This window comes from Buteo buteo, chromosome 2 (assembly GCF_964188355.1).
Source record: "Buteo buteo chromosome 2, bButBut1.hap1.1, whole genome shotgun sequence".
NCBI lineage: Eukaryota > Metazoa > Chordata > Aves > Accipitriformes > Accipitridae > Buteo > Buteo buteo.
In genome coordinates this window covers 69,260,616-69,330,376 of record NC_134172.1, presented here as the reverse complement: position 1 = coordinate 69,330,376, position 69,761 = coordinate 69,260,616, and the positions used below count along the sequence as shown (strand labels likewise).

General features: G+C 48.5%; 3 protein-coding genes across 3 annotated transcripts; 2 read left to right on the top strand and 1 right to left on the bottom strand.

Annotated features, from left to right (window-relative positions):
• Window positions 1-15,722: 15,722 nt before the first annotated feature.
• On the bottom strand, window positions 15,723-22,347 carry SLC2A10 (solute carrier family 2 member 10). Its single transcript, XM_075022568.1, has 5 exons — window positions 22,284-22,347; window positions 18,661-20,037; window positions 17,504-17,626; window positions 16,772-16,907; window positions 15,723-16,109 (listed from the first exon to the last, which is right to left on the bottom strand). Exons 1-5 carry the CDS (start codon window positions 22,285-22,287, stop codon window positions 16,013-16,015), a joined length of 1,737 nt encoding a protein of 578 aa, XP_074878669.1. The 5' UTR covers window positions 22,288-22,347; the 3' UTR covers window positions 15,723-16,012.
• A 5,814-nt stretch (window positions 22,348-28,161) lies between these two features.
• On the top strand, window positions 28,162-29,711 carry TP53RK (TP53 regulating kinase). Its single transcript, XM_075022567.1, has 2 exons — window positions 28,162-28,574; window positions 29,098-29,711. Exons 1-2 carry the CDS (start codon window positions 28,193-28,195, stop codon window positions 29,574-29,576), a joined length of 861 nt encoding a protein of 286 aa, XP_074878668.1. The 5' UTR covers window positions 28,162-28,192; the 3' UTR covers window positions 29,577-29,711.
• A 7,186-nt stretch (window positions 29,712-36,897) lies between these two features.
• SLC13A3 (solute carrier family 13 member 3) lies at window positions 36,898-65,195 on the top strand. Its single transcript, XM_075022566.1, has 13 exons — window positions 36,898-37,011; window positions 47,452-47,717; window positions 48,081-48,244; window positions 53,204-53,270; window positions 53,993-54,178; window positions 55,081-55,206; window positions 57,577-57,672; window positions 59,464-59,568; window positions 60,553-60,650; window positions 61,920-62,032; window positions 62,377-62,538; window positions 62,892-63,029; window positions 63,634-65,195. The coding sequence occupies exons 1-13, from the start codon at window positions 36,901-36,903 to the stop codon at window positions 63,817-63,819; spliced, it is 1,818 nt and encodes a 605-aa protein (XP_074878667.1). The 5' UTR covers window positions 36,898-36,900; the 3' UTR covers window positions 63,820-65,195.
• The last annotated feature ends 4,566 nt before the right edge of the window (window positions 65,196-69,761 follow it).

The following is a 69,761-nucleotide window of genomic DNA, read 5'->3' as shown; positions in this document are numbered from 1 at the left end:
CTGCAGGACCTCAAGGCACATTTACCAAATACAATTGTGTTGCTATGTCTGAAAATAATTACATTTGCTTGAGTTTGGGCCAGGCTGCCTAAAGATTCTCCACACTGTAATGAGCTGTTGGTGACTTGGCCTATGGTTTAGGTGTAACTATGAGGGGGGTTTAATTCTGATGGTATTTTTTTGTAGTGGTCATGTAGTGCAGGAAAACAGAACAAAGCAAAAAAATAGGGCAGCTGAAGTGGATGAGCAGTGATAAAAGCGAAGAAAAACCTGGTACTTACCAACTGCTTAGCTGATTTATCACCGATTTTTCTGCAGTAGCCCAAATACCAGGCTGTATTTGTTTGCCGCTGCCTGCTGAAGCCTTCAACCTCAGCCTGCCCTTCTCTCCCTCAGTGCTGACAGTAAGTGAAGAAATGCTAAATTCATTCATCTGCCTGAGACCCCTTTGAAGTCCACCACTAAAAGCTCTATTGTTTTATTAGCTGTTAATGCGGCACAGGGGAATTCGGCTGTGCACAGCAGAGCTGGGGTGCGGGGGGAGCCCTTCCTGGTAATTTGTCACTCTTTAGAAGTATGACACGTTCTGCTCTGCAAACACGCTGGCAAGTTGGAGTGCTCAGGGCTGAGGCTGGAGCTGCTCGGTGCAGGGAGCTCCCACTGCCGTCAGCAGGAATCCTGGGGCTGGGGTGGCTGAGGGATTAGGACAGGCTGAGGTCACACACCTTGATACTCTCTGCTGGACGTTATGCAGACCAAGGTCAATGCTAAATTAAAGATCGTGGGCTTCTGCAAAGAGCCACCCGTGCTGGCTACAGGCTGGATACTGACTGTAGAGAGCCCACTTGTCAAGAGAGGGCAAACTGGGGGCAGGTTCTCAGGGCAGAAGTGATTACAGATGCTGGGAACAGAGGTACGTTGCCTTTTCTTTCCCTAGATTAAGATGGTTTGGTAACGAATGCTTGAACGCAGCTAATCTAAATCCTTTTCCTGCCCTTTTCCTGATACACGGCTTGTGGACCTGCAAAGCGCATGGAGCTGTGAGGTGGTGCCTGCCTCCTGGAGACTCTTCCAGCACCAGTGGTGCTCAGTGCTGGCATCGCAGGCCAGGGAGACTGGCTGGTGGCTTTTAGAGGTGACCCAATGCCTGAACATCAATGTGGCTTCCTAACTAAATGCACACATGTGCTGGGAATGCAGCTAAGCTGCAAGATGAAGCTTGCCTTTTTCTACATGCACCCTGCACAGGCAAACGGTCAGCAATCCACAGGTAATCGATAAAGCACCTATTGCCTTCTCCTTTTGGCTTTCAGCTCTTTGTATCTCACCTCTCTCCCAAGATGGAGGGAGCTGCAGGAACTTGCTGGGGTGTAATTGTCCGGACACACGTACGCTTTGCAACTGCAAGCTGGCTCCTGCGTATGATCTGAAAGCTGGGCACAGCACACTTACGTGTTAAGGAAACGAAGTGGATGCTGCCTCAGGCTGTTTATTGCTCAGTCCTGTTGGCAGGTACGAAAGATCTCCGCAGAAGCCATCCATCACTGGAGCTGCTGCTCCCTGCGAGCACAATGCAGTTAATGGCAGGAGCTCTGTCCTGGTAAACACAAACAGGAAGGCAAGCGCAGCCTCCTGGCCACAGCTGCCTGCAGGCAGCCTTCTTATTTGCTTTGCTTTGGTCTGATTGCTTCTCACTAACCCAGCTTGATCAGTCTATCACCAGAGCCTTTCTTTCCATCCGTTCTTCCCAGCGCCTTCTGTGGCACTAAAACTAAGTCAACAGAAATGTAAAACTTCTGTCTTATTTCCTCAGTCTGATGAATCTTGAGAACTTTGCCGGGGTACCTTGGTGGTTTGCATAACTGCTTAACTGCACTGCAAAGAGTAGCTTATGTGACAAAACATACTTGTTAATATAATTTTCCTGTGATGTAAACCTGCCGCTGTTTGTTCCTGCAAACGGGGGAAATGAGTATCCCAACATTTTCCCATGGCAGAAAGGTGAGGGGTCACGAGGAGCTTGTTCGCTAACATCCATAGCACGGGAGTGTGCAATCAATTTGATCTGCTGTGCCCTAACCTCTGGGCTCGGACACAGGCGGGCAGGGCAGCACGGGAGCAGAGGGGACAAGAGCACGTCAGTGGTGAGATCAGCATTCATTTTCAGTCAGGTCATTTAAAATTCAATGCCTTACAGAACCACTATGCAGTGGTAGAAAATAGCTCCCACTGTAAGGTCCTGATTCAGCAAATCACCTGCGAGACTTCTGCGTGTGTTCTGCATAAAACACATCCCTCCCTGCACTGGAGCTATCGGGTTTGAAATGTATATCTATGCTGAAGCCTTTTTAAGGTTTATTGTTACTGATAGCAGTTTTGCCGAGAAGTAACCTTGCAGGCAGTTATTCCGGAACTAAACTCAATGCACAGCACACATTAAGCTGCTCTTAAGTAGTTTAAAAACCAGTGGCCTTTACAGACTTTCTCCTAACATTGCTAGTGGGTTTGACATTCTTATCAAAATCTTTGCAACCACTTTGGTCCAGTGTAAGTACTTGTAAACAGCAAAAAACCCCAATAATAACTAAACAGTGATTATTCAACTCTTTATGATGCTAAGGAGTTTTTCTTTTTTCTTTTGTAAAAAATGGTGGTACTGGTTAATTAACAAGGTACATGTGTAATTGCATTACCAACTTTTGCATGTGGTCACAGCTACTGCATATGCAGTCTGGGTAGATGGTGCAGTACTGAAATATGTGGCACAGTGCTGGAAAGCACCCAATGCGCCCCTGCAACTGCTGTGACCCCCTAGGGAAATCCCAGCCCCCTTTGGACCAGGTAACTACACGCTGGTGGTGAGGGAGACTCATTGCTGTCACTCATTTAGTAATCAATCAATGGCTTCTGAGCTGCTGTGGGGCACCACGCGCTGCTCCAGTGCACTTCTGGGTTTGTGAAGCAAGCCTGGGATACGCTGTTTTACACCAGGACCAAACTGTACCACCTCTACTGATCAAATTCAATTAGGGGTGCAGCGTGCTCCCACGCTCCCCAACTGCTTACTTAGGGAAGCCTTAGGCTGACAGCTTTCCCCTCTGAGGCAGAAAGTGTCAGTCAGCTTTGGAAAGACCTTATTCTGGGACAAATCCCTGCAGGCAGTGCGCATATGCCTTTTGGGTGGCCGCACTGGGGTTTAGGGCTTTTATCAAAGCAAAAGTGGGTGCTCTGTTTCTCCATTAGTGGGTGGTTTGTTCATGTGGGTGCTGGCTCCTGCAGTCCCAGCTCAGCCACTGCAAGAGCCCTCAAGCCCCGAGCTGCAGCATCTCTGCAGCAGTGCAATAGATTGCTTCCTCACCACTTGCTTTCCAGAAGTTTGAGAGGGATTTGAACTCTATCCCAAATTTCTCTGCTATAATGCTTGGAAAATGCATTTAAAGGAGGTATATACTCAAAATGCTGCTCTACAGAAATGGTTCTTTCATCACATTCCCATTAACCTTAGAATGCTTTTAAGCACTTTCTCTTCCGTGGGAATGAAACTGGGGAATATTTCCAGCTACTCAGAATTTTTTATTTCAGCTCATGGGAATTGGTCAAACCCAAGATATCAAACAGAGCCCAAACCTGACTGGCCTTTCGTCTTCCAAAAACACCCTCCGCCTCATTGTTATGTCTCTGCTTTTGGAGTCCTATTTCTGAATATAAAGTAGGCATTTTGTGAAGCTCACCAGCACTTCTAGTGCCAGCGTGGTGCATAGTGTCTCACTGCTGCATTAGAAAGGTAGGTTTGTGCTTACCGTGTAACTTCAAAATAGGGTAAGACAGACATTTTTAGAAAGCAGTTTGGTACTTTGTGCATCTGGCTTCCAGTGGAAAAATGGTGTCATGTCCCGGGTGACTTGTGCCTCCAGAGCCAGGCAAACACCACTGCAGGGTCCTGGCTTTCTCTTAGCACACAACCAATTTGTGTGCTGGGTTTTTCTCTCTCTTTTTTTTCTCTGTCTTTAATGTTACAGCTACTGTTTAGGGGTTGTGAAGTAAATTGAAGGTGAGGCCAAGGGGAGGGTTGGGTATTTCCTGCATGTAGCTCAAGGTGTAATTGCACCAGAATGGTCCCTGTACGGTTTCTCTGCAGACGTTGGCGTTGCAGACCTTGGCCGAAAGCAGAAGGTGAAGACTGGAACAGATTCCAGATTCCCTGATTTCTTTAAAAGAATTTGCAGCAAATTGAAGCATAATGTTAAAAGTGGCCTGTGGTTGTAGGGGATGCAAAGAGGCCGATTTTAGAGGGGTGGTAAAAGCATGATGCCCAAGGCCAGTATTTAAACATGCTTCTCCTGAGTTAATTTTAGACTGTAGAAATGGCGGTAAGGAGAGAGGGAGTTCCCGTTATCTAACTGTTGGCATCCAGCTAGGCTGCCTGACACAGGGTCCATGCTCCCTCTGTTGTCACACAGGAGAGAGCAGCTCTTTCCACGGGTGCTTTGCAGCACTGCCGAGAGCCAGCTCGCTCCGTAGGGGACTGACAGCCAGGACCTGTGAGCAGCCCATCACTGACAAATCCCAGAGGGTTGCCGGGGGTTTATACCCACAAAATTCTTCTCCGTTTCAGCAGGAGGTTTGACAAATTCGAGCCAAGCAGAGACTTTTCCATCCTTAAGCCATGAAGCTGTTGCAGATGCAGCCAGCCATGTTTCCAGATGGGTTAAATTCCAGAGAAACGGTGATGGATTTGACGCATCTCAGATGATGACAGCGGAGGTGCTGACTCCCCCTTTAATTCCTTCCCTTAACAGACAAGGTCCTTGAACCTGGCCCACTTCACTGACATGTGCAGTGCTTGTTTCTCTCTTGCTGCATGTCTGGTTGGCTTTGCCTTCCTCCCCCGACTCGTAACTCCCAGCTCCTTTCCTGCGGGAAAGATTAGGAAGGATAGGAAGTCGTCTGTGCAAAAAGCATCCCCAGCCAAAGTAAATACAGGTCACAAGATTAGGCTTCATCAGAACTTTAAGCCTGGCCCAAGCTAAACAAATGAGCTGTCATGCTTTGGTAAAAGCTCCAGTATGAGTGAACTGGCATGACTGCAAAAACGGTAAAGCAGCTAATAGATTTTGCAATATGGAAGCTTTAAGTTTTGTTCTTAATGCCGCATTCCTGACAGTCAAGACTCGCACTGAACTTCAAATGCCGTTGATTTTGCGTGTTGGCCTCACTTGCTGCTATGCAAACACACTTCCCAAAGCACAGTGATAGCAGCGAAACAGCACCATGAGGCTGGTCTGCCCCAGAGAGCCCTTACAGCACAGAGGAACAGGCAGGATGGTAAGAAACACCCTGTTGCAGATCGAACCCTGTGTTTCTTTGCTGTTGACACTCTGAGACTGAATCTTTCAATGAATTACAGATCTGCTTTGGAAAAACCTCTAGCTGTTCAAATATCTAACTTTTTGATGTCCAAATATCTACCTAAAAAATACCAATAAAGCCATGGTGGTGGACACCATAGTCCAGGCGGAGTCCATAGCCATTAGGTAGTTGTTCACAAAAAAGCTTAATTGAACCAGTAAATGGGTGCAATCTCTCAAGTTTCCCTGTAAAGAGTAAGAGGGTAATTTGCACGAAGAGAAGACTGGGAATATTTTCTCTTGCAGTGAGCGGCATCCATGAACACAGGACTCGGGCATTGTCCTTTGGGTTTGGCACTGCCCTGTTATGCATCTCTGGAGACATGACTTCCCCCGAGTGCTTTGGTTCCCACACCTGCACAGTTGGGATGGCAGTGATGGGACAGCTGCTGTGCTGGGAGAAGTATTGATGCTGTAAACCACGCAGAGCTGCAGATATCTGCAGCACTCTGATATGTTCAATAATTACTGGTCATAACCATTACAAGAAAAAAACCCCCAACCAACAAGCATTAAAAGTCTTTATGGAACAAAAGCCAGGCTTTTAATATTGTTTTAATGTACTTGACAAAGCTTTAGTTTAGAGCTAAGGCCAGCCTCTTGTAAGTGTGCAAGGGTTGAGACAATTTAAAAACCAAAATATTTCTCCCAGTAGAGACCTTGCAGCTTATCAGGTAACTGCAGGCTGTATTTTGGCCATTTTTAACTGGGCATTAAAAGTCTTTTTGACACTCGCTTTATTCCCCTACAATAGACCCTAACAGCCCCTCCGAGGCCTTCTACAACCTGATGTGTAAAATGTAATGGGGATTGGTTTAAAGAGTGGAATTTGACCTGAGAGAGATGTGAGTATTCGGGGACTACTTAGTCCTCAGTAGCACTTGGGGGCTCTTTAGTTTCTGGGGCACTTTATTACTCATTAGTGCCCGGGGATGCTGTGCTGTACTCATTAGCATGCTGTCTGGTGGCTTTCTCTGTTTAAGCATTGCTGTGTTGTGGCAGAGCATGTAGACCCTTCCTCCTTCTCTTCTTCCTCCTGCTCATGGAAGGAGCAGCCAGGCCTAGGGCTGCTCGGGGAGATCAGGGTATCCCTGAGGGTGTTTCTCAGCAGAAAAGGACTGGGGAGTCCCGTTGCCACAGCCATGACACCCATGGGTGCGGGGGAGCCTCTGGTGTTCACACAACTGTAAATATATGGACAAGAGACCAAAGCATGCCTACAGGGAAACTCTTGCATAATTCCAGTTCAAAGCTACTTATCAATGCAGGCAAGAGAGGTCCTCGTTTCAGCCTTTTCCTTCTGCTTCTCCTCATCCTTGCAGGAAAATCAGGAGCAAAGAGCAAGTTGGCCGCCCAAGCCAAGCCTCTCCACTCCCTGAGACAGCCCAGCCCTACAGCAGCCACTGTTGAAAGCAGAGGGGGATGCCAGGTTGCTGGTCGACTCCCCATTATTTTCTGTTTCTGTGAAACGAGCCTGGGTGAAACTGCCAAATGTCTTGCCCTGCCCTGTGCTGCTGCTTTCTTGTTTACAGTATTGGCCAGTTGTGGAGATGTGGTTGTTCATCTTGTATGACCATGGATGTCCTCCCAGGCAGGGCTGTGTGGTGAAGGGAATGAGATGGGCTCAGGGATGGTGGTAGCCTTTCTCACTTTTACTTTTTGCCTTAGCTTAAATTATTCCCAGACGTGTGAACTCAGCAAACAAGGATCAAGTTTTCTCCACAAGGCAAGGTTTACTCCAGGCCTGGAATAGTGCCTGAGCTTCCCAGCGGTCAGGAAAAAGCTTGCAGGGAGCAGATGAGCGATTCCTTTTGTATTTTCCATCCATCAGGAAAAGCTGCATCTGAAAAAATAATAGCTGAACTGGAAAATAAAATTAGACAAGTCTGAACAAATATGGAAACCATCCCTGACCTGGTATTGGAAAAGAGTCTCAAATGCTAGAAAGGAGAGAAGCAGAGAGAGGGAATGGATAAGTTTTAGCCTCTGTCAGGAATATGGAAGGAATTATTTCATTCTTTTTCCCTGTCTATTTGTTCTCTATATGGCACTCTGTGTGGTTAACCCTCTGTCTTTGTCATAAATATATGTGGCAGAGACACAGTTTTTTCAGAGGTCCCAACCAAACCATCTGTTTTGCATCTGTGGTTTTGCATATGTAAATATTATTATTAATAGTAGCAAAAGCCATCATAATGGCAGCAGGAATAGAAACACTATTAATAGTCATAGTACTGACATTTTTATTTGTATTGCTGTAGGAGGTCACATCATGCACCAGGACTCAGCTGTGAGTTTGAGTGAGAACAAAAGGATGGTTGTTACCCCCAAGAGCTGTCAGTGAGCACAGATACAGCCATGGATGTGGTGCCAGGACTGTCACGGTGGGACCATGGCACCCTAGCATGATGATTTCCCCCAGACTCTTGCAGAGGACCTTTCCAACGGGAAACGGCTCTTGACAACTGCCAGCTCCCTGCAGCTCCTGCCATCGTGGCAAGGAGAAAATGATCCCCAGTAGGGAGAGTTCAGCTCAGCAGCTCAAAAGTACCTGGAAACAACTGGAAAAACTCCCCAGTAGAGGTAATTATGTGATTCCTGCTTATCCAGAGACTGAATTTATCCCAGTAGGTCCAGGGGCAGAGTGGTGGTTTCTGCACTGCCCAGTACGGCACCTGAGGTCTGACTCCCAAGCCCGGCCCAAGGTATCTTGTCTCCATACAGACGAGAGGCTTTTCTGGGTGGGTGATCTGTCAGAGCAACTCATTCTGCAAACCATCAGCATCCTAGTGATTGGGGGAGACCTTACCTTTCTGTCTCTGCTTTAGTCCTATGATTAAAAGTGGCAGCAACTCTCCTACTAATTCAATAAGCAGAAGAAAGAACTCAGGGCTGGGGGACCTGAGGGCAGAGGCAGAAGCAGTAGCAGTAGCAAGAAGGCCACGTAGAGCAGGAAGGACAAGGACACAGGCCATAGATACCAAGCATGGGGAGCGTGGAGGTGCTCGTGCTGGAAGGAGCACTTCAGAGAGGGCAGGAGAGATGCCGCGAAAGGAGGAAGCTGCCACCACATTCTAGGCTTGGGTCTGATCCGTGCAGTGCCTGGAGACACACAAGCTATCAAAACACATCTCAACACGCCCTTGTCCTTCAAGGTTCTCCCCGGGTTGAGCTGGTATCTTTGTTCCTATACAAGGAATGTTTTTTGTTCGGCTCTGGTTATTTTGCTGGATCTGTAGTGCATTAAACAGCCCATCTTCTGGTTTGTATTTTTTCCAGTTATCGTATTTCATGTATCCTGGCTCCTTTCATCCAGCCCTGTATCCCCCTGAGCAGAGACTAAGCTGGATCCGGTCCTTGAGCTTGTTGCCTTCACGTGCACAAGAGGGACATGGACCCTCATCCCACATTTCTCTGCTGACTTGTGGGAGTATTCGCAGCAGGGACTGACACCTTCCTGTGTTTTCAGTCTGTCACCTAGATCACGTTACCATGGTTGGAGCTTGAGGACTTGGCGATAGTATGTGCTGCCCCTCAAACTTCACATTACCTGTATACCAGCTAGTTTCTGAAGTCAGTCTGGACCAGCAATAACAAGCCAAGGTTTGTACTTATTTCTTACATCATTCAGATTTTGACTATGGCACGATACAGGGGCACGTGTAAGTGGTGGGGGAGGACTTATCAGTGCTTTTTAAAAGTCCATTCTGACGGTGCACCATAACTTCACTTAAAACCTCCTGCAATTCAGTGCTGAGCGCCCCTGACCCTGCCACCTCCCAGCTCCTCCCTGTGCAGGTCTGCAGACCCTGGGACAGATAAAATGCTTCTCTATCTGTCTTGGAAATCTTTGCAGACAGGCATTTAAAACACAAGGAAAAAAAATCTAATCAGATAAAAAAGGGATAAACATCTAGTTCCCTTCCCCCTCTGGCTCTGGCATAGTATTGACCCCATAGTACAAACCCCAGGGCAGTGGCTTTTGCAGCTATTTCCTTTGCAGCGGGGAGGAGATGGGGACCCGGGGAAGCACCAGGAGGGGTGCAGGGCTGCCAGGACAGGCACCCTGTGGGGAAGGGGCAGCAAAGGTCCCCAAATTGGGCACCCAGCCCCCTCTGAGGAGCTCTCTGTGAGCTGGCCGATAATCAGGGTTAGCCCCTCCCTGTCCTCCCTATCTGACCCAAAGAAAAGCTGGAAAAGAGAGATAACAGGACAAGGATCATCTATGAACTCAAGATGTGCATTGCCCCACCTGCTATACCCCAGTCTTCCTGCCAACAACAAAGCCTTCCCACCAACAACAAAGCCTTCCCTGGGCACAAACACAACTTTGAGGAAATTTGGGCTTCTCCAGGATTAGCTTCTGGTTGTGTCCCAGCTGCCTTCAGATCTGATAGCTGCTCAAAAGTGTTATTCTCCCTTTGTTGATGAGGCCTGAGAGCAGGTTTCCATTTGAGCAGGTTGATCTACATGGTCTCCAGGGCCAAGCTCTGTTTCACAATTTCATGCAAGTCATCGAAAGCACTGATCTTCACACCCACCGTATGACTGTTGCTGTGTATGCCCAAGGAAGGGGGCACAGCCCAGAACCGCTCTGTTCGACCCCGTGCAATCCCCCCTGTGCTGGTTGGGCTCCTTTTACCCACAGCCACCTCCCCTGGGACACCAGGCTTTGCAGTGTCCTTGTTCCCAGCTCAAATCCTCCTGAAGACTCTCCCCTTCCATTTTTCCGAGAGATGCTCAGCTAATCTTTTCCTGCCCACTTAGAGGAGCAAGTGGTGTCTGTGGGTGGGCTGGGGCTGGCGGGGCTCTCCCGACCGGCAGCGATTATCCAGCAGCTCCTCAGAGGGGGGGCAGGGAAGTCACTGCCTAATCCGTCCCTGAGCTGGATGGGTGCCTGGATCATTTCAGCACGGCTCGACGCGTTCAGACGATGCGCACGCTCTGCAGAGCAACCCGCCTCCTCGGAAAGCTCATGGCACAGGCATCTGTCACCGAAACCTGTCTGCATGAAAGGCTGTCTGCACAACCAGGGGAAAAAAGAAAGGCATGACAGCACAATTAGTGAGAGCAAATGAAAGACTGTTTGAAGAGGAGGAGGGAGGAAAGGGGAGAGCTGCATAAATCCCTGGTGGGGTTTTGGGCTTGACATCAAAACCCCTTAACAGTGTATTACTTCAGCCCCCAATGTGGACAGATGTTGAGCTGTGGCTCAAAGGAAGTCAGAAATCTTTCCTTAGAAAAAATTTGGCTAGGAAACTAAAGAAAATATTGTGAAAGAAAAGGAAATAAAAGCCCACTAAAGAAGATTTATCACTGCCTCAAGCATTTCTGTATCCTCTAGTCTTATGAGGTCTCAGCCTCAGGGGAGAGAAAAAGAGAAACAGCCTGTTGCTACTCTAATGGGTCACAAATCTAGAGCAGGGACACGTTCGTCCAGTTAGATGATGATGGAGGGAGCTAGCTTACCCAACTGAAGACTCCTCCAATCCGCACTAACCCCAGATGGTTTCCAGTGGCCCCTGGCACCAACCTGCAGCTTTCCCTGGCACATCCATCCCAGCTGCCCTTTTTGCCTGCCCACTCACTTTTGCAAGGTTCTTCTGGAGCCCTTTGTCATTGGCAAACCATTTTATTTCCCAAAAGAGCTTAGCATCATCCACAAACCTGGAGATTTTGCTGTCCATTCCCTTCCCAATGCCACAAATGAAGGTGCTGAATAAAACCAGACCCAGCAGGCATTCTTGGGCAACCCCATTGCTGAATCTCATTTGTCCTCAGACACTCTCTGTTAAAACCTGCTCTTTGCTACCTACGAGACAGGAATATCTTTTAACTAGGTTTCAATCCATAAAAGGACCTTTGTTTCAACCCCATGGCAATGTACATCTTAAAAAATAATTTTCCCAATATCTTTTTGAAAACATCCATCTGTTCTGTCTGTTGGGTTCTCGCTATCCATGTGCATACCGATATTTTCCAAGAGTCCCGGCATGCTGGTGAGGCAGGCTTTGCCTCTTTGGCAGCTGTGTCTGCTGCCTCTTTCCCACCTGCCCGTGTGCCCGTGCGCTCACTGCTGGTGCAGACCCGAGCACCCCAGCAGGGTGGAGGTGACACTCGCCTCTAGCTCCCAGGGTCCCCTTCCAGAGCTTGGTTTGTAGGTGGGAGCTACTTTAGCAACCTGCCGGTCCTTTGATAGAGCAGCCATTTGTAAAGTCACATCGATCTAATTCCTCTAACTTACGAGCTACAAAGAATGAACTGGTTTTGAGAGTGTCCCAAATACCTGCAGCAGTGAAGACAACACAGTTGTGCCTGAGCTGCCTTGTCATGCCTTATCCTCCCTGGCACCCTATTGCACGTTTGGATTGAACCGTGGGTCCCTAGCCAGCTTCTTACTTCTGATATATTTAAAGAAACTTTCAAAAAAGACCTTTGCAAGGAAATCTTCATGCTCTTTTTTAGCTCTTTTAATTTTCTGTCTACGCTTTACTCGCTGTGTTTTATGGTTTTTCCTTTTCTCCTCATGTGGGAAACCTTTCCCCTTTTAAAATGCTGACCTTCTCCCTGTGATACCTCCTTAACCTTAGCAGTGAGTCAGGCAGGGTGTTTTTTAGGACCTCTTAGGTTTTTTTGAGTTGTGGCACATGTTTTACTTGGGCTTTAATAGAGCATTTTTTAATCGCCTCCAGACTGCTTGCAGGCTCCTTGCTTTCTGTCTGTTCCTTTTTGTTTTGTTGTTATTGACTAATCACTATTTTTTTCATAGCTCCCTTTCTTGAAATTGCAGAGCCACACGCTGGATTTATTTGGTGTGCTCTCTCCCACTACAGCATTAAATTGGTTGTTTTGTGGTCACTAGCAGAGAGCAGCTCTCCCACAAACACCTTGTGAAGCAGGTCCTGTGTACCACTCCCCACCAAACCCAGAGCAGCAGCCCTCCCCTCTGCTTCCAGCATTCCTTGTTCCAGGAGACTCATTATTGTAGCCAATTATTTTTTTTTTCTCCCTGACGGATCACTGAGCTGACTAGTTTCTCTAATCTCATTTTATACTTGCTGATCATTGCCTTTATCCTGTTTGGGGTCAATAACACAGACGTGGCTCTACATTTTTCTTGTTGGAATCTGGGATTTCCCATCTTGAAAAATCCGCAGTGATACTGGGGTTGTCATTCGGGGAATGGGAAAGCTTGGCATTATCTTTTTTTTTTTTTTTAAGCTTCTAGTATGGGGACAGTTTTAGCCTTGCTTTGTTGCTTAATAATAATCCTGTGGGTCTGCCAGCACTATGCACGGTCAAACTCACCTTATTTATTGCAGCTGCACCATTTATTTCCCCGCTGCTCTTTCCCTGGGTACTGGCCACATCCTCCTCACATGGGGTGCAAGTCTACATGTCTACACCGGCTGACTTTCCCTCAGCTCCTCATTTACACAATTGTCTATGGCCTTTCCATTTTTCAGTGCCACCAGCCCAGCTCTGCTGTGATGGAGATGCAGGACCCCAAGATGCCAGCCGACGGGTTCAGAGCTGTCTCCCTATAGCAGGATGCCCTTCCCGGGTGCGTAGACCCCCTCACCACAGGGGCTACAAGAGCGGAGGTGGGACTCTGCCCTGCTGCACCCCCCAGGCTCTCCTCGCACCTCCTCTCCCCTTGCCTTGCGCTCTGTACAAGCACAGACCCCCAAACACGGTGTGCTCTGCGTGATGAGCTGGGCGGCCCCTTGCAGATTCCTCCTGCCTTATGGGCTGAGGCGGTCGGGTTGGGAAAGTTGCCTCGTGTTTTCCTGAAGAAAGCGGGAAAGACGCCCCTCTTACCCTGGGCTTGTTAAGCCCCCTTACCGCAGGCTAACTTAACAGCTCTCTCTACCACCACCCACGGAGCCTGGCAATGTCAGTGGCCTTGCTTGCTGCCCCCCGAGCTAACTTGCCCCCCTCAACCCAACCAGCCCTGCTCGCTGCCCCAGCAGCCCCCCCGACCTGGGCCCACTCCACCCTCTCAGGAGTCCCAAGGCTCCCCATCCCCTTCCCCTCGCCCCCCCAGCTCCAGCTGCCCACCCCCCCCCCATGCCGGGGTGCCCCTAAATTCCCCTTCCCACCTCCCTTCTTTGCGGGGGGCTCCATCAAGCCCGGCGGCCGCGGCACCCCCTGCCCTGTGGGGCAGGGGGGATCCCTCCGGCTCAGGTGCTGTGCCCGTGGGCTGGGCTGACATGTCCCCCCCTCCGTGTGTCCGTCCATCCGCCCGCAGGGTGACACGCCGGGGCCGGGCCGGGGAAGGGACGGTGCCGGGGTGTCCCCTGGCGGCAGACCGGCCGCGCTGCACCCTCCGCCCGCTGCCGGCCGGCAGAGGGGTCCCGGGCCGCTGCCGGGGGCTGCCCGGGAGGGGCAGGGGGCTGGGTGCCCCCCCGGCGAGGCGAATGGGCACAGCTTGTAAAGAAAAACCGCTCGGGAGCTCTGCTGTGTCTCCGCTGTACCCTCGCTCCACGTCAATATAGATAGGGGTGCATGCAAGCATCCCCCCCGCTGCCCCCCTCCCCACCTCTCTGGGCCAGGGATCCCCTGGTGAATATACGACCCTGTCACAAACGGCCGCGGTCTGGAGGCTGACTTTAACTCCTAGGATGGCACTGATGCTTTTTTCCCCAGTAGATCGGAGTCACTCCTGACATAGCTCAGTATTCACAGGCTTTTTTTGCAGGAAGAGAGCATCCGTTTTCTCTTTTACAGGTGTCCTTGTGTGCCTTGAAGTGACAGCACCTGCAGCACATGAGGGATTTCAGAAACACCGAGTTCCAGCTGCAGCAGAGGTGCGGCGGGGAGGCAGATGCAGAGGTGGGTGAGGAAGGTTGTGGGTGACCCCCATTGCTCAGTGGGAAGAGAAAAGCACATCCCGAAAAGTGATTCAGGCAGATACCCGACAGCCTCGGACTGAATTACAGCCAGGGACAGGTCATTTTCCCGTGTTTTTGCAGTGTCTTTTTGAGACGGGGGTTTGAGTGACGTGGCCACATCCTGGGTGTTTGTCCCTGTGCCCTGGTTTCAGCTGGGATAGAGTTAACTGTCTTCCTAGTAGCTGGTACGGTGCTATGGTTTGAGTTCAGTATGAGAAGAATGTTGATAACACACTGATTTTTTCAGTTGTTGCTAAGTAGTTTTTAGTCTAAAGTCAAGGATTTTTCAGCGTCTCATGCCCAGCCAGCGAGAAAGCTGGAGGGGCACAAGAAGTTGGCACAGGACACAGCCAGGGCAGCTGACCCAAACTGGCCAACGGGGTATTCCATACCATGGGATGCCACATCTAGTATAGGAACTGGGGGGAGTGGGGGCGGGGGGATCGCTGCTTGGGGACTAACTGGGTGTCGATCAGTGGGTGGTGAGCAATTGCACTGCACATCATTTGTACGTTCCAGTCCTTTCATTATTACTGTTGTCATTTTATTAGTCTTACCATTATCATTATTAGTTTCTTCTTCTCTGTTCTATTAAACCGTTCTTATCTCAACCCACAAGTTTTACTTTTCCCTATTTTCTCCCCCATCCCGCTGGGTGGGGGGGGATTGAGTGAGTAGCTGCGTGGTGCTTAGTTGCTGGCTGGGGTTAAACCATGACACCCTGTAGTGCCAACCCAGTGGCCCAGTGTAGCGGTCACTGGTCCCCAAGGAGCTGCATTTTCAGCAGAAAATCCTAAGCTTTGGGACTTGGTTCCTTCGGGGGCTCAAAAAAGGCAAGGCTGGATGTTCAGCAGGATACCAGCTCCTCTTTCACAAGGTTTTGGGAGTGAGTGTGGTATTAGTAGGGTGGGTTTTTTTAACATATATATGTCAGGAGGAGTGATGAATTAAAGGACGTACAATTGTAAGAGGTGGAAAACTAGTCAAAGGTTCCAGAATATCGCATGCATTTTTGTACATGCAAACCCTGGTCGTGAATGCAAACCAGGCTCTACGTACAAAAGAAAGCAGCCAAACATGCACATGAGATGTACTTCTACACTTGAGTAGGCATGGACCTTGGGCATTCAGGTGGATGACCTGCTGGACCTTGACCCTTTGGGAAACAGTGGGTGAGCCAGCACTCACTCACTTTCTGCCTCCACTAAAACAGTGTTTATCTGCATTAGCTCCCATCTCAGACTCCCACAGGCTCCCACATAGACATTATAAAGGGTAACAATATTCATGTATGCTGCTGAGTGTTTGACACATTCCTCCTGCAGTACTGTGCCCTCTGTAAAGCATCAAGTATTTTGAAGAACTGGAAAATAATACACCTTGCTCACAAATGAACTGCACGGATGGAAAGCATTGTCAGCAAAAGTTGTGCTTTAATTCCTGTGTACAAAACCATTAATCTCTTAAATGACAGGAGATACAAACCATGAAAAAAGAAAAAGATATCAAAGGAATGTCATGTTCCCTGCCTGGGACCTACGATCCTCCAAGGACCCAAAGGACAGCTATCGGCATGTCCCAAGATCTAAGGCACTGCAGGGAGAACTGTCTCGGAGAAGAGGTCACCAGTTAAAGGCCACGGAAAAAAACTGTCAGGATAGGACAGCCTGCTCCTCTCTTCAGGGCGATGCTGAGGGCACGTCATTGGTTTCATGTGCTGCTGGCGTGCTCCACTCTGCGATACTGCGCGTGTGTGCAGCTCACTCCTCTTCCACGTCTCTGCTTAAACACGTTTCCTTCCCATACCCTGCGGGGCAATGGTGAAGGTCAGCTGCGGCAGCTGCTGCTCGCAGGGAGCCAGGAGCCAGGCAGGGGTTTACAGCAGTTACCCCTCCTGGTCATCCCCCCATGGAGTGTATGCTCCCTCCTCTGGACATCGTGGATGTGTGGCTTGCACAGCCTCCCCCTGCTCCAGCAATGCTTGCCCTGCCACTTCCTTCACAACCAGAACTGCACAAACACCTCTTGATCTTCCCTAGCCCATTACAGACTTTGCATGGAAACTACCAGGTGAGATGGCATGTGTTACACCAGGAGATGTCCCTGCCCCAGAGGAGAAGGATCAGTCCAGGATTACTCTAAGGACCTCACTGTCCTGGCCTGCCTGTGCCATGCTCTAGTCCTGCTCTCCTCCCCTCACCCACAAGCTCTGATTTTTAGCCCTTTTCCTCCCTAGTGTCGCTAGTGCCCTCCAGCAGCACAGCCGCAAGGCTCAGGGCGGTGACCTGCTGATGAACCCCACTGCAGCTCTCACACCCCGTCCCACAGGCCTGCACAAATCTCAGATATTCTCAGCAGCGCTGACCAGATTTTGCAACAGCCCTGAGCTTCCCAGTGCCACAGACCCCAGAGCCTGCTGGTGGGAAGCATCCAAAGCCAGCACTCACACTGGTACAACAGCACACATACCGTTTCCTGGAGAACTGCTGGTCTATCTCCTCTAAGGACTGTCCTTTTGTTTCCGGAACAAAAAGGTAAATGAATATAACAGCCATCACTCCCATCAGTCCATAGAGGAGGAACATCCAAGAGAAACCAATGGCATCTGCAGAGAGATCCAAGTGCATGAAGGGTCCATTGGAGGGAGGTCACATCATGGGATACAAAGGAAGCTGGTTGCTTACTGCGAGGTGGTCAGTGGTGCCTGACAGGGGCTTCTTATTTTAAGAAGCCCTCAAAAGGGCAGGGAAGCTCCTTATCTGCAAGGTCTGGACTGGGAATCAGCAAGGCAGAAGGATGGTTCATGCCAGGCTTTGCCAGCAGCACCACAGAGGAAAGGCGGCAGCCGAGCTCCAGGGCCCAGCAGTGCCCGCTGAGTGCCTCAGTCGAGAGCTCTGCTAGAAAGAAATGTCATAAAGCTACCAGCAGGGAACCTGCAAACTCCATGGTTTCCTGATACTGCAGTACTGGAGTACAGCTCAGCGGGCGATGGGATGATTTTTATGAAATGGGTGGTGGAGAGGCTGAGACCAGTGTTGCTGGTGCCTGGTTTTTCTGCTCTCAGAGGCATCAGGGTCACACCTACTCCCGCGTCAAGCCCCCAGGGTGCAAAATGCCACTTAATCTCCAAATGGCTTGTGGCAGCCACCTTCCCTAACCAGCTGTGGGAGATGGAGGGATGGATGGGGGATGGCCACTTACCAATCAGGTCCAGAAAAGAGAGGCTGATTAGTAAGTTGGCAGCCCAGTTAAAGCTGTTACAGAAGGCAAAGGCTCTTCCTCTTATCCCAGCGGGGTAGATCTCACTGAGGACCAGCCAGGTCACTGCACGGATTAGAGAGAACAGAAAGACAGTGCAGGGGTTAAGCAATTTATTTTGGAAATTGGCAAGGGAGATTTCAGCAGGGGTTTTAAACTCTGGCTTCACCCAGCACCCACTGCTGGTGGTGTCAAGCATTCATTGATCTCAGACTCAGGTCACAGCAGAACACTTCAAAACTCCCACGTTCAGCACTCCACAGAGGAATGAAATACCAATGAACAGGTCCAGGGAGCAAAGAAGAAAGCTGGGGAGTCAGTCATTCCATTCAGGGGGGACAGAAAAGATCTGCCATACCTACTGTCAGGACATGCTCTTTGTAAAGAAATGAGAAAGGGGTAGGATTAGGGAGGCAATGTTGCATTTGGGCTAAAAGGAGAGCTAAACCAATATATATCTTAAAGTAGTTTTTCCTATCCCAGGGTTATTTTGCTTGAAATAACTTACAAGGTCACTGTCAAACCCATGAGACTTGCTGTGCACTTCTGTTTTTCCTTGAGTTAGGCGCTGTTTTCGCCCATCATAGCATTCAAAGCAATAAATGCCAGAAAACACTAGAGCTCATATGGAAGCATGAACTAATGTCTATAAATGATGATTTTAGAAAAAGACCAACTGATATTGAGAAACTTCTAAGGAGGTTCCACTTCCAGTTCTGCCACTGACTTTATCACACAGCAGAAACCCCTGACTCCCTTTGTGCTTAGCCCTCTATTTTCCTTCTCCTCAGGGTGCTAGGAAGATTAGGTAGTGCTTGTGGGATGCTCTGATTTTGCAGTGAGCTTGACAGAAAAAAAACATTACAAGGGTAGCGATAGCATAGAAGGGAAAGTTATTCTAGTGCTGTACCAGCCCTACAGCTGACAGACCTGCAATGCTAGAAAATTATTCAGTGGGCTGAAGGGGATAAATTTCCAGTTCCCAGACACTGAGCTGCTTGGTAAAGCAGATACGTAATGAATGTTTCAAGCAGACCATAAAGATCAGCCCAAGTTTTATTCTCTGGGTTAGTGCAAGGATATATAAACACCATACTTACTTGGTCCAAATCCAACTGAGAAGGCGCTCACGAAAGCCATCATGCTCAACAGCGTAATCCAATTTAAAACCATATGTTCTGCCCAGGGAGCACCACTGAAAGGAGGGCCAGCGCTTCTCACTGTCTCTTCTTTGGCCTGACCTACCAAGCCCCTTTTCTGAGCGAGGGAAGAATCGGGAACAACCTCTCTGCTTTGAGTACTGGCAAAAGCTTTGGTAAGGCTCCTCGTGGCAGCAAACCCAGGGCCTGCCTGACTTTTGCCAGCACCTAATGCCGGCAGGATGGGTGACACAGTAGGCTGGGAGGATAGGGGCGTCAGGGGGTGCTGGGTGAGGCTGTGGGATGCATTGGGGTCTGTGGCTGCTTTGCAGTCCCTCGCCATGGCCAGCGGAGCAATGCGGCTGGTGAGGCCAATGGTGGTGACAGAGATGGCCATCATCACGCAGCCAGCCATGAGTAGCACCCTCCTGCCAGCCTTGTCTGCAAAGGCCATCGCAACGAGCGTGGCCACCACCTTTATCGCCCCCAGCCCGACAGAGGCCAGGATCGCTGAGGAGTTGCTCTGGAACCCCACCGAGTGGAAGATTTTGGAGGCATAGCCCAGCACATTGGGCTGCCCAGTGAACTGCTGGAAGAGCACCAGTCCTAGGCCCACCAGAGTCCGCCTTCTCATGTTGTCTCTGGTCCTGAAAAGGTCAAGAAATGAGTAATGCTTCTCCTTATAGGGCTCCCGCTTTGCTGCTGCTCTGTCCTCAGTGTCCTGTAATTGAATAAGACCCTTCTGGCAGTCTGAGTCCCATGAGCTTAATTTAACTGGGTTCACTGGGAGAAAGAGGATGCTGAGGAACTGCATGGCCGTCGGGGCAATGGCCAGTCCAAACATGTACCTCCACCCCTCATCCATGTCTGCAAAGATGTAATTCAGCGCATAGGACAGTAGGATGCCGATGGTGATGCCTACTTCGTAGAGAGACACCAGCAGCCCTCGCTGATGAGCAGCCACCATTTCTGAGACGTAGATGCAGCAGGCCATGGATGAGACAGAGATGGCAAAGCCCACGGTCATGCGCCCAATCACCAGCCCAATAAATGACCTCGCCAGTGTGAGAATAAGGCTGCCAACCAACAGGACCAAGTTGCTGACAAGGATTGCTCTCCTCCGTCCATGGCGGTCAATGAGGATCCCTCCAACCAGAGAGGCGAGGAGAGCTCCGATAAGGAGGGCACTCACAAGAACTTCTTGCTTGAAGCAGCTGAGGTGAAAGTCTACCTGCAACTGCAGCAGCGCGCCAGAGATAATCCCCAGCTCGTATCCAAATATCAGCCCACCCAGGAGAGAGACCGTTGCAGATAAGAGGAGGACTAGCAGTGCACGACCTGGAAAACAAGCAAGCAATGCTAGGTTCAGTTTTCTGGCGCAAGTAAGCAAGCTATCAGCATACACAAGATGGAAAAAGCTCTCCCAGGACACCCAACGTTTTCCATCTACAAAACCAAAGCATCTACAATGCTGAATTTCCCCATAGGTCACTAGGTCACATGTAGAGAGGCACTTGCAGATAGTCACACAACCTATCAGGCTTGCACACCCTTCCACTAACTGCAGGGACACTCATTTGGGGTGCAGAACTATGAAAACAGGACTTTGTTAACAAAGTTAAGACTTGTATTTGAGTGGAGGACAGTGATTTGTAGTGCCTGGAGTTGCATGGGGGGATCCTCTGTGGTCTCCCTTGATTCTAATTACAAAACGTGTTCTGGGCAGGAAACGCAGCTTCTGCTTTCTGCTTATGAATTGTTCTGCATTATCATTTTCATGTTTCAGTGCATAGGGCATCATCAGCTCTCACTGCAGGCTCTGTGTTCTCACTCCCTACCTTGTCGTTAAAAACACTGCTCGCAAAAGTTTATTTCTCCTAGTTAATCTTGCACTCTCAGCATGACTTTGTGGGGGTGGTCCTAATTTCTTCATCTCTCCTTCTATACCACCCAGCGCCAGGATCCTCAAGCCAGGCATGACCTTCTCAGGCTGGTCCAGGACTATAGGACAAACTTCATCACGAGTGGAAAAGCTTACTGCTGCTTGCCCCAAATACAAGAAGCAATTCTTTGACCTTGTCCTTCCCATACAGCTGAGCATGCAAGTTTAGTAAGTATGTAAGTTTAGCTAAAATAAGAAAAAAAAAAAGCAAAAGCAACCCAAACCCAAACAAACCCACCCCGAACAATCCTACAAAACCAAGGTGCTTGCTGAAGATGCTTTTCGCTCTGGGGAGAGGATGAAAGGGTGACCATGTGTGAACCATTAGTCATGTTGCGGCAGGGGGGATTGCACATGGTACAGGAGCCAGCACTGATGTAGGGACCTCTGGGAACAGCAGTGACAGTGGCCCCTCCACTCATTACAATTTTGAAGGCACAGGTAAAGTGCATTAGCTTAGAGGTTTATGCTGGTTTCCAGCATATAATATTATCTGTATTCTCACACAGGCTTTGTTTAATTAGAAATACTCACAGTTTTGGTAGATTGTATGTGGAAAAAATGTGGACACAACCACCAGACCATGGAAAACTTTCCTCACCCTGCCTAAGGGCTTTTTTCCCCTCACAAGCTGTGTTTAATAGGAAGTGTCTCTATTCAGCCTTTAATTACAGCTAGCAATAAAGGTTATTTCTCAGTGATGGCTATTATTTGTATTTGTACTTATTCTGTAACTCTCAGTGTTTCATTTCTGTTACTTATGCTACAGGCCAGTCCCTCCCACCATGCTCTGTATGATTACCTGCACTGCCTTTATCACTCCTTTTACACATGTTATGCAAATAATTAGAAAAAATATTTGCTCACTGAGAACAAAGGGCTTTGCATAAAGTGGGCATGCCGTTAGTTTCAAGCCACAAACTCAATTAGATACAGGCAGCCCCGCTGTAAATGCCAAGGCTGATTCCATCAGATTTTGCTGTATTTCTTGTTAACTTAATGAGCAGTAACAGTTTATGAACTTTGATTGAAATCAAATTCTGATGTAGCTGGGGAACTCGAGGACCCTTCCGATCTTCACACAAGGACAGAAAGTCTGGGGGGTCTCCCCAGGAGCTGTGCCGGGCGATTCCCTGCCTAGGGCAAACTCTGGTCGGAGGGCCGTGCTCCAGGACTGGGCAGTAACCAGTGCTGCTGACCCGGCTGAGACCGGCCTGGCTTCCGAATGCCGCGGTCCCTCTGCACACACCAGTGCCACTCCAGCGAGCCCGCGGTGCTCCCCGCACACTCCGCGCCTCTGCCCCCGCACGCAGCCCCCTCTTCCCCGGGTCCGCTCCCGGGCTGGGACGGCCCCAGGGGCTGGGTCACGGGAAAATACTTGTCTCTTTACGTCTGCTGGAAGTGCGGAAAAAAAAAAAAAAAAAAAAATCGAACGAAAGGGGGCTGGGGGCGGGGGGAGATGCAGTCTCAGCCTTTAGAAAAAGTTGGAAACTTTTTTTTTTTTTCTTTTAGGAAACTTTTTCCCGGGGCCAGGACGCGCCCGTTCCCAGCCCGGCTGCCCCGTCCCTTCCGCCGGGACGTGGGGGCGGCCGCCGCCCCCCCCCCTCCCCTCCGCGGACCCCCCGGCCGTGCCGGCACTCACCCATGGCGCGGCGGGGCAGAGCCCCCGGCGCTCCGCGGCGGCGGGCGCGGATCGGGGCGGAGCGGACGGGGGGTCCGGCGGCCGGAGCGGGGCCGCGCAGCGCCACGTCGCTCCCGCCCTGCCTCCCGGCCGGGCAGCCTGGGGCTTGTAGTCGCCCTGCCCGCCCCTCGGGGAGCCGGGGAAGGACGGGACGGGGAGGGGGGGGCGTCCCCCGGGCCGGCCGGCTGCGGGAGGGCACCGACCCCCCCGGGGAGCCGGTGCAAAGGGCCGGGGAGAAGGAGCCTCGCCCCGGGGTGATGAATGAGTCGCTCCCGCCCGCCGCACCGTAACCCGGGGCCGGGCTCCGTGCAGCCCGCGTTTGCCGGCGCAGGGTGGCCGGGGACGTGTTCCCGGGGGTGTATTGCTAATTGGTCTGGAAAGGAGGATGTGGCAGGGTCTGGCTTTGGTCGCTGGAATGACAGGTCTGTCCCCAGTCTGTCTCACTTGAGCAGGAATAGGAATCTCCTCTCCTCACTGACCGCATACCCTCCCGAATGCAGAGCTTCGCTCTTACAGACTAGAAAGCCTCTACAAAGCCCACAAGAGATTGACTGTTTATTATAGTTTTTAGGTAGCTCGGCTGGAAAGCCAAAGAAAGCCTGCTAGGAATGGAGTGACCATTTCAAAGCTAAAAAGAAAAAAAAAGAGCAGCATGACTGAGTTTGCACTCTTACCTTTCTCTGCTGTGGGAAAGAAAGGATCAGTCTCTGGAGCTTATCTCCTTCCCCCCTGCACAGTGCTTCATTAGGCAAAGCATTTCAGTATTCAACTTCCCTTGCAATTAACATTCTTTTTCTGCTGAGTGAAACAGAAACCTTCCTGCTAGCTACTGCATAATGGACACTGGGACTTGCACTTGGGTGCAAGATTTTTTTTCTGGCTTTGAGGCTAAATTCATGCATCCCAAAGTCCAATTTGTAAAACAAGGATTTTACAAAACTTGATATGCCTAGAAGTGCTTTCAAAACTCTTTAGCACAATGTAAGCATTCTCCCTCGGTGCTGTTCATGCAAACTGCAGTTGCTGGGCGTGTTGCGCTGTGGTGAAGTACATGCGACGTTCAGAAGTTTGCAATAACCCAGCTGGTGTGGGGACCAGCGCGGGGAAGATGTGCTGTCACAAGCTCGGGGTTGCGCTTGCACAGCCTTCCCAGAGCCGTGCCACAGGGACTGCCGCTGAAGGGCAAATGACCATAAACCCTGCATTGTGAGCTGGTATGTGACTGCAGGTAATATTTCATTTAATCACACAGTTATAACAACACAAGCTCCAGTCCAGCGCTCTGTGGAGCCTGTGCTGGTAAAGCTCTTTGCTATGGTACAGGGTCAGGTTGGGGAAGGTCTGCAGCAGTGCCCATGGTGCCTGTGGTGCAGGCACACCCGTCTGACACAGGTAAAAGTAAACAGGTTGGGTGAAGACTGAGGAACACGTGATATTTTTTTGAAAGAGCTTTTTCAGTCATTCCACATGTTAACTTAATGGACTATTCAAGAGAAATACTTAAAGAATCATTATTCTTCTAAGTAGGGGGATACATGTCATGTCTCTGCTCTGCAGACCAGTGGTGCCAACTGTTGTTTTGCTCCAACTCATAGTTTTGAATGCTTGAGATGGGCAAGACCGGATCATGCATATTCTTTCAGCCTTAGCCTGTTGGGTATCTGTCTGGCCTGCAATATGGGCAGCAGTTGATCAAAGGTTTTGGTTTTCTTTCTTCTCAGAGTCATAGTGAATATTAAAAGTGTTTCAAATCATCTACCTGGTTTATAGATTAAATAAATGCTTCCCATTCATAAGCTCTAATTTCAATGGAAATACAGTATGTAAAAATGCCTCTTCTAAAACCTTGCATCTGATACAAACTGACAGCTGCACAGGGATCACACACGCAGTGAAGAATGGCTTCAAACACTGACACCAGCCAACAGAAACCAACGGTGCTCACGGAAGGAGCTTTTCAATAGGATTTGCAATTCATATTAAAGTAGTTGAAATAGCTCTGAAATCACAACCAGCTCTCAGGACACTCAGAGGGAGAAATGACTGCAATTTTCTCTCTTCCCCAAGACCTTGCATATGAGGCCAGTTCACGGTGGGCAGCGGGCACTACAGCTCTGTGTCTGGGCTCATAATCCAAGTCTTGGGAATACAGGGGTATGCTGAGGGTACAGTGTGATCTTGCCTGCGATCTTTGGCCCCTGCAGCTTCTCCCCACAGCTCAAGCCTATACATTTTGGATGCGTTGTGTTATGAACTGGGGGAGATGTCACCCACGCAAGATTCCCCACCATGGCAGGCAGAGAAGCGGAGGCGAGCTACAGTCCTCAGCAGCCGCTGGGCAAACCCACTCTTGGCTACATGATCTGCAATTCACCTCAACAATTCCTTCCTTCTCAAATGATTTCAGTGTGAGAAAGAAGAAATGATATTTTTCTCCATGGTCACTCAGCATTCGTTTATCTGCCACCCTGCCATTTTCTGGAGGCTTCCTGTTCCCTGGCAGGGCAATAAACATTATTAGCACAGACAGCAAGGAGGCGAGGTCCTGGGGTGTATAAGCAGAGCTTTATGGTATGTTTACAAAAGGCAGCCAAAAAGATGACATCAGTATGTACAGAAATGCAGCCCCCGCGCCGGCGCTGTGCGTGACTGGGGGTTACGGTCCTCTGAAAAAAATGTGAAAACCTGCTGTGATGTACAGCAGGGATAATTCTTCCTTTGCGGTTTTCTTTTTTTTTTTCTTTTTCCTTTGCAGTTTTAAAAGTGCATCTTTCTTAACATGCCATTTGTAGTTAATGAGTATTCTGGGCCTGTTGAAGTCAGGAGCTTTGTCCCTAAGCTCCACATGAGAAAATCTGGAGGGGTTGGATCCATCGGGACTGGCTCATGCTTCATCTCTGCTGGCATGTTTCTAGCCTTGCTCCCTTCTGCAATGCTTTTTTCCTCCTCTCGAGACCGTGTGTCTTGGCAGTGCCATTTCCCCATCTGATCCTTATCCTGCTCTTGGCTGCTGAACTTGTGGGGTGCGAGGGTGCGTTCCTGCTTCGCAGCCGAACAACACATCTCCAGGGCTGAGCCGCAGGAATGTGCTTCCTGACGAGCTCAGCGTTTGAAACGGCAGCCTGTGTTTGGTAACACAACGCGGCTGTGATTACTGAAAATGTTCCTCTCTACCTCTGGGCTGGAGCAGCTAAAAGAGGCTTTAAAATCACAAATTAAAAATATAAATACAAGAGGAGAAAGAAGTTCATTCTGGAAAAAGGAAGACACGGTGTTCCGCAATGCTCATCATACACTCGAGCACATTTTCTCTAATGACGATTGACCCTTAGGAAGAGATTCAGGGGACCAAACTGGCCAAGCTCAATTCAGTTATTGGTGAAAATTATAATCCATGAGCAGACGCCAGTGTTACAGCTGGCTGGGATGGAGCCAGCTCGCCAGGCACCTGCATTTATTGCCTGCTCGTTTACAGCCCACAGAACTTTCTCCTTATGACGCCAGGCTGCATGCATTTTCTTTTATGTTATCCTAACCCCGGGGAGGTTCACTGGCAATGCCAGTCAGTACTGGTGGTCGCCCCATGGGTCCTGTTTCCTGCACATTTTAGGGGTGCCTCCAGCATAGCAGCCTGCGGCAACCCAGGGCGCTCCCCTGCGCCCCTGCGCCCCTCTGATGGGTGGCCGGGCCCTACAGCTTGCCCTGCCCGTAGCATCCTCTTGCTGGGGGAACTGGCCAAGATCCATAATTCTGAGCTGTAATGGGAGTCAGAGCTGTGAATTCGCACACGGGACGGTTTATCCCTGTGCCCACCCTTTGCAGGTTGAGGACGCAACCTTAGAGCCTGCAAGTGTCTTAGCTGGGTGCGAGGAGTCACCTGAGCCCTGATGTAGCCCAAATTCAGCTCTTTTCCAGTCTGTCCACCTCTGAGGATGGCAGTCTCCATCCTTAAATAAGCTGGGGGGAGTGGGTGAGGGGAGAGCTGCCCGCAGCGCTGCAGCCTGCCTGATGCCAAGGGATCGGCAGCACAGTGGGGAGCAGCCCATGGGATCTGCCTTGGTTTCCATTAGCTTGGTTTGCTGTGCTGCAATTTTTAACTCTATTACATTGTTTGTAAAAGGAGAGTTTATACATGCTTGTCACCAGGAGAACAAAGTTACATAATTAAACAATTTACCAGAGAGTCTGTGGCTTTAGTGCAGTTCTCTGGGGTGATTCAATATTCCAATAAAAATACTGGGTGATACCATAAATATTGTAAAAGGCTCCAGATGGTTTCCAAGGGCTATGTCAACTGTTTATTGCATTCAAAGAGAAAAGAATAAGTGAAATCACAGGAAAGATAAAATTTAAATAAATAAAATAATGGGAAAAATAAAGCAAAAATATTTTCTTTCGTATTTTGAAAGCTCTGGAGGATGTTTTTGGCCAGCATGAGAGAAGACCATCATATTTACGAGAATAATGAACCGAGGGCCTCTGTGTGCACTTGCTTATAGGTCATATATGTATATCTGCGGAGGCTGTGCACAGATGCTTGGATAAAATCTGTCCACAACACGGGGTAAACCTCTTCATTTATTTGATTGTTTGTGGCATTTGCAAATTCCAGCAACAGAGCCCAGGAATGCATCTCTTTCCCTGGCCAAGCTGTCAGGCTCCTGCAGCCCTGCCACGGTGAGGGCAGCTGAAGGAGGATGCCACAAGTGGGCAGAATTGTGGGATGGATTACCCGTATCATTGCAAACTTGGGAAGGTTGTTTAAAAGTTGTTACTGAAGCAAGATAAATATTTGCCAGGCATGATCCCACCGTGTAATGACAAGTAAGCTGTATGGAATGTGTTAATAAAATATAAATGTTCTGAAAAGGAAACAAATGTTGCGGATGAGAAAACAAGGACAAAACGGACTTGTGGCACCTCCAAAGGCAACAATTGAAAACATATTTACACCGACTGGGCTGAAGTGTCTTGTATCTATCTTCTGAGGAACATAAATTGTAGTGTGTGCAGATGACCCAGTAGAGTAGTAGGTTTTCAGTCTGCCATAAAACCCCAAATACTGCTTGCAACATAATGAGGTTTATCCATCTTTTACTAACACGGAGATGTGGGGCTCGGCTGCTGGAGAAATGGGGTGGCCGCATAAGTGGCCTGTGCCAGCACCTGGGGCAGAAGCTTTGGGGACCTGAGGTCACGCCATGCCCCGTTGCAGGCTGGCGATCACCCGTAGCCTACGGGGAAAACTCCTTCTCCTCCCCAGCCACAAACTGGGCAGCTGCAGCGGATCTGCATGGGCTCCAGCGAAGGCTTTTGGCACACGGAGTGCCAAGAGCCGGTGGTGCTGCCCTGGGGGTGCTGGGGCATCCTGGTGGTGATGCTCCAGGGGTGCTGTCCCAGGGGCAGTGCCCTGCCAGGCAGCTCTGAGATGGTGCTGGCAGCACCTTGGGGGGACCAGAAGACCCCACTTGCGGTCTTGGGAAGATGCACATCCGGCAGCTTGCTTGCAGGCCCTGGGACAGCTGCGGGTCTCACTCTTGCACTGGTAGAAACACAGGAAAATGCCCCGGCCGGGGAAGGCTCTGGCACGAGTCCTACCATCCTGCAGCTACTTGGTATCCCACAGCAGAGGTAGGCAGAGGGCAGCAGGACTTATGGGGGAAGCACAAATAAGGGGTTTGGAAGGGGCAGCACCGGGAACAACAAGAACGAAGAGGTGGGGGAACCGGGCGCGCTATAGCGAGGGGGCCAGGGAGCGGTACAAGCGGGGGGTGGAGCTCGGGCAGTTCGTAGGTTTCCGTCAGGGGCTACCGAAGATTGCCGAAGCGGAGGGGCGACGCGCATGCGCTCTGTGGCGGCGCCTCCTTGTGATGGCGGCGGCAGAAACGGAGGCGGGCGGTCTGCGCTCTGGCATGGCCGGGGCCGCGGGGCCTGCGGTGGACGAGGCCGGGGCCGGGGCCGGGGCCGGGGCCGGGGCCGGGGCCCGGGCCCAGGCCCAGGCCCAGGCCCAGGCGGTGGACGAGGCGGGGGCCGCGGAGGAGGCCGAGGCGCCGCCGCCGCCGCCGCTGCCGGGGCTGCAGCTGGTGCAGCAGGGCGCCGAGGCGCGCGTTTACCGGGGGCTCTTCCTCGGGCGGGCGGCGGTGGCCAAGCTCCGCATCCCGAAGCGGTACCGCCACCCGGCGCTGGAGGAGCGGCTGAGCCGGCGGCGCACGGCGCAGGAGGCGCGGTCGCTGCTGCGGTGCCGGCGGGCAGGTGGGCCCGGGGGGCGTGAGGCGAGGCAGCGCCGGTAGGACAGACAGACACCCCTGGGCCCCGGGTGCCTCCGCGCTCACCGGCAGCCCTCCCGGCTCTGCGCGTCGCTCGGAGCAAGGAACAGACACTTGACGGCCTTCCTGCTTTGTCCTGAGGGATGCAGGTGGTTTCTTCTCATCCCGGGGAGACCCGCTGTGCTTTTTCAGAGTGCCCCCCCTAAAACGCAGCGTGTCCTCGGTCAGAAGGCCCCTCTGAGTGTTTTGCCGGGGAGTCTCGGCCCAGAAGGGGCTGATCCTCTTAGTGAGCTCGAGCTGCCAACTAGTTTTAAGGCTGGAGGCTAGTGCAGCATGGGTTGGAAACCAGGGGCCGGCAGGGGCCATCCCTAGGTATGGGTTATCAGTGGCTGGGGGTGATCTCAACTGGCATTTCTGCTTAAGGCTTGTATCGGTTGTGTTTTGTTGTTAAAAGTTGGAAACCCCTGTAAATTAACTGCTAGCGTTTCATTTGCTCTTCTTTTAAATAGGGATTTCAGCTCCAGTGGTCTACTTCGTGGATTATGTCACCAACTCCATATATCTTGAAGATATTGTAGGCGCAATTACTGTTCAAGATCATATTAATTCTGTACAACAGAGTGGAAATGATACCAGTAGTCTCCTTACCTTAGCGGAGAAGATGGGAGAGCTGTTAGCAAGAATGCACGATGAAGATCTTATACATGGGGATCTTACAACTTCCAATATACTTCTGCGGCCACCCACAGAGAAGCTGGACTTGGTGCTGATAGACTTTGGACTGAGTTTTATTTCAGGTCTTCCGGAGGATAAAGGAGTTGATTTGTATGTTCTGGAAAAAGCCTTCCTTAGCACTCATCCAGATACTGAAACTATGTTTAAAGCTTTGCTAAAGACCTATGCAGCTACATCTAAGAAATCTGGTCCTGTGATCAAAAGGCTAGATGAAGTACGACTAAGGGGAAGGAAGAGATCCATGATTGGGTAGAAGAGGGTGGGCTTAGGGATGGAGGAATATTACTGCTTAGGTTCTGCAAATATGGTTATTTATATTTCTAGTTGGTTTTATTTCAGAGATCACTATTTTGATAACTGTGTCCTCAAATAAATAAATTTGAATGAGTTTAAGTGTCATAAAGTAACCAAAGTAATTGTGAGATGGGAGCACAGACAAGAGAGAAACAACTAAAGGTCACTTCTTTCCTAAATGTTAAATGTTTCTTCTAAAAAGTAGTTTACAGTGTCATTCCACTCACCCTCTTTCTTTGTGTGGTTAGAATCATACAGAGTAATCTTTCTCAGCCTGTGGACCATGGATTTATGGGAGGTAAGCGGGACCTGGAGATACCAGAGCATCTGCAAAAGGTAATTAAGAGAAACGAATGTGTTATTTTTCTCAGAAGACTTTACAACAAAGCGTTTAAGTCCATTATAAATGTCTCTACACATCCTGAAAATCTTTAGGAGGACTGAATTCCAGGACACAGGTGATGCTGAAATACAGCACTAAACATAAGATAGATTCATTTTCTTCCAATAGTGATTTTGGCTTTTTTCAGTAAATAGTATTTCCTTAAGCAAATATAAAAATTGTTAATCAAGAACAGTTTTCTGCTGAGAAAATTTAAGCAAGAAATCTGCTGTAAATTTCCATTTTTGGAGCTTTATAAGAGGGACTGCTTGTGTTGTGATTGCCTGCCTAGGTGGGCAATTGGCAGGGGTAGGCAGTAGTAATACTGGGGTTTTTGGTAACTTTTTCTCTATATTATTTGATTTTCTGGATTACTATATCTAATGGTGTGAACGTAAGATGGCCCAGAGGAAAAACTTGAAAACCCCACAGCAGATGGGTTAGACGATAAATCAGTCCTCTGCGTTACAGGCAGACTGGGGTGTGACTTGTGTGCTGGCTGAGAGCACGAGCTTATCATTTACTTCAGATAATGATGTAAAAGAAACGGTGAGCTTCTCGCGGAGCGATTTGCTGTGTTGGGCAGGCTCGTGGTCCATTGGGGAAGATCCTGTTCCCTTATGCTGTCACTGGTGCTCTGTCTGAAAATGCTTGTGCAAAAGAGGGAGCAAACCCGGCAGAAACCCCCTTTCCGCACGGCAGCGTTCCTCACCTCTTTACAGCCACGGACGTGTCCCTTCCCAACGGCTCCTTCCATCCGGAGGGGACAAAGCAGCAGTGAAAAGCAGCGCGGGCGTTGTGGCGGGCACGACTCTGCCTGGGGGGAGATGGGGATGGAGGGCTGCTTCCTCCCCGCTTAAAGCAAAGAAACCTGAGCAAACCCCTGCCTGGGGACACGCTAGGAGGGGACGGGGCCAGCGGGACCCCTCTCGCTGGGCACCGCGGCCCCAGCCCGCAGGGTGCTGGGAGCTCCGGGTAGGGAGAGGAGCGAGGCACCAGCCCTGGGGCTGCGTTTTGGGAGCGGAGGGGCTGCGGGGGTCGGACAGCCGGCGCCGACAACCACAAGGCGCTACGGCGGCAGGGCTCTAGCTCCGTGCGGTGGCGCCGCCGCAGCGCCGCCGCTGGAGAAGTAGAAGGTCGGCGGTTCGCGGCCGCGCAAGTGTCCTAGCGCTGCGGGCTGCCCGTGCCCGGCGCGCATTCACCTCTTGCCAGAGGAGCCGCCTGGGCGAGTGCCCGGCCCCGGCGTGGGGCCCCGGGTTCCACCGCCCAGCCACAGCTTTGGCTCTAGCGGGGCCCCGGGACCCCCTGCTCTCTGCCGAAGCAGCACCCCGTGCCCCCGGTGTGTGTTTTGTTTTTATTGCTTGGGTGCCCCAGCCGTTCTCGTCCCGCATGGAGCGTGGCACAGCGCGGGCTGGGGGCAAAAGAAGGAGCCATGTTGTCATGCAGGGAGCGGTGGGGCTTTAGGAGCTGCTGCTGCTGCTGACCGTTCTCCTACCTGCTTGGAGAGCAAATGCAACAGCCCAAGCAGCACACGGTCGCTTAAAACACAGTGCCCCCCAGGTGGCCTGGGATGGCCTGTGGGCTGCTGGAGCGGGGCCTCGTGGCGTGGTGGGAGCAGGTGGATGTGAGCTAACGAGTCCCCTAATGAGGCCCGATCTGAGCCCCGAATCAGAGACCCACTGAGGAGAGGCAGCACGCCTAACCTCCCTGCCTGCCATCCCCCATCTGTACAAACACCGCTGTTACTGTCTCCTGGTGATGCCAGGATTGAGTTATGTTTGTGAAGCCCTTTGAGGAAGTCTGTTTCTAACTATCATTATGTTTATTAAAATGCAGCTCTCCCTGCGGGACAGCGGAGTAGAAACAAAGCTGATCGACTGCAAGTTTTTATGGCCGGCACGGTGCTCTGAGATGAAGTCCCGCAGCGGAGCTGGGGTCAGCAGCCTGCGGCGAGGCCAGCCCTCTCGGGGTGCTGGTGCGTGGGACTGGCCTTCGAGCAGGGACTTCTGAATTGGCCTCTGCTGAAATCTGCTCTGTGATGGAGCTTCAAAACAAAGCAGAACGTTACTGGTAATGAAAAGCAAAATGTTTTGCTTTTTCACTGCATGACAAAACCCCTCTTCATTATGTAAGCGTTACTTTTTGCACATCTGCGCTACAGCTTGTTGATATTTTCTCTAGGTCAGCCTGATGTGTCTGTATGGATTGCTGTGGTGAATGCTGAGCTATTGCTGTTCGAGGGTGGAAAAATCACAGCAGGTGCATGTCCAGCAAAGAGGACACTCTGGACCTGCAAAGTGTCCACCTCACAGCTGCATCGCTGGTTGTGCCTGTGGGAGCAGCTCCTGGGATGAAAACCACGGATTCCCTGGCCGGTTCGCAAGGCAGGTGGAGTTTCTAGTCTTGGTTTGACTGAGGATAGCTTGGCTTGCTGCTGTGTCAGCTTTCAGTGCATGGTCATGAGCAACACCAAAATTATTATTATTATTATTGATATAATTTGCCATTGCATTATTAATACTCTGGCTTTATCTGTCTCCTTAGTGTTGGGTGATGCTCCAGCACATGTGCATTCTCATTAGGAAAATAAGACTCCTGAGTTTTTGGGGGTTTTTTACATGAATAATTTATCCACTGCAAATACAGTTTCAAGCCACCATAATTTTACAAAGTCCTAAAAATATTTTGCAACCAAGTTTAGCTCAATTGAGTTTAAAAGGAAAACCAATAAAATAAAAAATATGTTCTTAGGTGAAATTGAAACATTTGTGTTTGGAAAGAGATAAACAATCTTTGGGGCTAGAAACCCAAACTTCTTTTTAACTCAGAGCAACTGTCTGTCTCATTTTGTATTTCCACCATTGGCCAAAACAGCCCAACAAGCAGTCCCACCCTCTTCAGAGTACGGGTCCAGATGCCGAGGACGGTCACAGCTCTGTGTGACACCAGGAGAGGCAGTGATGTCCTGCCCCAGCTTACCTAGCAGGGCTGTTCTCGCTGGCCCCAAAGGCTGTGCTGGCCTTCATCGCCCCCAAACCCTCCTGCCTGCTTCCCCGGGGGACACCGAGAGGCGGTGGGGATGTGAACCGGTGGGGATGGCTTACATTGCACCCAGCCACTGGAGGTCTCTCTGCCACCATCGCTAGCACCGGAAAAATCTTTATATTTGGGAAAAATGTTCTTTCAACAGAAAATATTTATAACAGCGTGCTGGATGGACAGTTGATCACTCTGAGTCTTTCTACTGCTTGAATCTTCCTGCTGTTAAGAATGAATTGTTGTCTCAGGGGACCAACTCCAGGCCTGCCAGGAACAGCTTCATTTCCAGGGGCTTCCGGGCACCTGCCCTTCTTGCTCCACACCTGGGTATTGCCCAAATTGTCACGAACACAAGGAGCATGCAAACAAGCTGTGGAAAGAGGAATAAAAGGAAAGAGGAAAAGAAAAATGAAATGGAAATGGAGGTGTTTCATCAGCAGAATGTGCAATGTTAGGATTTCCGAGGGAATCGCTGGTTATTGATGGGGTTGCCTTTTTTGTTTATTTTGGCGTCTGACCATCGTCAGTGATTTCTCTCATGGGAGTGGGGAGCCAGCTTGTGAGCTCGGGGTTACCAGCTTGACTTTGGTTTGCAGTAATAATGACAAATTCTGGTTTGCCCACTGATGCCATAAGTGCAGAACTGAAATAAGGGGATTTTTGGAGACAGATGTGAGTTGTAGACCTATAGGAGCACTAAGAGGAAAAACAGACATGAAAGAAAACACATACGAGTATGGCAAGAAACAGGAATGAAAATATGGTTGCATAATCTGGGTATGCTGTTACCACGACTTTTGGACAGGGGCTGCTCTGTGCCAGCAGTTATTGTGTGTATATGTAAAAACTGTGCATACAAGCTATATGATGTAGGTCTTTTGAGTGAACTTTTTTTAGTCTAGGCCTTGATGTTTGCAGGAAATTGATATTTTCCAGTTTTGCAAGATGCAAAACACTGATAACCTTTTGCAACCCTCCTCTCCCATCAGTGCTGATAGGAAACCAAGTTAGTGCAATAAAAGCATAAAAGCTCATTTGTAACCCAGAGTTCACTATGTGAGGGTCACTACAGATAAATAAAGCCTCTCCCTGGCCCAAGCACAAGCTGTGTCCCACATCGGTCCCTTTGGGCACTACGTGGCACCTCTTTCTTTTGCAGTAAGCTAAACTTACTCTGTAAGTAATAGAGAGTAATGGCCAAGGAACGGAGTGACTTCTGATCCCAGTGATGGTCATGGAGCACAGCGAGGGCAGCTGCGGCTGCTGCTGGCACTGGAAATGGGGCTGGTAGAGACAGAATTTACAAGGAAACAAGTTAATTAAATGTTAACTCCAAGCTGAAGTCCTGGGAGGCCGAGTGAATCAGCTTGCAGCCTCCACAGAATGTGCTTGGCTGGGAAGCGCTGAAGGCTGAGCCCAGCATCTGCCCAGCTGAGCTGAGAGGGGCCGGGTGGGATCGGAGGATGGGATCAGAGAAGGGGCTATCTGGGCAGGGACGTGACTCGCGTCTCAGAGGGGGAATGTGCTCCCGTTCCCCTGGTCCTCCGCACTGGCAGAAGCCTGTATCTTTGTAAGAGAAAGAACAGACTGTGGCATTGACGGCTTATTATTCTTTTGAAGCTTTTTTTAACTTACAAGGTTGATTTTGAGAGAAAAAGCTTTGTAGAGCTCCTTTGGTCCAGCATGTGGCACACGCTCATAGATGTGCTCCCAGTCTGTGGCTGATGGGTATATTGGGTAAGCTGAACCTGGTTTAAGCAGTTGCGTTGTTTCGATGGCCTGAATTTTGCTTTCAGGTCTTCAATCATCCACCTGCCCATCCTCTCCATCATGCACCACTACCGGAGTGATAAAGCATCTTAAGCTACCATAGCCCAACCATGGTGGCAATAGGGTGACACAGGAATCTCCCACTCGTGTTTTTTTGTCTTGATAACTTTTTATTCATGTTGTTGAACAGTTAAAGAAAAGCAAGATAAAAATCCCTGTAGGTTTCTCTTAGCGAGCTCTGTGCTTTCTTTTGGGCCCCAAGAGAAGGTGCATTTGCCAGTGAGGCTGGGCAGCCGCGGGGCCGGGCGCCAGGCGGATGCCGGATCCTCGCTTTGCCAGCGGCCCCCGGCAGTGCCCGGCAAAAGCTTTTGTGTCTGTTCTGCTATTTGAAAAGAGCCGCAGTGGTGATGCCATCACCCTTTAGCCCCTGCCTGGGATGGGTGTGGGGATTAACTGATTTGTTACTATTTGTGTGAAATTAGGTATATGCCGTTAAGGGGGGGGGGGAACAGAGGAGGTGGATCCAGACCCAGAGGAGAGTCTGTTCAAATGGGAGTACAGTCCTGTCTCTCATGCTGATTGTATCACCACACGCTTCCTCTCTGATTTCTTCTTCCCTCTTGCCAGTGATGTATCATTTTTATAAGCTGGAGAGGGCTTTCCTCAGTGGGGTCTGCTTTTTTATCCAATGCATTTGACTCCAACTTCTTTGATGCTCTAAGAGTGACCTGCCTGGAGGTAGTAACTCTCCAGAGAGCTGATTAGTTGTGAAAAGGGAAAGGTTTTTCCATGGAACATGATTTTTATACATCTTTCATATATATGGGGCCAGCTCACCCAGCTTTTGAATATGTTTTAAAGCACTCAAAGGATGCTGGTGAAGTACTAAGTCAGGGTGTTATTTTGCTTTCCCTTTTTTCTCCTCGCTATTCAGCTGCATTTAGCCTCCAGTTGCGAGAATCCAGGCAATGCAAAGAGCGGAGAGAAAATCCAGCTCCCTTGACTTTGATCTCTTGCTCATCTTGATAGCGCGTGGGCTCGGTCTCCTGTGATGTGTGCCTCTCGCTTGGGCTCCCTGCAGTGAGACAGAGACTGGCAACCTCTGCAGCGCTCGCTGAGATTTACCTTGGTCCAGGGGAGGGGATCCTGTCCTGCCTGCCCTCCCATTTTCTTTCTGATGACCCTGACGCAGGGCAGAGCTGGCAGGAAAATCCACCCTTAGAGTTAGAACTGGGCAGCTTTTGTATTTTCTTTTTCACTCACGATTGAAGCATCCCTAACTGTGTGGATCTGGCCTGATTATGTTAACGGCAGCCAGGATATAGTCATATGCTACTCACTTGCTTGCTGGGGCTCACACTTGTGTGAGCCAAGACTTTGCCTCCTGCTTTTCTGGTATTTCCCATGGCTCTATCCCGCTCCGCACCACTGGCCTTTTGTTTGGTTGTGTTCACTTATTTTTAACAACAAAAAAAAAAGTGTTTCACATGTCATTGCAAACAACTTGTCAAACCTTTGAGTCACTGTTAAATTGAATTGTCAAAAGCGATCGCAGCTCCCTGTTTTTCTCATGCTTTTGAGTTTTTAATGATGTGCATTTGTGTCCATGGAGGGGAAATGTTTGAGAACTAAACCAGGTATTTAAACTGCGGGATTTCAGTGGTTTTTTTTTTTTTCTCTAGCAATCGCTTGTACTCACCATTTCTTTATATTTCGATGTATTGAGCCTGAACGATGAGCACGACCAGATGCCCTTTGATGGCCCGCAATACACAGATGGTCAAACTGAACGAGCTCTTGTGCTGCCAGAGTTTTTGAACCAGTTTCGAAACGTCTCCGGCTGCGCGGCCGAAGCTCTGCCTCGCCTGGGAAAAATGCTGAGATGGGGGGGGCCGGCATAGCAGGTATAGGGGGTGGGTATAGGGGTGCGGGGGGCCGGTAGAGCAGGTTGGCCGGGCGGTATAGGGGGGCGAAGTGCGGTATGGCGGGGCGGGGCGGTATAGCGGGGCTCCTCCCGGCGGGCGGGGCGGCCGCGCTCCGCTCCCGCGGGATAAAGCCGGGGAACGGCGGCGGCGGCGGCGGCGGGGGCGGGATGGCGGCGCTGGGGGCGCTGGTGAAGAAGGTGTGGAGCGTCCGGCGGTTCGTGGTGCTGCTCTGCGCCCCGCTGGCGCTGGTGCCCGTGCTGCTCAGCCTGCCCCCCAAGGTACCGGGGCCGGGGGGGGGGGGTGTGTGTGTGACACGGGTGGGGGGCACGGAGCCGAGGCGTGGATGGAGACCACCGGCCGCGGAGCGTGGACGGCGGGCACGCCGGCTGGGGTTGCGGATTGGGGGCGCTCGGGGGGGGAGCGGGGCAGGGGTGCGGATGGCGGGGCACCAGCTAGGGTACGGGGTACGCCAACTGGGGGGCAGCACCTCGGGTGGACCGACTGGGGGGCACCAGCCGGGGCCACGGCCCAGGGGCGCAAAGCGGGGACGCTGAGGCAGGGCATGGACCAAGGGTCTGGATCAGCGTTGCAGGCTGGGGGGGCACAGCCCTGGGGACGTGGACCGGGGTCATAGTCTTGGTGTTCTGTCCCACCTTGCTGCTCACCTCTTGCCACAGCCCCGGCAGGATTTGGCCCTCACGAGGGTCACCCTGCTGCCTGCCAGGGATTCACCCCGGACGGAGGGGACCACCAAAGCCTGCCATCTGCCTCAGCTCCTCGCCCTTCTCCAGCCACCTTAGAGTGCGAATGGAGGGGGCATCCTGGGGTTATTTTAACTTCTTAGGGGGAAGAGCGTGAACTGTATTTATGTTGCTTATATAGACATTGGGAGGCGTAAGGAACCTACGGTTCAGAATCAGCTTGAACTAAATGGCACTTAACTAATACTTCTTGCTGATACCTAGCTGCCTTATGGTAGTTGTCATCAGTAGCGCTCAAAGGGGAGCTGGGGAAACTGAGGCAAAGCAGGTCCACAGCCAGCATCACCCAGCAAGGTGTTTGTAGAGCTGGGGTGAAGAGCAAGTGCTCGGATCTCTGAGGCTGCCTGGTGTTGCTGTCCCATCCCCTTTGCTATGGGAATCGCACGGGGTAGCGGTGAGGGCAGGGAGAGAGGAACACTGCAGGGCTGGAGGTGGCCGTGCCGCGGAGTTTGTGCTGCAGGGCTGGGGAATGCAGGGGAGCCGCGAGTGCTGCCTGCACCGCTGTGGGCAGTTCTCGGGGTGGGGGGGAGACTTTTGGTGCTGTGTCCAAAAAGGCTTTCTGAGTAAGATGTTTGTGGTGTTCTGTAGACGTGGAAAAGCTGGTTTCCTGGTAAGGTTTGGGCTTTGGCATGTGTGCTAGGCTGCACATTAAGCAATTTGTGGCAAAATTTTGGAGACTGGAGGATTTTTGCAGCTGTCCCATGTACGCAGCTCTTGCGCGCCAGGAGGTCTGACCCTTGGGGTGGAAACCTATGAGGCGGTGAAGTCCCTGGGAAATTTTGTGCCATTGACTTCAGTATGGGCAGGATTTCACTCTTACATTCTGACTCAGGTCCATTTGAGAATGACTTTGTTTACATCAGAAGATAAGTGATGTTCGTACTTAGTGATTATAGAATGATTCAGGTGCTGTACACGAAGGACATGAAGGTGGCATTTACTTCTGCCTGTATAGTGCTTGTCAGATGAAACCTTTATGTTCAAGATAGCAAATAAATCTCCCAAATTAAAAAAACAAACAAAACAAAACACAGAATGACCATTGCTTTATTTAATGACACAGCATGTTAAAACAGAAAACTCTTTGGATTTAATCTCCCTTTCTTCTATTTTGCATTATTGGGTGAGTTCTTAATAGGAATATACTAAATGTCAGCCTCAAAGAGCAGAAAGCACATTGCACAACAGGCACTTAATTCCTATGCAGATTCATAAGTAGATAATTATATTTGTACATTCATTTACAGTAGCTGAACAAATTACTTCAATTATATTTAATAGTATCTTCTTTGACTTTGGCACTGGTAAAATCATGAGATATGGTTAAGAATGTGAGGAGACGCACTGTACACTCAGTGCAAGCTTGTGCCTGAACCGCACAGTGGTTAATGGTGAGAATAAATCACAGATGAACCTGGTGCTGCACTGCGGGAAGGCCCTCGATCTAGATGCTCTGTGTACTGGTAGAAGTGTATAGTGTTACACACGCTGTGTAAAGATTTGGGTGTTCAGGAAAGGTATTTTTCCACATGTACAGAAGAAAAAAAAGTCTCTGCTGGTGTGATGGTGTTGTTCACACCCATTCCACTCTTGCAGCATGCTGGTAGCCTGCTCCTGAGTGCGACCCACAGAGGACCTCATGCACAGTCCAGTCTGATCAATGCTGTTTTATTAAAGAAAAACTGGTGACGGATGGGAAAGTGGAAGTGTTTGCAGCTGAGAAGGTGAAGAAGCAGTGGGGCAGCTGCGGGTGGGGAAGGAGAGGCCCTGGCAGAGCTGACTAGTCTGCCCGATTGCGTTGGTGATCTCTTCTTCATTTTCCATGGGCGCGAAATGCATTACAGTTGGTAGCAGTGAGACTGGCTGGTACATGCGCTTGTTGCTGTCAAAACTCTGATGCTCGCACAGCTGTTAACCAGTGCAACATTTCAAGCAAGTCCGACTGCAGCTTCACCAAGTTCTCCCCCAGTTTGGCATAGGCGTGAACCTGTAGCTGTGAGCTACCATAGAAAATTCTATCTGTTCATGTTCAGGGGTCAGTGATTCATCTAGTTTCAACATAAAATTCACTCACTTGTTCAGCAAGAAAGGAAGTTTGGTGTTGCATCAACAGGGGATTAAGTTCTGACGGCTGGAGCTTGCTTGAACCGCCCTCCGTAGCCTGAGCCACAGGGGGATGCTGGAGAGGAAGGGAGCAGGTTACGCTTTTAACCACAGTGTAAAAACACCAAGCGGGGGGGAACAGGCAAGCGCTCAGCAGGCAGGGGATCTGAGGTGGTAGTGTTTGGAAGTTATCCTGGCGCGTGATGGAAAATGTGTGCCCCCAGGTGCGCTGCTCGGGTCGGATGGTTTATCCTAACACGGGACTCGAGTCCAACCTCGCACTCTCCTGGGCAGCCAGGTCGCGAGAGCTGCTGCAGGCGTTCAGAAGCTCTACCTCCGAAGGAATTCAGTTGACTGGGCTGCTGCTGGTGTTACTGGGAGGTTGTCCTAGGCAGGGCACCCAGGGAGAGCAGGCTGGGGCAGGAGGAGCTCCTAGGCGTGGTACAGTCATTGTAGCAACCTTGGTGCTACCAAGTACTTGCACATTGGGAGCATGGGAGAGTTGGATGGGCTGGAGAACCCCATGTTCCTGCTGGGATGGTCCGTGTGCTGCCTCGCAGGGTGCTGTGGAAACTGGTAGGAGATGAGAAGCAATGAGGCTCAGCCCTTGCTAGCCTCAGGATGAGGCTTCCCTCGTAAGAAGGTGTCTTACAGGCACCTCTGCAGTACTTTCCTCCTCTGGGGATGCTAAAATCTGTTCCCACATCATGTCACCATTTACCTTCTTCCCACTGGGATGCTCAGCAATTTTAATCTCCTAAGGGACTGGAGCCATAAAAAGCCACCTGAGCTCTGGCTTCAAGGGCAGCATTTCACTTGGATCTGGCGACCAAGAAATCATGAGCTAAAGTTGATGTAAAAGAGAACCACAAATAGGATGTGGCTTCTTGGATTAGTATGTACTTCTGAGTGATACTTCTGCATGCAATGGGTTTTCCAGTGAAACCTGCACCTAGGTGTCATCTCCCTGGAGGCAAAATCCTTTGAAGAAAATCATCTATCAAGTCTGGCCTTGCTTATTGCTGATGAACTCCAGCATCCATATCTGCAAGCGGCTATTAAAGCTCTCTTCAGCTATCACCCTGCAGTGGTTGTTCTCTGTATTTCTGTGTGAGTTCCTTCACAGAGGGACAACTTCAGGGCTGGCACTGGTGATGACATGACATTGATAGCCCCTGTTTTTATTTGATGCCCTTTGTGGTTGCAGTAGTGGAGAGCGAGACTTGCGTAAATGCTTTTGTCTGCAATATCCTTTCCCTATTTAAGAGAAATGAAATTTCTCCTTTGTGGATGGGTTTGCTGAGACTTCACGGTGTGCTCCCTGAGCTTGTGCTCATCACATAAAACAGCAACAGGAGAAGCTCTGTGTGGAGCCACTTCTGGGAACCAGTCCTTTGCGCAAGGATCTGTGTGTTACCTCCCACTCTAGTTGCTGCTGAAATGGCTGAATATTTGTCCCGTGAGTGGAAGTGCCCACAACCCCCCTGCTCAGAGAGCTGTGAATGATTGCAAAGAGCTCGGGCAGGGCAGGAGGGGCTGGAGGAACTGTTCTGCTGGAAGGGGCATGGGGGGCACTTTTAATGAGCTGTGCAAAGAGCTTGTTCCAACAGCTTCTAATGAACTCAATGTCTACAGCCTCTTGGCTTGGTAACAGCTGAGGCAGCCAAATCTGCTAAAAGGAACTCCAAGCAGGCAAATAGGGCCCAATGCCTTCAGAAAACAGACTTGACTTCCTCGGTGGCCATAGAGCAATTTAAAATTAACTTGGACGTAATGAGTCCTCCTGATTAGAACAAGGAGACTTTAAGAACTTCCAGAAGAAAAATGACATTGCTTGCACTCGAAAGCAAAGAGCATGAACGAAGGCATTGTGGGGAAAGGGGGTGATGCCAGTGTGGGTGAGTGGAGTGGTGGGCTGGGAGTGGGGTGTCCTGGGAAGCGGAGGGGAGCTGGATCCTGGGCTGGAGACCGCAGCAGGAGCATGGGCAGGCAAAGAAGTAGCAGTCAGGAGAGCAGCCTGGCAGGTGAAATAAATGATTGTAGCCTGATTATACATTTCATGCACAAAGTCCATCTCTGCTATGTACGTGCTTGGTGATTTAGAAAGGCCAATTTCACAAAACTGGAAGCAATGGTTATTTAAAAGAGATGAGAGGAAGAACTTCAGTGAGAAAAGAGGGGTGATACTTTGAAGTGGGGTGACGATATTTTACCATGGGCACTGTGAACTTCAGTCTGGAGAGAGGGTAAGCCTGGTGAAGAGCAAGCTGGCACAGAGGGGAAGTGAAAGCAGCAATACTTGTGCAAAAAGGGAAGTTGAGAAGGGTCAGTATTGAATGGAAGCTACGAACCATAGAAAACATGACAAGAGATGTGAAAGAATTGAGGAAGACATCCCTGGGCAGGGTCTTGACGGTGATGAGCGGTGTTTCAAGTGTGTGGCACAAAAGGAATCTGACCCGTGGTAGTCTGTTGCCGGATGGACAATGCAGAAAAGCCATATTCAGTGAAGCGTTTTTGTTCTGTACTCAGGAAAGTGCTCATAGTACAGTCCAATATCATAAGAAGTTGTCTGATAATGAAATATTTTTATAATGACAGTACCTAAAGGGAAATTAAAATACTTGCATCCAACCCTGGCTATTTGAAAATTTACAGGTTTAGCGAACTTCCATACAAAAATTTTATAAGAGCTACCAGAGGAGTTTTGTGAACCAATCAACCGAGTGCATTTCTATAAGCCCCAGGGTAGATGGAGATCACCGGGAATGCTGACCGCAGGTTAGGCTGATCTGGAGTCCCTCTTGGGAAGTAGATGACAAAAAAGAGCTTGAGATGGCAATATGTAATTGGTTGAACACAGCTACCAGACTGGCTATGCACGGCCAAGAAGGTTAATGTGTGTATGGACATGTGAAAGTTGAGCAAGAGCAGTGAGGATCTACGAGGCTGGTATTTGGTGAGGGTGTGACTTTCACCAGAACATCCTTCCAGTCTGGCTTCCATACCTCAGAAATGGCTTTGACAAACTGGAGGAGTCGCAGAATTAGTAAAGGACTGGAAAACAGGCCATGTGGTGAAAGGCTGTGGGAGCTGAACCTATTTATTTCAAAGAATAAAAAGGCAAGAAGTAACTTGATCGCTAACTTGAAGGCATATTAATCACAAGCAGAGTTTGGATAAGGGCAGTCCAGGCTAAGGCATAAAGGAGGAGCATATAAAAAGGTGCAGAGGGTTGAAGCTGACAGGTTCAGATTATCACAACATAATTTGAACAGTGAGGTTAATTAATCATAGGAGCAGCTTACTAAACTTGTGGTGGGTCACCATCACTGAAAATGTTTCTTTTTTTCTAATCAAATGTGGTGGATCTATCTTAAAACCAAAACCAAACCCTGATGCTGAAATGGAGATTCAAAAAGGGAGCTCTGTTAACCTCATGCAAGTGTCAAATCATCACACTGTGTTGTTTTAGTTTCACAGTCCATGAATGTTTGAAGATGTAGGATCTATTGCTGCGTTCAAGAGAAAGTGTGAGCCTCAGACCTCTGAGCCAGGGAAGATTTTCTCTAAGATGCCCAATCCATTTTTGTCATTAGCTTCCTATGTGATCTTGGTCAGTTTGCCCACTTTCTCTGAGCTTCAGCTGTCCCATTTGTAAAATAGAGAAAATTATTCTGGTTTTCTGCCAACTACAAAATACTTCAAGAAGTTTAAATAAAAGTGTTTAATAAGCTTTATGTCTTTTTAGCATAACTCCAGAGCAAAATATCTTCCCTGAAGCTATCAACAGCTTGTGCCCCTGTGTTACCGGCCCCTTTCTAGCCACTCTGCAAATACCCAGTGGGAGCAAAACAACTCTGCTGGCAGGAAGGCTGGTAAACAGGGCTTGGTTTATGTCCAGATTACATAATGTTTGCAAGAGCTGAGTTAGTAAAAATCAGATTCACATATCCATCCCACTGGAGAACAGGCAGTGTGAGCGAGATGGCCAGTAGCACCGTCACAGCTGCAAAGTGAGAGCAGGTTGCGAGCGAGATGCTAAAAGCCACCGGTGCTTTTTTGTACTGAGTAGTTCCGAGTATTACAAATAGGATGTTCCTTTGTGGTAGCAGTGGTTTAAAAGGGCTTGAAAAGCTCTGGTTTAGCCAAAATATCTCTTGGTGTTGGGATCAAGGTCCTGGAGGAGCCCTGTCACCTGTATGCCCCTAGTTTGCCCGGTCACAGGGCGGGAAGGGTGAGGGGGGAGCCCGTGTGGGGGTGATGAGGCTGTGATGACCATGTAACATGCAACGGCTGATGGAGAAAAACCAAAGCTCGGCAGTGCCAAGGTATGGCTTCTTTGAGTGCTGGGTCTGTCTGGTGGGGAGGCTGTGGGCACTGGGCAGGTGGCACTGGGCTGCCCAAGAGCTGCCTGAGGCTGGTGGAGAACAAGGTCCAGCTGAAGCTCCTGATGTCCCCTTTCAGGTTGGCACTGGGGACTCATACGTGCCCGTGCCTCGGTGCTATGCCTGGGTGAGCCAGTTTGCCTTATCTGACCCACATTCTCTGCCAGCACCTCCTTTCCCTCGAGCACCTCATCTGCCCTTCTAGGAGACCTCCTGCTCCCTCCAGCTCTCCTGCCCATGGGAGACTACCTCGTGGCTTGGCTTCCTCTGCCGTAGCTGAGCAGGTCCCCCAGTGTGGAAAATCCCCAGTGCTTTCAGTGCAGCGAAGACAGGATCTGTGTTTGGAGGGGCAGAGGTCATTCCCAAGGCTCTTGAGCAACAGGAAGGAGAGCTACTGCAGTCCAGAGCCATCCAGCGCTTCCCTGGAAATCATTAAATGGTTATAAAATTAACCCAATCACAAGACCCATTTTAAAGTTCCTATGCACTACCATTTTTCCCCCTGAACTTTGATAGACTCATTTTGAAAAAAAATAAAAGCAAAGCCGCAGGGAGGTGAGAGAAGCAGAAGGAGCCTGACAGTGACACAGCAGAGGGAGCGAAGGATAAAGATCATGTGGGGGTGATGGTGCTGCACACAACAGTGGATGCAGCCCAGACTGTCGCTGGGCAGCCGTGCCCATCTCCCTAAAAGACCGTTCTTCTGACCTTTGTTAGCATATATTGTTTGCATACTAACCAAACTTGCTGGGCACCAAGAGCATTAATTAATTAACATTTGCAAGATATCTGGAAACCAAAACCCTTTAAATTTTGTATAGAGTTTGGTTCAGTTTTATTAACGGTTTTAAATTTTTTTATTCTGGGGAGTGCTTGCTCCAAATCTAAGTTATTCTGAAGTGGTCTTGTTCCTTTTTTGTTCAATGAAGGTCCTATCTTTAGTGAAAAACTTGTTTAACATAGGTGCAATTTGTCCTTTTTTGGGGTAGAATAAATTGGATAAACAATACTACAGCTTTCTTTTTCAAGTGGTTTGCTGTAGATTGATATAGGTTTCAAAATTTTGGGAAAACCCTCCATGTAGCAGTTCTTTCTGCCCTGTTTCAGTTTTACTCCTTGGCTTTTGATCTTGCAATGAAGATTAGTTACTAGATTCATGCTGTGTTTCATTGCAATGTTTTTCAGAACATTCTCCATACACCAGAGAATAAATATCCCTTACTTATAATTAGTTTTCTAAATAGTACTTCAACTATTTTATAAGGTCAATTGAAGCCTTCACTGATATGCTCTTATATCAAGGCATTGTTAAATATTTTCAGTTGCTCCACCCCTGAAAGAGGCAAAGTGTCTTTATGTTGCAGTTGACTTTGGTGCAACTTTCCCCGCAGAAAACCGAAGAATACTTTGCCAGTGGGAGAAAAAAATTATTTATATGGCCTTTAGAGATCATTTGCAAAAGGGCTTAATGAGAGCAAAGCTATTTCCTTGGTGTATAAAAAGAACCAGAGTAAAGAGAAATTATCAGTTGCCACGGGAATGAAATCACTAATCTAGTGTGCAAACATTTTAAAACATGATTCTTTATTTTTTCACAATTCAGCACCGCCAGGTTTGTTGCTCTGGTCCTGCTGGTTTGGAGGAAGCGAAGCCATGGGGAGCTTATGGGAACTGCCAGGTGCCAGGGCTGAGCCCTGGGAACATAAAAGGTTTTACTTTACACTCTCTCATATGTCATTTTACTGGGATCTAAAATTAGGACTGGAAGTGGTCTTTAAATCCAGATCTTGGGAACTTCACATGAAGTGTTGGCTCCGCTGAGATTATGTATTAAAAAAAATCAAAGCAAATTATTCTCAGTTCTGCGGTATTTGCATCTCCACGTGCACTGAAGCACTGGAGCTTTACGAGCAGAACTGCTCGTGAAATGCAAAGCCTGAGTGCTAAAAGCAAATCAGGGATTCTGTCATTCTTGCCACTTTTTTTTCAAACACTCACTACAGATGTACTGAATGATAAATCCTTATCGGTTTCAATTCACTCGGCTTTACGCACCCAGCTGGGTGTCAGGGTAGATTCTGCTCTTTGGCTTTCTCAGTAACCGTGGTTATTTTTTATCCCCAGTTTGTGGGTGTGTTACTGGGCTGGTGTCTGCTCTAGCAGCTTGGGGATGACCACATCCAGCTAATGCCTGAAGTGAATTTTTTGCAGGTAGCCAGGCAGGTTGTGGCTCCACCGTACCTGCTCTGGTGCCTCGCTGCACGCTCAAATGCTGCAGCTGAGACCCCGTTATCCCCAAAACGCAGCTCCACACGGTTCCCAGCCCACGCTGTTCCCGACCCAGCCACGGCAGGGAGCAGAGCCATCGTCTCCCTTGCAAAAGCCCCAGCAAGCCCAGCCCTGGGTGCAGGGGAGGAGGGCCCAGGCAGAGGGACAGAGGTGCCTTTGAGCAACAATTCAACCTGTTCAAGAAGCTGGAAAAGAGCGGTAAAATAAATAGCTCTGTGGCTTCCAAATGACTCTCGGCAGTTATTTATAGCGCTGCGGGCACTCTGCCCTGTGGTCGCTGACAATATCCCCGTTCAGCCCCGTCGTGACCAAGCCCAGCTCTGTGCTGGGCTCCCCCCTGCCCCCCCAGGGCTCTTCTCTCCTGGGCTTGGAGCCGTTCGGACTTCTTTCCGTCGCTCGTCATCTCGGCTGTGGCTGTCGGGACAAATGGCGTTGGTCTAGTTTGCGCCTCCTGGGCGGATGAATGAATTCACGCTGCGGCGCGGGGGCGCTGGGTTTCTGCCAGCCTTGGCCGAGGCTGGGGCGATGCTGGGCATGGGCGAGCTCCCTGCCCTCAGGAAGTGGCGTGACATCAGGGCGCTTGATTTACTGATTTCCGTAGGGACTGGCATGGGTTGCCATGGAATGGTTTCTCACAGATCTCTTGGGAGACTCTGATCCAAGAAAAGGAACCTTTCTGTGTGCCTCCTATTGCAAGTGTGGGGACTCGATACATCCATCTCTCAAAGCTGTTTTTCCATAGCCATGCAAAGCACGGTCTGTGGAAGTTGGAGAGAAAGCACAAAGATTAAGTGGAGCAGGGTCAGATATTGGGACACCTAAGGATGTTAGCAGCAGTGCCTGCTGAGGATTAGCACCCTAATTCAACGTGCTGGGACAGGTCCTATTCTCCAGAGCTTCCTTGGTTGATGCCCCAGGGCACTGCCACCCTGCAGCACATAGGAAGCTCAGGCAATCGAGGAGGATTTGGGTTTTCATGTGGTCTCAGAGGATCAGTGTCAGTCCTGAACCCCTACACAACGTAGGGGAGGAGATGTTGCACTTGGTGGAAATGATTTGGGAGAAATACTGTATCCCTGAAGGAGTAATTGGTGCGTTTTGCTCGTCTAAGTGCCTCCAAGTGAAAAGATGTCTCTGTAATGCCACATCTTACTTTTCCTCTCTCCTCCTTTTTCAGGAAGGAAGATGTCTCTATGTAATCCTGCTGATGGCCCTGTATTGGTGCACGGAGGCGCTGCCCTTGGCCGTGACGGCTCTGCTGCCCATCGTCCTCTTTCCCTTCTTGGGGATCCTCCCATCTAACAAAGTTTGCCCACAATATTTTTTAGACACCAATTTCCTCTTCCTCAGTGGTTTAATCATGGCCTCGGCCATTGAGGAGTGGAATTTACACCGCAGGATTGCGCTCCGGGTCCTCATGTTGGTGGGAGTCCAGCCAGCCAGGTGACTACGGGAGCAGGGGGATCTCCATGGGGAACATGAACTACAGGTGCTTGGGAAGCAGCTCTGCTCTGGTGGGCTGTGATGCGAGTGTCTCCCATACCAGGGGGCTGTCCACACCCCCTTTTCTCCAGCTTATTGAGTTTATTCAGCTGTTTGCCTTTGCTCAGAGGCCAGCGGAGCGCGAGGAGACTCATTTGGTTCAGCCCCGTATTTGTGCTCCATCCAGTTACAGGATAGTCACAGAAGTCCTTTTTGCTTAGTTTTGTTATCCCTGCACATGAGTGTTCTTCCTATAGCTATAATATATATCAGAGAACTTGCCAAACTGAAGAAATTCAGCTTTTCCTTTTTTCTCTCTTCCAGACTAATTTTAGGGATGATGTTGACAACGTCTTTCCTGTCCATGTGGTTAAGTAATACTGCCTCCACTGCTATGATGCTTCCAATTGCAAATGCAATTTTAAAAAGCCTCTTTGGGGAGAAAGACACATCTAAGGATATGAACAGGGAAAATGAAGAAAACCAAGGTAATTGAGAGAGGGCAGTAGTATAAGCCAGCTGAGGTCTGTCCTGCTGCCATCAAATATGCCCCATTTTATTCACTTCACTGGCACAAGTACCAGGTTTCTTAGCCGCAGCTTGATCTCGGTGCTGGTCCCATTTTAATACACACTTTATTACCGTGATGGAAGAGTATTGGCATAAAACTCCCTTTTATCCTGCCCCTTCCTCATGTCATGCAGGAGGCAATGCTTATGAGTCGTCTGGACAAACCAAGAAGTGGTGACACCCAGCCAGCCTGCTCCATAAACCTGCTGCTGGCCCAAGTTAAGGTCCAGCTCTGTGGGCACGGTGGTGATGGGATTCATAGGGATGCCTTGCTGCGGGGATAGCCGGAGCCAGGGAGGGCTGCAGGTAGTAACACCTGGGCAGATGAGTGCTACGTAATGGCGCGTTGCCGCGGGGGCAGGCAAGGGACTGGCCAGGCAGCGAGAGCAGGACAAGGGTGAGGACAACGGCCCCTCCGTGGCAGCACACAGGCCTGCCGTGTGCTTGTGGACAGGCCGGTTCTCCTCTCGTTTTCCTGTTTGTTCCCCCAGGAAACTGGAGCCTGAGCTGGAGGAGAAAGGAAGGATGAAAGGGAAGGCTGGCAGATTAAAAACCAGTTTATAAAGTGCTTTGTAATTTCCCAGCTTGATGCTGCTGCTTGGTGTTGTTCCTGAGCAGGTCATGGACAGGCTGGATCAGGAGTATGCAGTCAGATGAGGTCTTCCTGCAGCCCTTTCTTCACAAGTCATTTACCTGGAGTTTGGGCTTCTGGCAGACAGTGGTGAGAAACAGCAGAACAGAAATGAAGTCATGAAGTCCCCTTTGCAGCTATTACTGATAGTTGAAGCAGTAGTCACGGCTTCTCTTTCTTGCACTAATTGGTAATTCTTCTGCCCCTGTGATTTAAAAGCAATGGCTTTTTCGTTCCTGCTGAGTCCTAAGGCAGAAAAATGACTCCCCAGAAGAAGACTCAAATGTGTGCATACTCTAATAAAGATATAATTAATCATTCATCATTAATGTCTAGCAATCATGAGATATTTGCACTCCAGGTTGCTTTATCACATTTGCTTTATGAATTTTTGACCATTGACATCTATTAAAATCAACCCCACTGACCTTCTTGCTATAATTTCTTATTCTGTAGAAGCATTGTGTTTTGTTAGTCTGCTTTTAACCTTCTTGACCCCAACCTCTGAAATGATTTGACTGTGTAGTTGTGACTGTAAATACAGTAGAGTTTGGGAACACATAAAATCAAGACCCCTGTTGTCCTAGATATTGGCAAGCACAAAATGAATGTCCTTGGCTCACAACGCTTACAGTGGTGAGAGAAGCCAGAAAAGGCAAAAGGAGAGGCAATGCAAGCAGAAGAATGAATAAACTGATGCTTTGCAAATATCATGTGATGGCGTGATGATGTATTTTTCTTTGGAGGTAGAAGCTTATAGAAGTAATAAATACAAGTGAAGGAAGAGTCATCTGTAAAATGTACAACATCAAAATGCAGATTTTCTTGTAGACTTCTTGTTTGAACTTTAATGTCCCAAAGTAGACTCATCCTTCTCTGTAATCTTTCTGAATGGATGAGAAAAACAGAGTTCCTTGAAGGAAACCCTAAACCTGAAGTCAGACAAAAGCGACGAATCTGATGTTACACCTAGGAGCGGAGACGTGAAGGTCAACTTTCTGCAGGGGGTTCCTGTCTGTCAGGTGTCATCTGCAGTCAGGGCTGGCTGCACATCTCCAATGGGGCTGTTGCAGTTAGTTTTTTCACAGACCTGATGAAACCTGACAATGTAAAGAAACACGCATTTGAGAAAAAGGTATCCTCATTTCATAGTTTACTTAATTTTTGTAATCTAACTGAATTGTAATCTGTGTTCCAAAAAAAGACCGGCAGATTTATTTGAGAAGGGGACTGTATGTGGAAGCAAAGTTTTACAGTGGCATATGATAAGGTCAATTTGAAATCTTCTTGGGTATACTTTAATAACACTATAGTAGTGTCCAGGAGGCTAAAAAATACTTGGGTGGCTAAAAAAAAAATTACAAATATATTAAAGAACATGTAGCATGTAAAAGCATTTGATTTTCTGAAGAATTTCAACAAGGGTATGAAACCAGCTTTGTGAAGGGCTTTGCTTACACACAGTGCCAGAATTAAAGTGATGTGGCTGATCAGTTGGTCACACTTTTTTGCTAATGAGAGAACCTCAAGGTTGCAATCACTTATGCTCAACCACGTGGGCAGGACGTTATAGGTCAGTAAGTATTCGCTTGCTTGTGTCCTTGATAGCTAAAATTCAGTGTAGTTTTTTGTTCATTTTGATGCTATTGGCTACTGATGCAAAAATGTGGTTAGATGAGCTTTGATGGCTGAAGTCCCATCTGGTTCTGGTTGATCGAAGTAGGGTTAGAAACTGAACACCAACAGGCTTTTTTCAACTTCCAGAATTTTCCTTTTGGAGGTGGGTTATTGATCCCCTACAATTCTGTCTGACATCTCCAGCATTAGGTGTGTGACAAGCTGGAAACTGCTGTGCTAGTGAGCCTGACCATCTTTCCTGCTCTCTACCCACTAACCCATCATTGGCAATATTTCATTTCTTTGAGCAGCTTTAATATCTCCAGGTAAAAAAATCACAAGAAAATATTTCTATCCTCTTTTTCCTGCATAGGCAGTATCTTCTGCAAATTCAGGATAAACTGCAGTCAGTGCTTGAGGTGTTCCACTGGGTCGCGAAATGATGGAAATGATGTCTCTAAAGGGGCAAGTGGAAAATGTGCATTTTTGGACACCACTGCCTGGTTTGGCTGCCTAACCCCAGCCTGTGCTGACAGGGTATGGCCCCAAAGCTGCTGCCTGCACCCCTCAGTGGGTGGAAATATTACTTCTCAGGCCTTTACAACGTTTTAGAAACAATAAAAAAGTCATTATCTAGGACAAACCTTTCTGCCTCTAAGCCATATGAGGTATTTGGGTGAATGGCTGCTGAATCCTTCTCATGCTGCTCTGTGAGAGATGTATGTGTACAGCCAGGTTCTACCTCAGTGGTCTTTGGCCTCTTCTGACTTACAGACCTATAACAACTTTCAACTCCTTTTCACAAGTTTCATAGGAAAAGTTTGCTCTGCAGCAACTCTGGCTTTCCTTTGCATGGTTGCCTTTTGCAAACCTTCCTTGAGAGGTAACTCACAGATGGTCCTGGCAAGATGGGGTAGGAATTTGGGCTTAGAAGGGAAAAAAATTGAAAAATGTGAAGAGGTAGAATGAAATATGTGTCTTTGCAGAGCCAGCACTAGGCTTGAATGGGACGGCAGTGGTAAGAGGCCTTGGGCTAAATGCGTTGGGTGATCAACAGTCAACTATGGGTTAATGTTTGTCCTTCTAATTACATCCCTCCGTTGCAGCATTGTTGGGATGAAAGCTCAGCATGTGTGCGTCCAAGCCAATTAACTCCAATTCAGTAAATTAGTGATGTGTAAAACATGACATTTAAAAAATCCTTGGTTCACTGAGCTGGAACAAGCTCGGTGTCTTCGGTGTACATGTGAGTGAGTCCAGAGACTTTGACCACTGGCTACTCTCCATGCACTGCTTTTTGTCTCTAGTGCATATATGGGTAGAAGAGGATGATGTTTCGGCCTGAGGAGGGGTGCAGGGAAATTTGGGGACTGCTGGGGTGGCAGTACCAGGCATTGGCCTCTGTGCACAGTGGTCTGCAGAGCCTGGGAAGGTGCAGAGACACAGGCCTCTGGACCCAAACCCATGCAAATAGCCCAAAGAAAGGCAGCAGAGCCGGCAGTGACGGGGAAGGGCCGCCTGGGCTGAAGGTGCTCACAACTCACAAGGGCTCCAGTCCTGAGGAGGAATATGGAAAATGGGGTTTAATAGCACACCTCTACTCTCAACCTCAGGAGGTCAAGCCGTGAGCCAGGACTACAAATGCCACCAGCCTTAGTGTAAGATCTGGTAAAAAAAGAGTGGTTGTATCGCATTTCTGTCTTTTGATTTCTGAATTCTCCCATATGTATGTGTGTGGTAGAGTGGTGTGCACCTCCCAGTTTGCTGCCAAAGAGAACATTGGTCATTCCGGTCAAAATACACCCTTTCCTCAAGTGCTCCTGAGTCCTGCTTGTGTTCCCTGTGGCTGGTGGTAAGGAGGGCAGTGAGGCAGAACCCATGCAAAATATGCAGTAGGGTCCCTGGGAATTGGGTGTGCAACAGAATCCTCCTGGGGTGGCCCTAAACTTGTGTGAGGGACCGGTTGCTCAGCCTGCAGGGTCTGTCATTTATGGAGGGGCTGATGGGCTTGGGAATGGTCCTTGCTGTCGGGGTGGATTTCAGAGGACCTGGTACAAAGCCTAATCCCCAGGTGTGCCCCACTCTCGTCTTTAAAGAGCGAACTACAGCTTTATGGTGACTTTGTGCTAGGTGTCTGCAGGGGGTAAAATTCTCATCCCTTGGGAACGGAGCTCCGTGACAGGGAGTGCTCCTGCTGTACCTTGAGGAACGTGCCTTACAGATACATCAGGCCCAGCAGTTTTTCTTCCTAAGAATGAGCTAAGGTTAACCCTCCCCCCCAAAAACCCTCCCCAAACCCATGACTTGATAAGGGACACCCTGGAACTGCTGGTCATGTTAGAAGATCCCAGAGCCCGACCAGTGGCAGAAGTAGTAAAAGGACTGAGTGCCTCTGGGTGTTGGAGGAGAAGCTGGGTGCTGCAGTGGGACTGGAGTGGTGGCAGGAGGAGTTGGGCTTGTTCACGCCTGCCAGATGCTCCTGACCCCGTCCCCTTGACGTGAGCTCACCCTTCATTTGCACAGCCCCTCCTGTGTAAATAGCAGTTGTTTGCTCCTTTCCTCTGTTTGGTTCAAGGAGAATTTTCTAGATGCTTTGAACTGTTTTAAAGTCCTCATCTTTCTTTTTCAGCATCTTTACAGCAGAATAAACTTTACACTGTACCAACTGAGATGCAGTTTCTGGCAAGTACTGAGGAGTAAGTTAACTATAAAGTTTGTATTAGAGAGTTGAGAGAGAGAATTATCCCCTGAGCTAGACCAAGTTTTAGGAATTTGAAATTCAATCACTGAAATGTTTTGATTATACCAAACATCCCAATCACTAGCAGCCCAATGACAGAAACCGTCCTCCGTGTGTCCAGCACTCCTCTGCGTGTCCAAATCATTGCAGAGATTTTCCAGCCACTCTGAAATGGTAGCCAGAGGTGTCTCCTGCTGGGGAATTGTGCCTTGTTTTTCTCAGGAACATCAAATGTGTGAAGCTGGTGATGTAAAACCCACCAGGATTTACACACTGGTGATGGTCCTGCTTTGATAACAATGATGGGAAGGAAGCATCTTTTCAGTAACAGATGTTTCTTTCCTCTCGGTGCTATCAAATGGGTTTTTTTTTCCTTTTAGCAGTCCTGTGGGCCTTACGTTAAGTGTTATAAGTTGCTGAGGGGCTGGGCAAGGCACGTGCACCCTCAGTGCCTACGGATGGGTGCTGAGGGTGCTCTGCCCTCTGCAAGGCTGCCGGTCCCACGTGGCAGTTCACTGAGCAGACCCCTCTGCTGCACTGAGCTGCTAAGGTGTCCTTGAGGACAGTGTTAGCTTGGATTTCTAAAACCTGGGAATTTCCTTCTGTCAAGGCTCTGAAGTGGTTGTGCAGTATTTAAACCAGGGCTTTCACCAGATTCTCTTTTGGACTATTTTAAAGCAAAGATCTGACGGAGGAGAAGGAGGTTGCCAGTGATGCTCTCTCAGACTTAAAGAAGGAGGAGGAATACAAAACAAATATATGGAAAGGTTTCCTCATCTCAATCCCATATGCGGCCAGCATCGGAGGTACAGCAACGCTGACAGGAACTGCACCAAACCTCATCCTTCTGGGACAGCTGAAGAGGTATGGGAGGCCATCCCGGAAAATCCTGTAAATCCTGGGAAACAGAGATGTGTTATTCATCCCTGTAGGAAATTCCCTTCTGTGCCGAGAACTAGTTGGGAAAATTCATGCCCTTCCAGAACTTCTTGGGAAACTGTGAACAGATGAAATCAGGGTGGTTGCATCAGTCTTGGCTGTAATAAGTGGGTTTCCAGCATACCCAGCCAGGCTGTCAGCCAAACCCGTGCATATATGTTTCACCTTACTGATGCTTTTAATCCCATTGAATTTAATGGGGCTTCACTACACACTTACAATTAACCTAGTAACTGTTCTGATGAAACAAGCTGTGTTGTGTTTTGTGAGCAATTATATCTACTGCTGTATGGTAGAAAGGAAATAAAGTACCCGCTAATTCTGGCCTGTTTTCTTAGACATAAAAGATGCCTTCTATGTGCATAGGAACAGAGATTTGTCCCATTCAAAGTGCCTGCAGGTATTTCTTTACTGGCCTCTACGAGTAGTGTGTTCAGGCTCTCCTAGGCATGTTCAGCATCCCTATGAGGTTCATGTTCAGCCTCTCAGCAGTTACTGTAGCAGGGTTTAATCCTGGGTGTTCAGGAGTATCATTGTGTGAAAGCATCAGCCGTCTGGAGAGATTTTCAGATCTTCCCGTGAAAGCTTGCACAGCTGGGCTGGGTGAGCTGCGGGTGGCAGGGTGGCCTGGGGGGATTGTCCCAACACAACCCTCCCCAAATCTCCTAGTGCCCAGGTAACTGCTAATGCACACAGGGGAATAGGTTTTAAATGCAGACTGGCAAGTTTGTGGGACATTTTGCTGCTGATTTGAGATGTTTGTTTACCCGTAAATTGAAGGGTTGTTTTCCCTTCTTGCATTAACTTGATTTTTCCCATTTGCTTAGTTATTTTCCAGAATGTGATGTGGTGAACTTTGGTTCTTGGTTTATGTTTGCATTTCCTTTAATGCTGATTTTTCTTCTCCTGGGATGGCTATGGATCTCCATCCTGTATGGAGGAATTAACCTGAGGTATGTTTATATTCACTATACATATACATAGTCTGGTTATACCAGCATTGTGAAATACATGTTCATCACAATTCTCATACTAAATCTACTGATATCATCTCCTTGACAGTGGGGGGTTTCATAACTAACTTCAGGGTGGTCCTCCTATACCAAGTCATCTATTTTTACAAAGCTGATATGCAACAGGAAGGTTTTAAAGGTATCTCATAGTTACATATACTTATCTAACTGACATACATATGTGTACAGAGTCTGTGTTATATATTCATTCATTTAAATATACAATTTTTAAAGGTTGTTTTACTGCCCAACCTGGGCCTGTGGAGGTCAGTGACAGATTTTAATTGACAGAAGGGAAAGCAGGATCAAACTTTGAAGACCAGCATGAAATCATGGTTTCCTTGGAATTAGTAGCAAAAATCTCCTAGAACATAAAAGAGCCAGGATTTGTTCCTGGGGCAGAAACTGGGGTTTGGAACAGATTACTTCACAACAGGGTTTAATTTTACAACAACGTGTTAATCTGTAACTGAGAATAACATGTTTTTCGGTAAGTCTTTGCTGGATATGTGCAACCCCTAGTGTACACTACTTAAGATGGTTGTAACATTGCCATGCTGGTTCATTTGGAGCCCTTCCTCTCCCTGTATACTCTCATACGCGATAGTAACAAACTCACAGTCCTGCTTCCTCCAGGGACCATGCAGAATTTCTAGTATTTAGAAAAGTCTTTAATTGTTATTTTGAGTTAAAAATGCAAATAGAAGAGGGGAAAAAAAGAGAACAGGTGTCCAAATATTTACATTGTCATAGAGACAGGAAAAAATCAATGGGAAAGTTTCAATCCAGAAAATGCCAAACGCTGGTCCTTAAATTGCTCGTGGGGCTTCACAGGAGGCTCTGCGTGCTGCTGTGGGATGTTCTGCTGGCTCGCAGCCGCTTAGACCCACACTGCTCTGCATCGTGTGCCCAGAGCTTGTGCGACGCGGAGCCTGAATTTCGGGGTCCTATGGTGAGGGTTGGGGCACGGCCCCGGCGCCCTGCCGGCACAGCCCCTGATGATCAGGTGAGGGAAGAGGTAGCTGTGCTGGCCAAAGCCCCTGGTGAAATGCAGAATTGCTCTTGTGCTTGGAGAACGTGATGCTTTTTGTTTTGCTTGGCTCGTCTCTGTCAGCACAAAGCCTGGCTTTATTGGGATAGCTGGGCCAGTGCAGATACCAGTATTCCCCAGTGGCGAGGTGCCTCGGAAGAGACATTGCAAAGCTACACAAGTACAGCTGAGGTTCTGCAGGACTCTGTTGGGCTGCTTTGACTGTAACAACTCGGGGATAGTGGCTGGACACTCTGTGTGGCCAAGTCCTTGGTGTCTGCAGACAGGACAGGCAGATGGACATTGCTCCAGTAGCAGGTTGGCTTTGCTTGAATCCAAAAGACATTAAAGGGCTTAGGTGTAGGCTGGCTGAGCTGAGCTGATTCTGTGATCAATAACACCCCCCCAAAAAGAAAAAGAAATTAAAGGGCCAAGTATACCTATTAGAGGTTCAGGAATTTCTGAATGATCAACCATTCATCCACACAGAAGATCCAGCCATGATATCCCTTTGCAACAGTGAATGAATTAAGGAAGCACAGGCCCCACGGGGCTGGATGGATGCAACTGATGCAGACAGCTGGGTTTAATCAAGGTCACAGGCAGGGTTAGAAACTGGGTTCAGCAACATGGGATGTGATGGGAGATGAGGTGTGAGATATGAATATATCATTTGTATGCTCATACTACAAAGGATCAAACAGTGTTTGCGGTCAGTGTGGCTGGGCTAAGAGGCTTAGCCAGGAGCACATTAACATTCCTGGCTGGTTAGAAATTCCTCACATTTTTGTTGATCCTCAGCAGCATCCTGGGATCACCCAGGAAATTGCAAGTGACTTGAGAAGTGAAGGGACAGATTCATTCTCCGTGTCACCCTCTTCCTTGTTGTTCTGCCCAAGTAGGTATCTGCTAGAGATGAGGAAATCCTGCAAAGTTGGGACTTCTGGCAATCACAGCCCATGCTGGAGGAAACAGTTCAGAATATAAATGAGAGGAAACTTCCTAACCTCTGCAGGGTCTCCTTTGTATGAATGCAGAGAGAAAGGATATATAAAATAGGGCCTTATTGCCTTTATCTGCACCAGAGACCTTTACCATCAGTCTTCATGATCTGAAGATAGTGCAAACTGAGCCACCAGAGATGTGCAGCTCTTTGAAACTTGCAGAGCAGTCACTGAAGGAGGGCATCGTGTGTGTGTATGCTGCATTACTAAATGCAGCATTTGCTATGTGTTGGTTCTGTTAGAGGCATGTAAAGGTATAACTGTGTTTCTTGGCAGGGGCTGGAGAGCAAAAAAATCAAATATAAGAGCGGACGCAGAAGCCCGAGCCAGAGAAGTGATAAAGGAAGACTATCAGAAACTGGGTCCAACAAAGTGAGTCATAAAGTCGGGACTGAAATGAAAAAGAAATCAAGTAGGTTAGAAATGTCCTGTCTTAAGAGTGGAGAACTGGGGGAAATGGAGTTTTTTAGAAGAAAATGAAATGGATGTTACCAGTCAGAGTGTTTGTAACCTGCTGAAGTTTGCTTTTTGTATGCTCCAGCCTCTCCATCTTCACTAACAGGAATAATTGCAAATAGCAGCTTGTACTCAAATCTTCTCAAGAACAAAGTTCGTATTATAGAGTGAATTCATGCTGGGTTGTTTAATTACTGTTTGTAATTTTTCTGCTCCAGGGACAAAACCAATCCTGTGTATATTATATACTATCTAACACAGGCTGAATTTTGAAGGTTTGTGCGTACTTGTTGTGCGAAGCAGGAAGCATTTGCTGAGAAGGCTGATGAATCACATGATAGATATGAATCATATGGATTGTGGATATACTTTAAGAAAGCTTAATAGCTGCTCAGAGGAAGTATATGGAAAGAAGTCAGATCCATGTGATGGAATACATGATTTTTTTCTGAATAACTCCTCCAACTGTATTAGGTGAAGAAAGAACAAGACTGTTTTAGCTTCTTATTGTAGTTTCTCAAAGGTCTTGTCTTCTGGAAAAAGCTTGGTGCAAATTGCAGTGATGGGGATCGTATTTTGGAGAAAGGAACCAGCAGAAAGAAACATGAGTTTTAGACTTATGAAAAATGCCAAAAAAGGGGGAAGCAGGAAAATCTGAGTGTCTCCAAGAATCAAACCCTAGGTATGTCCAACCAGACACGGGTATTCTGGGCAACTAGGGCTAGTGAAGGTTTTTGAAACTGTAGGTCTTAACCTTAAATGGTCTGTGTTTCTCCATCTGTAAAATAATATTTTTGTACTCAGGGCAATGCTGTGAAGATTCAGCGATGTTTGTGTCATGCTATCAACATTGTAATTATTGCTGTTGTGTGGAAAAGAGAGTGGTTCTTCAAAGACAATTGTCTGTGCCTGTGCTGTAAATGAAAGAAATTGGTTTATTTGTTCCATTCAGTACATTATCGAGCAGCCTGCAAAATGTCTCTGAAAGAATCAAAGTCCCACTTTGAGGTCTAGGAGTGAGAAAGTCCATTAAGCTGTGCTCTACCAATTTGATTAGCAACCCCATAACTTAAAATCAATGCAAGTGGCCTCTTCCCAATGGTTTAAATGCCCTTCCTTGTGCTCGGAGAGATTTTAAACAGTGTTTTGAGGCATTGTCTTGGTTAAATCTTTATTCCACTAGATACTTAGTGAATGATATTGCCATTTACCTGCTGTTTGTCATGTGTCTAATGGATGCTGTTTAGGTTTTGACCTTGAAGAAGTTTGTTCCTGCTGTCTCATATATGATTTGAATCTCAGCTATCCTTTTACATTGCTTGAACTGAAGTGAAATCATCCCTAGCTGACCGTGCCTTAGGGACATCCCAGAGGGCAGCGGTAAGAGGAATGACCATGAGAAGCTGCTTGGCCCTTCCTCTCTGCCACACCCAGAGGCTCAACCTTGCATACGCCTTTTGTGACATCTGGGCATTCCTGATGCCCATCTTGCCTCTCCTTAATGTTTTCCAATAGGAGATAATTCCTGGCAAATACCAATATTTGTAAATAGATTTACAATCTATTCCAATGTTGCACTGTAGTTATTTTTAGAAAACCAGCCTAACTTCTCACCCAAGCTGCTGCAGCCTGAGCTCAATACTTGTCCTAGCTTGGATCCACCCATTTAGCATATCAGCATTTTAACTGCATTTCTTTTCATTTTAGGTTTGCAGAACAGGCAATTTTCTTCTTCTTCTGCATGTTTGCAATCATGCTTTTCTCCAGAGATCCCAAATTCATTCCAGGTTGGGCAAGCTTGTTTGCACCAGGGTAAGATTTTATTTTTCAATAGCATTTCCAAGTCTTTGAGATTCCTGGGTTTCTGAATGTATTGCTTAACACTCAGGTTTCCTGGAATAAATTAAACTGAACTTCAAGTAGCAGAGCCAGCTTTATTGCTTCTGTCTCCTGGAGGAGGTACATGAAGCCTGGTGGGAAGTTGGCATGTGTCTATCTGAGGCCACCCCTAGGGTTTTAATGTTGGGAATGCTGTTTATAGGTACATTTACAATGAAATACGGAATTCTTTATGCAATCCACTGATTTCACTGGAGGTCTGGAGACTGGAGAGAGATGGCAGGAGCTGACCCCAAGTGCTATCCTGTCTGTTTAGCAAGTTTGTCTCCCCTGTGACATCCATACCTTGGGAAGATGAACGGATATAGCAGTTGGGCAATGCTAAAGTTCAGAGAGGGTGTTGTTATTTCTTAACAGAAGAGACCTTCATAGTTTTTGTAAAATAAAGCCCTAGCTTAATAAATCATTCCTTAATAGAACAAAGTAGTTATGGACTTTTCCCTCATCAGTTAATAGCTCCTTACAGTCAAGCCCATGCTTAAGCTCTTTACTGGATGGAACCTGCCTTTCACCTTAGTCTGAGCATTTTGCAAAGAGCTCATAGAAATAAGATGGTCTGGGCTCTGCCTGTCTTCCTCCCTGCAATGAGCTGAGGAAACTTGTCCTCACAGCCCCTCATAGACTGACCACGACTCCACAATCAGAACAGCCAGAACATCAGTGTGGTGGGGATTAGATCTTGGTTTTTACATTTGTAGGGCAGCTTTTCTAGGGGGTTCACAGCCCATTGTATAAATGTAGCTCGACAGGGAATTAAAAAGAAAAGAACTGTGAACAATCAGCATTGTTCAAACCTGATGGAAACTCATAATCTTCTTTGGTAAATCCCTGTTCTCATAAACTTTGTAATTCTACAGACTTGTGCTGCTTACAAGTGTTTCTGCTGCTTTTGGACAGGTTTATCTCAGATGCGGTTACGGGAATCACCATTGTGATTATACTGTTCTTCTTCCCTTCGCAAAAACCTTCCTTCAGGTGGTGGTTTGACTTGAAAGGTGAGTAGGAGACCCCTCCGGGCCCGGACTCTGCCCTTGCTGTGCTCTGGCAGGGCAGGCATGGAGCAAGAGCCAAGACTGTCCCCCCTTTGACCTGTACCAGCCCACAGCAGCTGCGCTGGCCGTCTGGAGCAGTGTGGTTTGGAGGTGCAATATAATCCCACAGAGGCTTTTTTTCTGAAGTGGCAGAAGAAGTTTAGCAGTCACTGCCCTGCTGCCAATTGCAGGAGTGACTCAGTTGCTTATGTAGCTGTCAGAGATGATGCCACGGTGGGTTGAAGTGAACTGAAATCGGAGTGGATTTACCGTAGCAGCCTGATTGTGAAACAGAGGTTTGCTTGTTGACTCCCAAACAGCTCCTGTCCCTTAGGGGAGAGCACGAATCTCTGCGAAGGCAGAGCTGGGCGAGATGTCTGTACTCAAAAATGGGGGCCCTTCCTCTGTTCCTGGAATGATTTAGAATTTAAACTCCTAAAGCCCCAACTCTCCATCAGGTTTTGGTACCAGGAGTCTTTTGAGGCCTTGGGTCTGTCCTCCTGAGTAGAAATGAGATATGAATTTTAATTCATAAGCCACTTAGAATAAGAAATGGTCTTAATGTGGAGATGCAGCTGAGGAAGGCCCTTCATGGATGGTGCAGCACTACCTGGGGTCTATGGGAACAAAATACCAGCTGCTCTGAGTCATGCACACTTGTTGTGCTGTCCATAAACAGAAAGATGTTTAATCAGGCCTCCTCTGGATAAAATATGTGTGCCCTTGTTTGACAAAAAATTACAGTCCCATTAGTGCATCCTTCCATATGACAGAGCTCACTTCATCATGTATTAAGAGATGGCCTTTAGGGGAGATGAGCTCTTTGCTATAATACTCTCCAGCTGTTGAACAGCAAGTGGAAAATTAGTAACATCTTCATAATTCAAATGGTAGAAAATTTCCTCTTTCCACAGACTCCCATTTGTTGAGGACAATGTTTATGTCTGTTACAGAGAGAAAATTAACCTGATATTAAAAGTTCCCTCAAGAAAGCCTCAAAGAAAACTTTAAGTGCTAAAATTTTTCTTTTCCTTTTTTTTTTAAGATCTGATATTAAGTTAAATGATCTTCTAATTGCCTGGCTTAAGAGACTCCATATGTATATTTTATCAGCAGCTCGTGGTTAGTGAGCTTCAGCACTGATGTCAGGCTTGTGATATCATTCAGTCAGATGATGACTGACGTGCTCCTCTTTGGGTGCGTGTTTGACATGAGGGTTTTCTCTTTGTCTAGCACCAAACACTGAGACGCAGCCCTTGCTGACTTGGAGGAAGGCCCAAGAAACAGTGCCCTGGAACATCATCTTGCTGCTCGGAGGAGGCTTTGCCATGGCGAAGGGCTGTGAGGTGAGTCTTGCCACAGAAGCCAAGTTGCAGTCATCCTGCCCATCAGAGTTGGGTTTTGTCAGGGTGCACTTGGGGTTCTCATTTGGCTCTGGGAAATTTGCATCTGTGGAGTCACAACACTTGAAGGACTTGTTTCTCAACTCCAAGTTACAAGCAGCAGATAACTAAGGAGATTAAGAGATCTTGCAACTCCTTTCAAACTGCTTGCTGTTAAATACCCCAAGGACACTGGACATAGGTGCTTGTGAAGGTTGTATGTAATTTGCAGTTCTAGGAGAGGATCAGTTCCCCTGCAGGGACGCAGGAGCTCTGCTCTCCAGCTTCTTTGCTCTCCCCTTCTGCAGGAGTCTGGTTTGTCTGTCTGGATAGGAGGCCGTCTGCATCCCTTGGAGGGCGTACCACCGCCCGTGGCTGTCATCCTCATCACAATTGTCATCGCCTTATTCACAGAGTTTGCCAGCAACACAGCCACTATTATCATCTTTCTGCCTGTCTTGGCAGAGCTGGTAAGGTAGTCCTATGGCAAGACCAGCTGCTCCTCTGCTCACCTCCTCACCCTGCCCCGTAGATGGGCAGGTTTGTGTTCTGTCTGTGCTCGGACAGGCACTGTGCGGTTCTCCTGCTTCTGGGCTTCAGGCGCTTTGAAATCCGTAGGAGCAACAAAGCAAGTGCCTGTAGCGTAACGTGGATACTGCCAGATAACAACAATCCTTCAGATGTTGTTGGCGAGATACATCATTATTTATCACAGAGTGTGGGATAGGGCTCTGCACAGTGCACTACCTATTTGCATTTTGATATATCTGCCTATGACTCCGAATTCCCGAGATGCAATTTCTGTTCCTTTCTGTTTTTCAAGGCCATTCGTCTGAAAGTAAATCCCCTCTATTTAATGATACCAGGAACTATAGGGTGCTCCTATGCCTTCATGCTGCCAGTCTCAACACCTCCTAACTCAATTGCGTTTTCTTCTGGACACTTGATGGTCAAGGATATGGTAAGTTCTTTTAGATATGGAAAATGCTGAAAAACAATCATCCTGAGTGTTTAAAAAAGGAATTTTCTGGATTGTTACTAGTTCACTATGTAGTAAAGTGAAAAAACAGAAGTCTGCTACTGTTCTTAGCAGTGTTTGAAGGCACAGGGGTATGGAAGGAGTGTGTATGAAGTCTGGCCCTGTGAAATTTGGTGCCACCATGGCTCCAAATGGTGGCAAAGATGGTCTTGAATGTGCTCAGCATCTCCCAGACCCTGCTCCTGTTCCTGCTAGTGTCAGCAGCTCAACTTTCATAGGCTTCTGGGTGCAGGACAAGTTCCCCAGCTCAGTGAAATAAAGCTTATGAGTAAAATTAGGTGCAGTCCCAGTTCCTGCTGACATTCCTGAGGCTAAACAGATGTTACTGTTTTGATGGATCAAAGCTTGGTAAGCATCTGCAGAATGGCCTTTGTGGCTTAAGAAAGCCTGCTTGAGATGTTGCTAATATTAACGGCAATTAAGCCTTTCATTTTTATGATGTTTATATTCAAATAGCTTCATGCTTCACATGCTGTAGATGTCCAGTCTAAACTCAACAGTTGTCTTCTTTGTATTTCTTTTGTAGGCAAGAACTGGGTTGCTCATGAATCTTATGGGAGTTCTGCTTCTTAGCTTGGCTATGAACACATGGGCCAAGAGCATCTTCCAGCTGGGGACCTTCCCTGCATGGGCCAACATCCATGCAGAAAATACCACCTCATTCTTGGCAGCTGTAGAAAATGTCACTTTAAGTGCACTAAATAAAATATGAACAAAGCCATCCCTGGGGAAGGACTCACTCACTTAGGACTTGGGCACTGGAATCGTCAGAGTATGCACAGGAGGAAAGCCACGGGACCCTCTGGTTTAATTTTATTTTTAGAAATACTGGTCAGTGTCACAACACCTGTTTGTTATTTTCTCTGAAGATCTTTCCCCACCTTCCACAGGTACTAATCAGACTCTCCCAGAGTCCATCTGTCATAGGTGATTGTTAACTGGACAACCTTGTAAGCATCGAGCATCTTTGGGTAGATGCCTCTCCCCCCATGAAAGCTAGCGAGCTTTGCTGCTCTAGCTTCTGATACCTTACCTCGTTTTGCAGAGTAGTCCTGGGAACAGGGTGGAAGCAACTGGATTATTTATGTCCAGCCCAATGTGAGCGAGTGTATCAGAATCTGGCCGGGGGGAAGGCAGTGTGGCTGGGTGCTTCTAGCAGGATGTGAAGGATGGGGTCTCATCACCACCTCATGAGTAATTCTTATGGAGGATGAAGACTATTTCTTCAGGTTTGTGCGTGAAGGGATGATTCAGGAGATGTGTCGGTAGGACTCAGTGCATTACTCCAAGCTTTGGAAACGGGAAGGCAACAGTTTGTTTCCAAACATGTTCAGTGTTTTGAAAACCTGGGACAGTAATTGCTGTCTGGTTGTTTGCACTGAGTACACAGATGGGGGTTTGGGACCAAATTGATTTCTGACGTAACTTTGGACATCGGTGGTGTTTCACCATTGGTGAATGTGGCCAGTCTTAGGTTTGTGAGATGACTGACTCACTCATGAGCGACCCGCTGAGTCACAGGTCAGTGGACAAGTTGCATTGGAATATTATTGACATTTCTGAAAAATGGGCTTTGATTCTTAACATCTTTTTAAATCAGATTGCTTGGGTACTTTCAATGAAAGCATTGCAAATTGACTGTGATTTTAATCACCATTTTATCTGATTTTTTTTATTTTCTGTAAAAATCTAAAATATTTAATTTAAAAAATCAGTCATTGAAATAGATGGATTAAATGATAAAGGATCTGATTCTTGGTTTAGGGAAGGTGAGTGACTGGATCCTTGTGCTGGGACAGATTTCTCTGATGATGTAAACTGGTGGAGCTGGCAAGGCAGACTGGCCTGGAGTAGGGATCCAGCGCATCCCCCCTGCTCCTGTGCTGCTGATAAACCCCAGGGCCAGGTGGGAGAGCTGGCAGGGTGATGCTCACCAGCCACAGCTGCTGCTGCAGGAGATTACCCTTAGGGTCGCATGGTAGGTGGGGACTCGTGGGGCTTGAACCGAAACTACCAAAACCAATTGAATGTGGAACTTCAATCAATCAAGTTCAAAAAAATCCTTAATATTCAACAAAATCCTTAATGATTGTGGAAAACGTACAATAAAGCACATTTGTTAGCACATCCCATCGTCCTGTTTGCTCTGTAGATTGAGGGGAGAAAAGCAAAGCCCGAGCCTCCCCCTCCCCTCGCTTCACCCCTTGATTTGGGCAGTGGTTCCCCGGGAGGGCAGTGAGGTCTCCTTTCCAGTCTGAGCCAAAATGGAGCCCTGTTAAGCAGTGGAGCAATGGGAAAGCTCATAGCCCAGCATCCAAGGGCTGCTCTGCTAAAGAGGTGCAGCCGCGGCAGCTGCCTTTGCTGGGGATACCCCGTATCACTGTCCTGCTGCCCCGGGGCAGCTCCATGCCAGCTACGCACTGGGTTTGGGCACTGCCGTTCTGCATGGATGATCCTCGTCATGCCTTAGTGAAGATGGGCTGAATGGGGAAGGGAAAATTGCTCCTTGCAGTTCCCTTTCCCAGCCGGCTGTCCCGTGAACAGCACGGCATCGCTGTCCCAGGGCCAGGGAACGGGCTGTACCCTTGGGTGGCCGGGCATCGCGGGAAGGAGTCTTGCTGTCCCACTGCCCTGCCGTGGCTAGAGCTGCTGCTGCTGCTGAGGATCGAAGTCGGTCACTGGAACGGAGCTGCCTCTGTCCCTGCAGCCACGAGGACAGGCAGCGACGGCCTTCAGATTGTCTAATTTCGAGGCTCAGAGGGTAACATCCAGTCCTGCTCCGTTGCAGGTGTAGGCGTCACAGGTTTACTTAACGGTCTCAGCTCTGGCTCTGCATCCTAGCTGAATCCAGGAGGATAGTTTTACTTGGGCATGAAAGCAGAACTGAGACCACAAAGTTTGCGTAGAAGTCTCCAAAAATCACTCCCAGCATTCTGGCATGTCTGTGGCACTGTCGAGAGAGCAGAAGGTATTTCAGAAGTGCAGCCGGGGAAGGTCTATTACCTCCGTGCTGACATGAGAAACTAAGGCAGGGAGGGGACCAGTGACTTACCCAAGATCACACAACAGGGCCTTGGCAGACCTGGGAAAGGTGTGAGGAGCACCTGGATCCTAAACCTCTACTTTAGTCAAAGACCTGTCTTCTCCCAGCTCTATCAGCAGCCTCTGTGTTTCCCAGGGCTCCCCAGAGGATCTGGTTTAAGGCATGCGGATGACAGCATTACCTAATTCTGCTTTTTCATATCTTTTTCATGCATCTGTGAAAGCACGACTAGTCTGGCATGCTTGATTTTTAATTTTTTTTTTTAAACAGAGATTTTAAGATTTAGTATTTCTGGGGTTCAAGGGTGAACTGGCCTGCATGAATAATTTCTGGTTCCATTTGCTGCTGCTAGTACTAAAATTTGCCAAAAGCAGCCTTTAATGGTAAGTCAATCCCATTATTCTTGTAGGGTCTGTGATGTGAGTAGAGATATGAAAATTCCCAGGAAGTGGCATTTCAAGTCCTGTACTAACCTTCTATAACTTTGACTGTATTATTTTAAAGGAACCTTGCCTGCCTATGCACCGTTTCTCTAGGAATGTAAAAATCCAACAACCATCACAAAAGCCATTCACATTAGCAGCCTGCTTGTGAATTTTAATTAACAGGAAATGCCACTCACGCATTGAAATTCAACATCCAGAATATCTCTGCTTTACTCCTTTGATGTTCCCCATCCAATCCTGGACCAACATCCACATGTTCTCCCGAGACACTGGGAGGAAAATCATCCTAGTTTATTTACAGTAGGGGAGCATTCTGTAGTATCTTTTATCCCAGAAGCATTCAAGTTGCTTTACAAACATCACACAGAAGAGCTGCTATATGGGTCTTTACAGCAGTGAGTGATTCTGTGGCTGTGCTCAGCCGATATGCACCCGGCAGTGATGTGGAAGTTCAGGAGAAAAAGGGAAAGATTCCTGAAACAAATGAAAGCCCGGCATGATAGGGGAAATTCAGCTATTGCTGTTTAGATAGCCTTGATTCCCTTATCACATTTATCCCTCAACAGTCACTGAAAGGATGTTGCTGGGATTTTTCTGTATTTTTATAGTAGACACCTAAGAAGACATGACCTGGGTCTGTATCACCATAAGTTGTTCACTTGCATGTGATTTTAACAAGCAAAGAATCACTACTAATGGGCTAATCTTTCCCACACTCTCAATTTCTTGAATTGGCAGAATAACGTGATCAACAGGTGCTGATGATATTGCCATGGAGAAATATCTTCAGCCTTAAATCATCCTATTTTTAGCCCTCCACTCCTCTGCTTTATCCGGTCATTTTCTTAAGCTGTGTAGTTCATGTACCCCACACTCTACCTGTGATATAGCTGCTCCTTTACATTGTACCCCCTCCCATCATCGTCACCCCCGCTATGATGAATAAAATGAAACCCTCTGTTGTCTTCTTATAGCTCCAGCAAGCTAGTTGCAGGCATGTGGGTCTTTCCTTTATCTCCTACTGTAGTGCTAAAAAGTCGCAATCAGGGATGTTAGAAAATTTTAGAGCTTAAGCTCTATAAAGACTGGAGCTAGTCAAGAAAGCAAAGCCCCTTTATACCACCTGGGAGCTTGGCCAAAAGATCCCCAATGACACAGTGGGAAAATGCACCTTGGAGTATCCCGGGGACACACAGTGTATGCATCCCCGACACCGGCTCGCAGCCTCCCGTTTCTCCTTCACTTCCTCAGTTCTCCTTAAAACTCTCCCAGCCACAGACTTCTTTAGTTTCTGAGCTGAAATGAAGACAGACCTTGAGGTATTTTAGCAGAATGTGACCGCAAGATGTCACAGTTGCTTTGCTGAGATGCGCGGTCCTGCCCGTGTCCTACTCCCCAGCCTTTGCCAGCAGTTCTTCCTGTGTCTTTATAAGCACACACACTTTAAATAGTTTGGGGTTTTGGGTTGGTGGTGATTTTTTGGTTTTGGGGTTTTGTTTTTGTTTTGTTTTGGTTTTTTTTTTTGGCAAAGCAAGCTGTGTTCGTTGTGTCCTAGGGAAAGTTAGGCATTCATGGTTCTAGCTCATTTAGACATTATCAGTTCAGGGTATAAAATAGAAGATATCCCAGATTTAGGATAGTCCAGCCTGCAGAGATCAATTTTGAGTTGAGCCAGAGGAAAAGCTAGGTTTGACTTTGCATACAAACAGTTCTTGGTGCTGCTTGGAGTTACTGGTCAAGCACAGCTCCCCCACAGACTTCAGCTCCCCTTTGCCAGATGATGCAGCAGGCTCAGAAAACACTAATCACTGTGTTGTGGACTTGAGTTCTTTTTGGTTCTTTATTGCTAACATTTTTTTTTGCTGCCCAGAAAGCTACCTGCTTAGCCTGGATGGGGTCCCGGGGGCTGATGAAATCAGTTAGCTCAGAAATACAGTGAGGAAGAAGTTTAATGTCAGAATAGCAACTAAGAAGAACCTGATGAGTTTTGCAGAATACAAGTATGGGCCTTTTGGGGTGGTCCAAATTGAATTCAAGACCTAATTCATGGCCTGTGCAAGCAATTGCTATGGATGCTCCAAACAAATGGCACTTTCTTTCACGCCCGCCTGGCTGGTGCCTCTTCCCAGCTGGAGTCAGTCAGAGTTTCTCATTCGGTGTCTGTGCTCCAGGGCACCAGGAGGAAACCTTTGCTCTACCAGCCATGTGAGAAACAGAAAAAAAATCTAGCAATAAAGCAGAGTAGTCGTTGAGTGGAGCAGCAAGGGCGGAAAGGACCTTGTCTGGTACCTACAGGAAGGGCCGAGGAAGCAGGCAGAGGTTTGCTCTGCCCGCTTGTGCTCGTGATCGCTCGTCCTCCGACGGCTGCCGCTGCCGTGGGGTCTGGCCACGTCCCCTGGGGAAGGGTGCTGCTCTCCCACCGCTGGCCGCAGAGCAGAGCCCCGCGTGCTCCGTCCCCGGGGGCGGCGGGGACAGGGCTGACCTCCAGCCCTTTGCTCTCTCCCGCCCAGGGGAGCATGAGAACATCCCGGGGGCCCGGCGGTTCCCACCCGGCGGGAGGGCTCGGCTCGGCACGGGACAGCGGGTCCCTGTAAAGAGCGGCCTCAGCGGCGGCTGGGTGAGCTGTGTTGCCTTCGCCCACAAGCAGTGGCTTAGTGTGGAAGCGTCTGGAAAAGAGGTGGATTTGGTGGGAGCCAGGGAAGGCTCCTGTAACCCATGAGCTCAGTGCAGGGGGGTGGGCAGCGGTGGTACATATTTCTTGTGTGCCAGCTAATTGGAGGAGGGGAAATCCTCTTCTTTGGAAACATAACTGAGGAGCAAACACCACGGGCTGGTCCTCTTCTCCCAGCGAGTGGGTTGGGTGGCTGGAGCTCTGTGCTCTGCGCATCCCAGGGGTCAGGCGAGTCGGTCCCATGGGGACCACACATCCTGGCTTGCACATCTGGGAGCTTCTCAGCGCTTTGGGAATCCTGCCTGTGGCAGGGCTTGCTTTGCAGTGGATTTGCTGGCTATAGGGAATTGGGAAAGGTTCAAGTCTGAAGCTTCATCTTGCTCTGCTAGGACTATGAGATGGGCCTTTAAGCAGTTTGTGTACCCTGCACACAAGCTCCCGGTTTCAGGAAGGAGCAGCAGCCTGCCAGAAAAGATGAACGATTGTCAGCACAT

What these genes read in the sequence shown, in the direction of transcription:
- SLC13A3 (XM_075022566.1), top strand. Translation starts at nt 36,901, where the DNA reads ATGGCGGCGCTGGGGGCGCTGGTGAAGAAGGTGTGGAGCGTCCGGCGG. An exon ending in GGAAAATGAAGAAAACCAAG is followed by an intron (nt 48,245 to 53,203) that starts GTAATTGAGAGA and finishes TTTCTTTTTCAG; the next exon opens with CATCTTTACAGCAGAATAAA. An exon ending in TGCCTGTCTTGGCAGAGCTG is followed by an intron (nt 62,539 to 62,891) that starts GTAAGGTAGTCC and finishes CTGTTTTTCAAG; the next exon opens with GCCATTCGTCTGAAAGTAAA.
- TP53RK (XM_075022567.1), top strand. Translation starts at nt 28,193, where the DNA reads ATGGCGGCGGCAGAAACGGAGGCGGGCGGTCTGCGCTCTGGCATGGCC. An exon ending in GCTGCGGTGCCGGCGGGCAG is followed by an intron (nt 28,575 to 29,097) that starts GTGGGCCCGGGG and finishes TCTTTTAAATAG; the next exon opens with GGATTTCAGCTCCAGTGGTC.
- SLC2A10 (XM_075022568.1), bottom strand. An exon ending in CTCTTTTCTGGACCTGATTG is followed by an intron (nt 16,908 to 17,503) that starts GTAAGTGGCCAT and finishes ATCTCTCTGCAG; the next exon opens with ATGCCATTGGTTTCTCTTGG. An exon ending in CAGCAGTTCTCCAGGAAACG is followed by an intron (nt 16,110 to 16,771) that starts GTATGTGTGCTG and finishes ATTGCCCCGCAG; the next exon opens with GGTATGGGAAGGAAACGTGT.